Source organism: Pygocentrus nattereri, chromosome 30 (genome assembly GCF_015220715.1).
Source record: "Pygocentrus nattereri isolate fPygNat1 chromosome 30, fPygNat1.pri, whole genome shotgun sequence".
Lineage (NCBI taxonomy): Eukaryota > Metazoa > Chordata > Actinopteri > Characiformes > Serrasalmidae > Pygocentrus > Pygocentrus nattereri.
In genome coordinates, this window is record NC_051240.1 from 2,293,235 (window position 1) to 2,365,323 (window position 72,089).

At 39.9% G+C, this 72,089-nt stretch overlaps 3 protein-coding genes across 5 annotated transcripts; 2 read left to right on the forward strand and 1 right to left on the reverse strand.

The window, feature by feature from the left end:
- Nucleotides 1–859: 859 nt before the first annotated feature.
- On the reverse strand, nt 860–15,420 carry slc19a1 (solute carrier family 19 member 1). Its single transcript, XM_017715762.2, has 7 exons — nt 15,170–15,420; nt 13,829–13,895; nt 13,244–13,571; nt 8,439–9,222; nt 6,833–7,025; nt 6,210–6,351; nt 860–4,930 (listed from the first exon to the last, which is right to left on the reverse strand). Exons 3-7 carry the CDS (start codon nt 13,514–13,516, stop codon nt 4,730–4,732), a joined length of 1,593 nt encoding a protein of 530 aa, XP_017571251.1. The 5' UTR covers nt 13,517–13,571; nt 13,829–13,895; nt 15,170–15,420; the 3' UTR covers nt 860–4,729.
- A 12,680-nt stretch (nt 15,421–28,100) lies between these two features.
- LOC108438154 (poly(rC)-binding protein 3-like) lies at nt 28,101–45,306 on the forward strand. Of its 3 annotated transcripts, none has more exons than XM_017715760.2 (13): nt 28,105–28,621; nt 35,242–35,402; nt 35,528–35,551; nt 36,444–36,476; nt 36,582–36,698; nt 36,806–36,937; nt 38,097–38,225; nt 38,579–38,725; nt 40,101–40,142; nt 40,444–40,522; nt 40,948–41,000; nt 41,485–41,654; nt 43,753–45,306. In XM_017715760.2, exons 2-13 carry the CDS (start codon nt 35,328–35,330, stop codon nt 43,805–43,807), a joined length of 1,056 nt encoding a protein of 351 aa, XP_017571249.1. In that variant the 5' UTR covers nt 28,105–28,621; nt 35,242–35,327; the 3' UTR covers nt 43,808–45,306. The 3 variants fall into 3 exon arrangements, with proteins under 3 accessions (XP_037392288.1, XP_017571249.1, XP_017571250.1); XM_017715761.2 differs by having other exon boundaries at nt 28,106–28,621; nt 40,447–40,522; XM_037536391.1 differs by lacking the exon at nt 43,753–45,306 and having other exon boundaries at nt 28,101–28,621; nt 41,485–41,658.
- An 18,193-nt stretch (nt 45,307–63,499) lies between these two features.
- On the forward strand, nt 63,500–68,848 carry LOC108438169 (leucine-rich repeat-containing protein 3-like). Its single transcript, XM_017715793.2, has 2 exons — nt 63,500–63,598; nt 66,822–68,848. The coding sequence occupies exon 2, from the start codon at nt 67,205–67,207 to the stop codon at nt 68,045–68,047; it is 843 nt and encodes a 280-aa protein (XP_017571282.1). The 5' UTR covers nt 63,500–63,598; nt 66,822–67,204; the 3' UTR covers nt 68,048–68,848.
- Nucleotides 68,849–72,089: the final 3,241 nt, after the last annotated feature.

The window sequence follows — 72,089 nt, forward strand, 5'->3', positions numbered from 1 at the left end:
GAGAGAATTTAAAAGCATTAAGCTGACCTAAGATGGTCAAGTTGGGAGGCCTTCTGTGACTTTACATGGACTCCCTACATATTTTTAATATTTGAGTAAGAAAAAAAACTAAATTGTTATACAGAAATCTCACATCACTGTTACTCTGTTATAACTTTGTAAAAACACTTCATACAGCCAGTGGACAAAGGGTCTAGAAAAATAAACGGACAACGGACTTTAGTAACTAAAACAGGGCCAGTTGAAGTGCCTGCTTTATAGCTATCTATTTCACTTAAATGTACAAATCTGAACTGTTTTCGATTTCGCTTGTACATAGCAGTCTCCGTTAAACAGATCTGGCGTAATTGTGATCTTGTCACCTCAGCATGATCTTCATAGAGCTATAAATGCTCAGTAGATAGTAGGTAGAGCATTTAAAAGTAAAAATTCTTTTTTTTAATGGAATTTTTGAAGTGCCTTCACAAATCAAAACCAAAGACTCAAGGCCACTGAAGGTCTGTAGTTTTACTCAATATTTAGCTCATTGCAAGTTCACCAGAAAGTGCTCTCTGCCTACGCCTACGTGTGAAATAGGTTCCAATGTTAATCAACACCTTTTTGTATTTACATATTTTTTTTAACATATTCATGTAACATTTATATGCTTTTATACTTTATCTACTCAAATAATGCTTTTTAGTTTTATATTTATTTTGAACTTGAGCTTAACATTGGCCCTCAAAACAGACTCACCGGTCCTCCGTTTCTCTTTTAGTCTACTGTACTACAGTATCTTCTCCTAAGGGATCATATCACCACTACAGACGTGAGAGCCATTTGTATATCATGTGTACTGTAATTCCACAGTAATAAACAATCATGATCTCTAAAACATGTCGTTTTTTATTTACTGAACTCACACAGGATGAAATTATTATACTTGTTATGAATTTGTCAACCCATGAAGTATCTTTCTTGACTGTCCATCAAACAATCCTCCTGAGTGCCTGTATCTTGTTCTAAGAATCATTCATTACAAATTTAGGGCTGCACACTAGATCATCTGTTAATCGTTATCTCTCTTCTGGCTTTTGCACTATTGATACTGCAAGATGATGTAATATAGAAATGAGCAGATTAATCATTCACAGTGTTCTCAGTTTGCTTAGAGTATCTTGACCAAGTGAGTTTAGATAAATCGAGGTATTAATGTACTGCAAAAAAACTGAAATAATGCAGTAATACTGAAAAGTGCAACACAATACTGATATGTAGCACTGCAGTTGTAAGAGTAGGATTTTGTCATTATTGTGCAGCCCCATCACAAAACATTCGAAATATATATCTATATCCATATCCATCCATCCATCCATCCATTTTCTAAGCCGCTTCTCCGTCAGGGTGGCAGGAGGTGCTGGAGCCGATCCCAGCGATCATCAGGTGGAAGGCAGGATACACCCTGGACAGGTCGCCAGTCCATCGCAAGTTTATATTTATATATATATATAAATAATGCAATTTTCAGTGTATGATTTCGCAGCAACAGTTCACAGTTTATAAACTGTACCTGTATATATTACTGATTTAAAATAAACATAAAAAAAAAACAATCACATGTGGTACATGTAACCAACATGCACTGGATTAAAAAAAAAAGACATTTTATATAAAACCTTATATAAAAGTGCAAAATTCAGAGTGTTTACCTAATGATCAGCATTTTGATAATCAAATATATGCATATTTCAAACCAATGTTTAAGTGATGGAATTATAAGGACTCTTGGTTGTATTTTCAAGCCATTCGTTTCCTGCAGCCCGTCACACAAAGCAGGTTTAACAGTGTTCCTGAATGATTCTGCAGCCCAAATGTTAACTCAATTTACCATAGCAGATAACAGCCTCCTCTGTTAAGCCAGGTTTAGACAAGCCAGGTTTAGACAAGCCAGATTAATATGCGTGGAAGTGTGTTAGGGTTAATACACAGAAAGTAAAGCATTTCTAAATGATAAAAAGCAACGGTGTTGCTGCTTTTTGCAGTAGTAAAAGCTTAATATACATGATATCTGTATAGTGTAAGTTGATTACTATGCAAATAAGCAATACTTCTCCTCAGGTGCCTGATGTGACAAATATCACAAAAAAAGCACCCTGAAAAAGACCAGAGAGATCCTCCTCCATTAGAAGTCTGGCCTTCTTGGTGTATCTGTTTATCATCTAAAATCTCAGACTTATGCTGTACATTTAACAGCCTCCAGGGCTGGTTACGTTGCCATGGTGATATAGCCTGCAAAAAAAATGATTCACTGTCGTGAAACAGAAAATCAAGAGTTAGATCTGAGCTTAAAGTTAGTTGGCTAAGCAAGAAACCCTGCTTGGTGAGACAGGCTTCAGTTCATTTGATCAAAAATCTATGAAGAACCAGAAACGTTACATCAGAGTTTGGATTGAAAACCCAAAACATACATGAGGCACAACTAGAACTGCTGTGTAGTTACGACCAAATATGGACATTAAGGGGCAAATCAAGGGCCACAATCAAGGGGCCAAAATGACACTGTATGAACGTAAATCATGCTGGACACTGTTGCTACCCGTTCTGCGGCACCTGCCCGATTTCCTTCACACACGTGCGCCACTGTGGCACACGTACACTGTATGAGGTTTTATGACACAGCTTGATCTGTACCCACTTTTTATGACATCTTATTAGCGCATTAGTCTAACTATAAAGCAGTGTTTAACGCTGAACCAGCAATAGTTTAATATTACTTAGTTCCTAATAGTAATTACGTGTGTTTTGTTGTCTTCGGTGCTCTGTTGGCAAGCTATCATACTTTCGATGAAAACACAGACCTGTGTTTGTGCTACCTATGTAGTGCGCACCACAGAGGTCATTACATAACAACTACGCACATTTATCCGTCTGATTAAAGGACGTTTACATTCAGTGAAAGCTGAACAACATTCGATCTAACAGTGCAGTGTAGAGTAGAAGCTATAGCCTCATGGCCTATGCAGTGCACTATGCAGGGAGTAACTAGTCCTTTGAGATTCAGCTAGACACATGTTCTCATGCAGAGCCAGAATGGTGGTACCGGCAGTCTAACCTTACTTAGGGAATATAACCATTTTGTTACGGCTCAACTACAGCTGTAAAATGTTGACGTTTGCAGTACAAATATGATATTGGCAGTAAAAATATCATGATCTATGCATGCATGCAGTGGCGCACATGCACAGAGCAAATCAGGCAGGGGCACAGATTCAGTAGTGACACACACACACACACACACACACACACACACACACACACACACACACACACACAAAATGTTAGCAATCTCAGCATCAGCCTACCATGGATATAAAGATCCAAGCATGTTAGATGTAGATTTCCGAAATACTTCATACATAAATTCTGTATGACTGCTCTGAATATTACAGTATGTTATAGACAGTGTACGATTATTAACTGTAATTATTAAGGCAGTGTTATTTACACCAGGCTTGATTGACCCCCAAACAGATTCCTGATTACTTAACAAGGTGAATCTCTTATCTGTCATAAATTTGAAATTAAATGTGAATTTAAGTTGAATTTCTTACAAAATATCTTTAGACAAAATTTAAGAATTTAGCTTTAAATTGGTTATGAGAAATTATACTACTACAGGGACTGATTAATACATAATCATATGTATATCTTTTTTTTTGTCAGAATCCTTATAAAACCTCCACTTGCAAATGTACCCCAAACTAGCTCAAAAGCTTTACAATTATTTAAAGTTTCACATTATGAAATGAAAAAATATCACTGGCAGTTTCATAAATGTAAATACACATCACTAACAGACAGGAATACAATCTGTACTGTTCCGTAGGAGGAAAGTGACGTTATACTCAGGTTAGTAAATTCCATATAAAAGAAAACTTAAAATATCTGCCTTCTAAAAAATGAAAGCAAAGAACTGAAACATCAATTAACCAACTGTTCTTATATAACTGATCTCAGCACATAAAGTGTGGCTCATAAAAAAAAACAAAAACATTTTATGCCACAACTGATTATTTCAAGTGGAGAATAGAGGATACAACGTAAGATTTCTGCACAACAGAGAAATGTGCAAGCTTTTTAAACTGTAAGGCACTTTTGCTTTGTTGTAAAAAGCCCTATAGACGTTCATTCTGAACTGAAGCAGTCTGAGCTGCAGTCTTTTGAAGAGCACACAAAGCTCAAACAAGTCATTTGTGTCCTGAATTTGAGAGTCGTACACCAACTGGCCACTTTCCTTTATCTCCACTCTGTCCATTGTATCAGCTTCACTTAACATATAGGTGCACTTTGTAGTTCTACAATTAGACTGCAGTCCATCGGTTTGCTGGATAGTGCAAGAGAGAATGCAGCTCAACACACACTAAGACATCACCACCATGTCAAGTATCAGTGCTGAGAATGATCCACCACCCAGATGACACCTCTGTGGAGGTCTGACCAATGAAGAATAAGGAAAAACAGATGGACTACAGTCTAAATGTAGAACTACAGAGTGCACCTATACGATAAGTGAAGCACAGAAACAAGAAAGTGCACTTCATGAAACGACTGGTTGGTGTATAGTTACCATCTAAAAGAGCATCAGGTTTACATCTTTAGTTACATTAAACTTGTACTCTACTAATTAAAGAGGGACAGACAGGGAGAAATCAAATAATACCAAGTGAGAAAGAGGTCAATCTCACAATTCTCAGGTCTTGACAGTATTTCCATTCGCAAGAGGGTCTGTCTCAGAGGCAGGCATTCCCACAGCACCAAGTTCAACAGGTATAGTGACTTCTGTGGGTACCTGTTCTTGCCTCTGAATGCGGTAATGATGCACGATGACCCAGATGGCGCAGCCCAAATACACCACCGTCAGCAGAGTGAAGTAAAAGAAGTATACAAAAAACTGAAAGAAGAAGAAAAAAAAAGTGAATTCAGCGGTAGAAATTTAACCAAAGTCATTTAGAGTGGTCAGATGTGGTCAGTGGCTCACTGGGGGGGAAAGTTCACTTATTTATTTTTCCAAATCATCCATGAAACCTACACGTGTCTTAAAGGTTTTATATGTAATGTTGAAAACGGTGAAACAGTGGTAAATCTGGGGGAACTAGAATACCTTATTACACCATGAAAGCATTTTATTAAATACATTTTAGACCATTTAAAGCAATGTCTCTGGCAAATTCATAATCATTCATATGTAATCATTCATAAGCAACAGTTTTCTTTGAGGAAGCTTTCAGAGGCATTCAACTCTTTAGATGTCTGGTTCCTGTCACTAAAATTGTGAATAACTCTGACTCAGTAAATTTGTCTGGAACAGCATTTCACATCAAAGAACTCTGAACGGCTGTTTACATGTATGTTGACCATTTAATTATGGTCAAACTTTGACTGAGTTGAAAATGAAATTATATATTTATTTAGATCCATTTGTGCTATATGTAGATAAATTGTTAACACGGCTAATTTTAAAATGATCAATTATAAATGGGACAGAATGAAGAGCTGTTTTGGAGCCAAGACTTTTAATGTCATTTTAATGTAAAACAACCAAGATCTTTACAGCACTCCTAAAACGATAGAACTTCTCAATGCACTTCAATGAAATGCTCCATTCAGTGGCATGAGAAGGCTCCTCTTCAGTGCTCACTCAGAACTCTTTAGCTCTGAAGTGTCGTCAAACTTAGCAGTTTCGATGGACTAACGGCATTTTTGGAGTGGAGGGGTGTCTGTCAGCTAACAGATGCCTGTCACACTCAGGGATGGAGGAACAGGGAGGGTCATCCTTCCCATCCAGAGAGACCGAGGCTACTTATGCTCTCTTGGACTCTCAACTACAGACTGCTGCTGCATTGGCAGGGATTGCTGACACCTCTTTGTTCACCAGTGTGACATTCACGTACAAGACTGTTCACTTAAATCAGGAATTCTGTTCCCTACAAGAGTACTGTACATGTTTTCATCTGTAGGGAGTATAGCTTAGGGGGACGTTTTGACCACAGCGTAGGTCAGTGTTTCCCAATTCAGCCCATGTTTTCCTTCGTCTCTATGTGTTGAGTTATGGAGAAAAAATGTGAACCATTTGGGCGGCCCTGAGGAACGAATTGGCAAACACTGGTGTAGGAAATGAACAGTATTTCTGCTGTGTTATATTAAGCTTTCCTAAAAAACATGTTTCTCACCTGGGAGTGCACAGGCAGAGCCAATCCTCTCTTATCTGCCACAATCAGAGTAACAATGGTCTTCAAGATTGTTCCCAAGAACGTGTTTACTCCAAACACTAGAGCACATAACTGTTTATTGAGCGAGGAGGCGATCTGAAAACTGAGAAAAGAGAAGCAAGTTAACTTTTCAATTCTTTGTATCAAAGTTTGTTTGCTATCATTATCTGGTTAGCCCTTCAGGTGGCTCACCACAAGTTGCTCTCTCTCTCTAGTGACCACCATGTTTTCACAGATGCAGCACAGCATGCTTACTGTTATATAAAAGGGGACCTATTTCTGTTTGTCCTAATGCAGCGTTTCCCAATACCAATCCTGACAGACCCAATGCTATGCAGTTTTTGCACGCTGTCTTATCGAGAACACCTCTTTCAACTCATCAACCACTTAACATGCATTCTGTTAAGCATCAGTTGTGTAGAGTGAGGAAGTTACAAAAACGTGCAGAGGAAAGGTCACCATGACTGGGATTGGGAACCCTTGTCCTATTGCACTAGATACTCGTTCAGTCATAGGACAAGAGCAAAATTGGTTCCAAACGCAAAACATGAAGCATCATTTTGAATACTACCGGAGTCACTCACGTAGCAACAGGAACCAGGAATTGGTAGAAGCCTCTGAAAAGGGCGTAGGCCACGTAGCACACCCAGATATTGTCAGTGGTGTCCATAAGAAGCAGCAAAGCGGCCTGTGCTGCAGTGATCACGCCAATCACCAGCTCAGACCACACATTCCATCGGATCTTCACAAAGCCTGCCGCAAATGACGTGATTGCACCTGGAGAAGGGGCACTAAAGCATTAGTCATGACCCCATTAAAGGCATAGAGCCAGAATCACAGGCAACTACTCCATCAGATATTAGGACATTTGATAACTGATGGAATGTTGGCAGAGACAACACGAATAACAACAATTTACAAAAGGACTTCACTGAATAGTAGCTCAGCAAAGTCGATACTCAAGAGCTACAGGAATTGAACTGAGCCCATTCTGTACTAGCAAACTGTGATCTATGGAGCTATGACATGAGGTGAACCTGAAGTAAGAGCCTTCATTACGTCATGATCTTTCAGTCCAATCAGTTTGTCATTGTGATCAGTCAAACACAATCATAGACTTGCATTCTTTCCACATGACCTGAGAAGGCCCTACTCAAGGACTCGGACCACATTTAAGGTCACTGACATTACATTAAACATTAAACACGTTTCATCTGATGTTTAAACACTGAGACAAGCATTATCCTGAGACAAGCATTGACACAAAGCATAACTTGCAACTCGGCAAATTCTTTTGACTAAGCATTAGTCTGTGGCTAATCCTTAATAAAAATGTTAATTCTAAATTTAAATACGGGCAGGAGCGCAGCCTTATTAGGTCGGGTACAAACAATCCAGTGCCTTATGAAGGCGGAGCTCAAAGTAGCGAGCGAGGTGGCTTCAGACTATCCACGGAGAAGATAAAAATGGTTAACTGTGGGACCCGGCCAGTTAATACACGCACGTCTGAGGCAAACATGTCATCGCAGGTCAGTTTTTAATGTTAACAGTGAAAAGTATTGAATGTTGATGCTGCACTGAAAGGGCAAAACATAGAACATATGAAATCTTAATTTATGTCAGCCTGTATTAAAACATAGTCTGATTCCAAGTTAACTAACACAAGGCTTGAACAGAAGGCCTATTAAAAAAAACGGTCTAATTGAACTGGGGTTGGTCTAATTAAAACATCAGTCTAAAGGTGTTTTCCCATTACCATGGTGAAAAGGTTTTGCACCTTTTTATTCACATTTAAACACCTTTGCTACCCTGGAACTGCACTGCACACAAAGCTCCCATTTGTTGAACCCATGCTACACTGACCTTGGAATGAGCAGCCAATGACTGGAGGCTATATGTTCTTGCTGTAGAACATAAAAAAAGGACTGATTTCAGGTTTTCTTGAATCAAAATGTGTTGTAAACATACGTTTAGATGTTTCTTTGAATTCCTATGACAGGTAGTTTGAGGGAGGACCTAGTCAAACCTTGCAAAGGGCAGCAGGCAACAAACATTTGCCATGGTGTGAACTTGTGTGTTGGTACTTATGATCACAGAGGAACGTTTTAACTGGCGGCTTTAAAAAGACAAAAGAAAGGATACAGAATTTTATATAATAGCTGCAATTTCTCACTTATTGCAATTACTCACCAAGCAAAGTAGAAGCAGCTTCCACTCCTCCGTTATAGACATACTTTTGCTCTGTGGCAGCGTACACATGGTTCCACAGGATGTGCACATAGAACACTACCAAGTAATAACCAGTGGAGTTGAATACCCACCACAGGCTCCAAAGTCTTAGGTTGTGCACTTTCACTACATTTCTCAATTCCTTCAGCATCTGAATGAACACTGAGTTTGTCCAGGAGGCAGTGCAACCACTGCTGTTGGAACTTGACAAAGCTTTAACTGCCTTGCCATCTGATTTGATTTTGTCCAGTTCTGACTGAGCAGCAATCCTCCTCTCTTCCTCTAGGTGACTCTGGTTAAAGAACAAACTCCTCTTGGGCCATGGCAAGCAGCCGGACAGCAAGAGTCCAAAAGAGACAAAGCCTAATGAGATTGCACTTAGAGTGCCATACGTTATGCCACCCAGCGATATGCACAACTGACCCATCACAGAGCTAGTGAACAATCCCAGCAGCACGGAGGAGCGAGAATAGCTGGCGACCTTTTGATACACAGATGCTGGGACCAGGGAGAAGATGTAGGAGGAGTAGGCCACTCGGGCAGCCATTGTAATACCGTAGAAGAACTCCATGAACTGCATCTCCAGTAAGGAGGTGCCCAGCAGCAGGAGGAGCCAGATGGAGACATGGCTCATGCTCTGGAGGACCAAAACAGGTTTGTAGCGTAGATAGTCTGTCAACAGGAAAACAGGCACCAGCACTGCCATGTAGGAGTAGCTGAGCACGGGGTTGATCTCATTAGTGACCTGGAATGAGAGCAGATTTAACACCAAGTGGTAAGAAAACATGAAACAAGGGAACTAAGATACCATAAATAGCTTACTGACATTTAATCACTGGGAGAAATCAATGAATGTAATGGAGCTGCCAAAAACAAAAATGCAATTATCTCTGCATCTGGTGTAAACACGCCTATAGCAGTGCTGCTGAAGTGTCTTGGGCAAGATTTTCCCGTTTAAAGACTAAAACCCCCTTCTGTTGATGCATCTTAAGGGGTGTACTTCTGAAAAACTACAGACATTTCAGGGTGGATACTTCAGTGTGTGCAATTCAAAATGTTTTTTTATCTCCTCATCTATATTTACAAGCCTCCACATCAGTGGCTACATTAGCATTCAGGACTGCATGATGTACTTGTAGTGGTATTGTAATGAGAGACAGGCAAAAAACAAGGATACAAATGAAATGAATTGTGTCAGACAGAATACATTAAAGACTACAGTTACATAACATTACAAATTATATATCAAACACTAGTTATAGGCCAGAATGCCACTTTAATAGTTGTTTTATAGAGCACTAAGGACATATGATACATACCGAATGTTCTTTTGCAGTTATTCTGCTATGTATTGTGATACGTCAAGTGATAAACACATGTTGGTGAATACGTAATGTTCACCACAGGCTTGTGCTACGACCCAGATTATTTGCATTTGTAGATCAATAAAGCCATTTATCTAATCTAACAAAACAACTACAGTGCACTCCATCAAGAACACCTGAGAAGGATCTGATAATGCAAATCATGCAATAAAACTGTGGTCTACACAAATACTGCTGTATACTGAAGCTGCAGCAGTAAGAATATTGCAGAGGACAATATTGTGATATGATGAATAATGTACAACAATGTGCAACGATGTTTAACCTGTTTTTAATTTATCAAATTTATTAGCCATCACTGAATTAATCTAAAAGATTTTATTTACACAGATGCAAACTATACTTTATACTCAGTATTCAAGGACACGGTTTGTTACATGTAGCCCAATAATGCAACGCGAGAAGTTTCTCAACTTGAGCATTAGGCATTTCTGTTGAGCAGCAATGAGAAACCACAGACTACATGGATGAAAGTGCTGGGACACAACACCTACAACAGGAGCTTTAATGACATTTGATTCTAAATTCACAGGCATTAATATGCAGTTGGTCCCCCTTTTGCAGCTCTCGTCCACTCTTCTGGGAAGCTTTCTACGAGGTTGTGTGTCTGTGGGAAGTTATGCCCATTCATCTAGAAGAGCATTTGTGAGATCAGTCACTGATGTAGGACGAGAGGGCCTGGTTTGCAATCTCTGTTCTTGTTCATTCCAAAGGTGTTTAATGGGGTTGGGGTCAGGGCTCTGTAGCGGCCAGTCAAGATCTTCCACACCGAACTCACCCAACCATACCTTTATGGACTTTGCTTTGTGCACTGGGGCTCAGTCATGCTAAAACATAAAAAGGCGTTCCTCAAACTGTTCCCACAAAGATTGAAGCATACAATTGTCCAAAAATGTCTTTGTATGCTGAATAATTGAAATTTCCTCACCCCCCCCAATAGCATTATACCTCCTCTACCAAACTTTACAGACTCCTCCATCAGACTGCTAGAAATAGATCACTCCACAGAATATATTTCCCCTGCTCCAGAGTCCAGCAGCGGCATGCTTTACACTACTCTATTCAATGCCTGCCTTTGTGCTTGGTGATGTAAGGCTTGCTGGCAGCTGCTCAGCCATGGAAAACCATGCCATGAAGCTCCTGGTGCAGTTTTTGTGCTGATGTTAAGGCCAGAGGAAGTCTGGAACTCTGGAGCAGTTACTGAGTGAACAGAGCATTGGTGACTTGTACGCACTATGCACCTCAGCACTCACATGGTAACTTCACATGGTCTGACATTTTGTGGCTCAGTTGCTGTGGTTCTTAAACATTTCCACTTTCAATAATACCACTCACAGTTGATCGTGGAATTTCTAGGAGGGAAGAAATTTCATGAACTGACTTGTTGCAGCACCAAGCATCCCATTACAGCACCAAGCTCAAAATCAGTTAGCATTCATTCACAGTGTTTGTAAAAGCTGGCTTCATTGCTAGGTGTTTGATTTTATACACCAGTGCCAATAAAACTGAAAGAAAGACATGAATTCAATGATGATGAGGTGTGCCTCAATACTTCTGTCCATATGGGGTGTGTGTGTGTGTGTGTGTGTGTGTGTGTGTGTGTGTTTATATATATATATATATATATATATATATATATATATATATATATATATATATCTCAAGTGTTGAGATAAAACACTGAATGTCACATATGTGGCATTATAATGACAGCGTATTTCAGGTTAAAGGCTAGAGAACTTCCATTCAGGTATGGTCCTGAAGGAGAATACCAAGCACATTACATTTTGTTCTGATATACAAATAGCATCATCGATCACTGAGGATTTGGACTTGGCTAGATACCTGATCCAATTCCCCTAATTTACGAGACCGAGACAATCAGCTCAAACGTTTTTGGCTGAAAATCCTTGATCACCAACATTATTAGAGAAAATGCTGTTTTCTTTTCCAGCACCGGTACTGAAACCTTGAGTATGTTTCTGTTTTTAAAACTACTAAGCGCTTTTAAAAATGACTAAAACTATGACTATGAGGAAATGCAATTGCAAATCTGTGATCTGTCTTTTTGAATGTCAGTCATACCAATTACAATCAATCAAAATATTGCCAGCCGTTATACATACAAATGCAAACACACACACTTTGTATTTGAATTAATGCTCTATATGTCTTAAATAATGCACAACCACATTAGAAATGCAGTTGAAAATAAATTTGCATCTGAACTTGAGAAAGTCCAGAATATGATGCCACACCCTGGCCATCACTTATCTACGGCAAACTACTACTTAAGAGCTTAATGTCCCCAGGCCTCAGACTGCAACTCCTCTGAGACACACAAGCACACAAACACGCATGCACATCCACCTTGTGAAAATAAGTGGCTCAGTGCAATTTGCCTGCAGAGGGATTTGAAGCCTAAAGGATTTGGCAACTGCGCACTTGCAGTCTACATGACCCATTTAAAAGGAATGTGAACTTTGACCACATCTACACCGGTCGCCAGCCTCTAAAGCGCAGTATGGGGGCCGAACGCGACACTGCAGTTCTGACGGCGCTTTTCGAGGGACAACTAATCCAAACAAATGAGCAGAACGCTGAACAGCCTTTTCCTAAAACAAAGTCATGGAGTTCCACTGGAAGGAATGTGATCATCAATACGGGATTCTACTCCAGCTTTGGGCTGAAATGATCACTATGTAACTGATAAATACATCGCCCGTCAAAAGTTTTGGGACACAATAACTTCTTTTTTTGTCCAATTATGTAAGGAAAACACCAGGTAACTAACTCGGGTCTCCACACAGAAAATGAATGAATGAAATGTCTAAAATTTCTGAAAATTATAATACTCAGCTTCATGATTATTAATGTATCTAACGTGGTGTGAATAATGATTTTAGAGTTTTCCTCCCCAGAATATTGTTAAAAACACACATCAAAAATCTGTCCAAAAAGGGGTTTAAACACCAACATTTTGAGTGCTGACATCACATCAAACAAGGGTGGTCAATCATATCTGTATAATTTTTGTCCTGTCCAGGGTGCATCCTGCCTTTCTCCCGATGACCGCTGGGATAGGCTCCAGCACCCCCCGCGACCCGGAAGGAGAAGCGGCTTAGAAGTGTGTGTGTGTGTGTGTGTGTGTGTGTGTGTGTGTGTGTGTGTGTGTGTGTGTGTGTGTGTGTGTGTGTGTGTAATTTTTGCGCATAAAATAAATAAATAAGTCAAGATCTAAACAAACTTCGCATTTATTACAAAGCAACAAACAAAGCATTTATTAAAAACCTCTTCATGGGGAGTGAACGGCACAAAACTACACGTGAGACCGTCACTTCGTACTGTGACGCTGAAATGTTCACCAAGTTAAACACTCACCTGTTTTCTAGTGAAGTTCTTCTCGGCGCTAAGCAACTGTGGCGTGATAAAAGGCTCCCCGGGTTTCAGCTGAGCCATGAAGCCATAGAAACAGAGGAAGATGACTGACCACTTCCACGTCCATCGTTTCTGGGGTTCATCCGGGGGGTCTGCCTTGGTACCGAGTACGTTCAGAGGGAGTTCCTCAGCTTCATTTGCATGTTCATTCTCATCGGTCCTTGGCTGCTCCTTAAGCTCCTCTTGGCCCTCACCACATGCCATGGACTCAACCATAATCTACAGCAGTCCAGCTACGCCACCACTTCCAATGGTTTTATTAAGTCACTCACTATAATTCCACACAAAGGATTTAAGATTACACTGAAACACTGAAATAACCTTAAAGAAGTATTAAAATATTTCAACAATGTTCTGGTTGTAGGACCCTTGAAGCTGCTGACTCTACAGCGCAAGCATAGCTCGGGTCTCCACACAGAAAATGAATGAATGAAATGTCTAAAATATCTGAAAGTAGTCCTTTTCATAAAAGCTGGGTTTATGAGCCAACATCTTCTACCTGCAAATACCTGACAGTGTTAAACTAACCTTTGTCCAGCTTCCAGGTCTGACAATGATTGTAAAATGCTACCTAACACAGTTGCCCATGATGACGCTGTAAAAGAAAAACACAAACACAAGATTGGCCAGTTAGTCTGAAGCTCCACAAGTCATGTTGGAAGGTGTGAATTTTATTTTATTTTTTTATTTTTGCAAGTTGCAACCAAGGGCAATGATGGACAGTGAAGGCAAAATACCAGTTATTGCTAAGCTGTGGCAATACATGTAAGGCATTGGGCGGACGCTCTTATCTAGAGCGACTTACAATTTGATGAGTTTACACAGGGAGGCGAAGGTGGTGTTAGGAGTCTCGCCCAAGGACTCTTATTGGTATAGTGTAGGGTGTTTGCCCTGGTGGGGGACTGAACCCCAGTCTACAGCGTAGAAGGCAGAGGTGTTAATCACCACACTAACACAGTGCAGCACAGAATGAACAGGTTCGTATGAAGTGCCTGTCCATCATGCTGAGCAAGTTATTCACACTGCAACCACAGCTCACAACGGCTGCTGCACACCAGCTGCTCAAAACTCCTCAAACATGGCAGAACTTTTAGAGTGATGCTACTTTTTTTTTTACTTTACTGCATCCCAGCCTTTGTCAGCAAGCTATGATTTTAAAGCTCAAGGAAGAAACCACAGCTTGGCCCATGCGGCTGCTTGTTTTACTGTCAGCCTGAGTGCAGATGCTACAGCACGTTTCTCCTCAAGGACATCTGCGCACATTGTGATTTGACGTTATAAGCTGTAATGTGATCTGATGCTTTATTAATGATCGACATTCGAGGTTTATCATGTCATTCGTTTTATTCCAAGAGCGCCAGAAAGAGAAGAACACACTTCACCTGCTCTGCCAACAGAAGCTGGATGCGTTAAAACCGCTCCACTGACCTGGTGCCGCTTACTGCACCTCTACACACGGCTTATTACTTAGTTTTACACAATGTACTGACACTTCTGTCCTGATTTGACAGAAGCAGCATTACTGCCCCCCGAGCACGCGCTGTGTTTACCCTTCAGCTGGTTCCTGCTGCTGGCTATGAAAACACTCCACCTCGTTAATGTTACATATTTACGTCCTAATAGAAGCAAATCCGTCCATCTCACACAAGTAACGCGGGATGCTGAAGCTAAAAGTCTAAGTCAGCTCGTCAGGCCGTCTGTTTACGAAGCAGCGCCGGTGAAATATGCCGGGGGGGCTCGGAGCCTCCGTCAGGACCCCGGTCACACGTGGGTAACCTGCAGTGCCTAAAAGTGCTAAAGTTTCCGCTGGCTGGTGAAAAAGAGAGATACGAGACACTAAAACCGCAGGGAGCAGCATTTCTTACTCACCCAAAACCTTCAGTGGACTCGACTTGATTTCTCGGGCTCTGCTGACCAGTCCTGAAGACTAGCAAGCCGGCTAGCTCAGCTAGCTGTGAAACCCCGGGTTCTGCTGTGCGGGCAGCGACGCATCCCGGCCAGCGTGGTTCACACGATGACAGTCGAAATTTCCCCGAAACAAAAGTGTTGCCAAGGAGAAAGAGCACAGCCAGCTCCTTTAAAGTCCTCTAGGACACGGCCGTGCAGCATAAACCCGCGCACCCGTGAGAAACAGGCAGGGGTGGGCCGAGACAGAACCCCCGATCTACACATCATCCGCAGCACCAGGTGCAGCGCACATCCGGGGGACGTGCGATCCAGATCTGCAGGAAATCTGCGCTCGGGCGAACACGTCAAAAAAAGGAAAAGAAGTGTTGGAATGTATTTTTTTGAACCTCGTGAGATGTAGAAAATTCACTAACGAGGTTGGCGGAGTTTTAATGGACAGAGGGTGGAACACAGGACTTCTTATCGAAAAACTGATTGGAACCGGACTCAATCACGACATCTGGATCAGAAATATCAGGTTTAGCGTTGTGCTGGTCTGGCGCTCGTTCATGTAGGATCAATGACCGTCAACCTGGCAACCCGCGTGGGCTCAGCGTGTGGGGACTGCAGTACCCATATGCTTGCTGTCAGTGTTACACCTTGTTCATTTAAATCCGTATTAAATCCGTATTAAATCCAATACATGTGTTTTATTATCGTTATCACACATTCCTGCGTGTTGATGGAATTATCTGAACGTCCAGTTCACATGGCGTTGTATTGTAAAACGCATGGGTTACTGGCTGAACGTTAACTGTCAGGTTTGGATCAGACAGAAGTCTGGAGTAATATTTAGACCCCATTAATGCACGTATCCGGTATACTTACAGGCTATGATATGGTCCCTTCCAGCAAAAATAATACCCCGGATCTGATGTGAAATACTCTGATCTACACAGAGCTGGTCAGAGCAGAACTCTCCATCTACTCGTGGAAAAAGAAAGAAACACTGTGAGAGTAAATAGCAGGAAGCGAAGTCAGGTGAACTTGTGAGCCAATGACAGTATATTTGAACAAATAAAGTTGCTGTGCTAGCTGGGTGAAATATGTGTTTTATGAACCCCAACGGGCAAACCCAAACGCGTGCTTTGGATCAACAACCAGAACCGGTTTATGAGCCTGGCCACTTGCTATTGCCCCGATATATCACGAACAGGACAGCAGAGGGCGCCCGAGAGCGAGTCCTCGATGAATGGGAGTAAACGGCGCTCAACGGCTAAAAACGAAAAGGTAAAATAGTTTCTAATCACTCGCCCGGAACTTTTCTTTCATTTTAGAAAGTAGAAGGATGTATTTCACTGAAAAAACCCAAAGAAACCTAAATATACCCATATATTTCATTCTTTCTACAGCAAACGGGTTTTGGGCAGCAGAAGGCGGGCATTAGTGCTAGTGAGTGCTGATTGGTTGGCGAGCGGAGCAGCTGATTGGCTGTTCGCGCTCACTGAGGTCAGGGACCTACAGGGGGCGCAGTTTTAAACCCCCACAATACACAATAATCGTGCTCAAATGCTCCATACCAACCCATACATTTTGGACGCGCTCGGGAGCGCCCTCTAGCGTTTGAGAAACACAAGACATCGCAGAGTGGTCATTCTCCTCTCTACAAGTTCTCTGCAACAACCTGCGTGGTGTCCAGTCCAGACAAGTGGCACAATTATACACGCACGTACATTTGTAAGCATGATACTTCAAAAGATGATTATCTAATCTCTCAGTCAAGGTTTAGTTTAAACTCTGAATTAATGCAAAATGGGAATGGGTTCACATTGATTATTGATAGAATATTGAATTTAAAATGTTGATTAGGTGGGCATACTGGGCACTCTGAATGCATATCTCTCAGTAAATAATAACCATCGAGTATTTAGCCAAGCCACAGTATAAGTGATATTTAAAAAATCTGGAGGCCAATTTAAATGGGCCTGACACAGCTGATACAATCAATAATTTTATATATCTATATCTGTAATATTGCCCTGCGATGGACCGGCAACCTGTCCAGGGTGTATCCTGCCTTCCGCCCAATGACCGCTGTAATAGGCTCAAGCACCACCTGCAATCCTGAGGGACAAGAGGCTTAGAAAATGTGTGTGTGTGTGTGTGTGTGTGTGTCTATAATTTATATCTATAATTTTTCAGGTGCAATCCTTAATTTTCCCAGTATTTATGTTTATATTCACTTTTCTTTGGGATTCTATCAAACATATTCCATTTAAAAAACACTCTGTTTACATCTTATTCTGTTCTTTACAGGTCTGCTTATCCTCAGACCGACAGATGGAGCAAACTTTAAGATAGAGGATTATAGTGGGAGCACTGGGATGCCGAGTGACTGTGTGGCAACTGCAAAAGGTTTATGTAGGTCAGGTAGGAAGGCCCCTTTGCAGAAATTTGCTCAATGACTTTATTTACATCTCGGCGACTGAATTATGCAGAAATTCTGAAAAATTGGTGGAATTCCCCTTTAAAATGTTCATAAACATTAACGTCAAAGTAGCTGTCATACAAATAATCGCTAGATAAAAGTCCCAAGAATGAGATCCGGTAGAAACACAGGATCACGCACATTAGTAAACCCATCAATGTGTGAATCATTTCCTAATGATAAAGTGGACAGTACGTTTCTTAAACTGCTGCTCTGTAATTGTGCTGAATGCACTCTGCCCAAATGGCAGCACCACTGACATCCTTGGCTGATTTCAATGCAACATCTGTGTGTATATCTACATGTCTATGAGCAAGATGATCCAGCAAACACAAAGTATCCGGTAGAGTCTATTTCCTTGCCAATTTGCTAAATTTAAAATGAAAATTAAATATTTTTTGCTGTTTTTGAAGCATCAAGTACATTACTGCTACCGCGCAGACATTTATTAACAGGTTTGCCCCCCATATTTGACTGTTTTCAAAAGGAAATTGCATCATCTAGGCAATTGCTGCTCCTGAAGTCTACATTCATGCTGATTTCATTTGAAAATGGCAAATGCGAGTCCCACTAGGAAAGTGCTGACAAGCGGAGGAAGGTGTTAAAAAGAGTATTGAAAGGAGCCCTAATAAAAACGAGTTTATTAAATTGCTCTCAAATGTACAAATAGTTGGTCAGAACAACCATCACAACCTTCATCTACCATATCTGATTCAACCTATTACTTCATTAACAAGCTCCTAAAGTGAGTATGGCAATAGAAGATGTGCAGTGCATTGGGTCCCAGGACTGACTTTGAGAACCATGATTCTTCATTTACACGAAAACCATTTTACTGACAACAGTGGAAACAACATCAACAACAAGTGACTCATTTTGTACTGGGAGTGTGGCACCTTGGGCGGCACGGTGGCGCAGTGGGTAGCTGTTGCCTCACAGCGAGAGGGGCCTGGGTTCGATTCCCCGGCCGGGTGACCAGGGTCCTCTATGTGTGCATGTTCTCCCCGTGTCTGCGTGGTTCTCCGGTTTCCTCCTGCAGTCAGGCCAGTTGGACATGCTAAATTGCCCCTAGGTGTGAGTGACTGTCTGTCTGCTGTGTGATTGATTGGCGGCCTGTCCAGGGTGTGTCCTGCCTTCCGCCCGATGACCGCTGGGATTAGGCTCCAGCACCCCCCCCACGACCCTGAGGGAGAAGCGGCTTAGAAAATGGCTAGATGGATGGAGTGTGGCACCTCCCGAGAGACACTTGCCCTAAGCTCCCTGCGGCCCATGCCGAAAAATTTTAACTATTATATTTAATGAAGCTGCATGTGCTGATGCAGCTATTGCTCGTCAACTTCCAGCACTGCTCAGTTTCTCTGAGCATCACAGCACGCCACTCAGCATTTACCTATTAACCCCAGAAAGAGATCACAAAAGCCACGTGGCCAAATTTACACTGAGAAAAGCCGATACATCATAGCCGTATTCACATAGTACTTTTAGCTCAAAGATAAGTCTTCAATAGTGAAAAGTGTGTTAGATAATACCAAACATGATAAGTGATCTTCAAAGGTTTAGTCCATTAAGTCTTTATGTGTAGAGGGTAAAATTATCTTGAGTTTGACGTTTACTGCAGTTTCCCTCTGGGATCAATAAAGTCTTCTGATTCTGATTCTATCGATTCTCTTACAGCGTCACTTTCTATGTGGTATAGCTGTGCATGCTACATGCTACACGAGTCATTCACGTGAGATGTGTCAAATGATGTGTTACTTTTATTATTTATATGTATTTGCCTCATTTATGCAATGCAGGAAATGCACTAACCTGTGGGTCCTGTATGATATTTATATAATGTTTATATACAGTTTCTTTTTACTGCGTAAGCACTATATTAACTAGCTACTACTATCTATATTCGTTGCATGTAGTTAAATGAAAATGACGTCAAAGTGCCTTCCTATTCCAGCCAGTTGGTGTGCTTGCTTGAATGAAGGAGCTGAATATAGAGTATTTTAAAACAGCAAAAATGCAGTCTTCACGCAACATTATAGTAATCGTCCATAAATCAAGTACAAATTTACATTTTGGGCCTCTTTCTTGACTTTCTTTGGCCTGGTCGATGAAAATAATAAGTGGGCTAGTGGTGTGAGTTGCAACCTTTTCATCTTTCATCTATGTGTGTCATTTGTAACTTGGGAATTCCATAAACAGGAGCAGCGCGTCATGCATGGGAATTTTTGTTTTGTTTTAATGTGCCTAAGGCGCGATCAGTCAGACAGGCTCAGGGGAAAGCTGAAGTGCGGTCAGAAAGCTGGCTGTTTTCCCAAGCAAAGAAAATAAATAAATAAAATAAAGAGTCTAATTCTCAATGCGATAAGAATGTCAACCAATAGAGGGCGCTTTTTGTCAGGGAAACGTGCATGCACACGAACAGCAACAATAAAAGCGGAATAATACGGCATTGCTTTTCCATATGGATGGATGGATGGATGGATGGATGGATGGATGGATGGATGGATGGATGGATGGATGTTTTTCCATAGTGACACACCATACATGCCAAACTGAAAAGCTGAACACACCCATTCCATTGTTTTCATGCCACTTGACTCCATTACTGAAAAATAATGCATGAGGATTTGAATTTACCAAACAAAATGCTGAATTCATGTCAGAATTGATTACAGTTCAACTTGCCCAGCTCCATTGCTTTCCTCTGTGTGGTACCTCAAACATATGTGGCTCACTGAAATGCAAACAGTGCAGAAAGTTAAATGCAATTTATATTTGAACAACTCCAACAGTGGCATGCAGAAAACAAAATAAGGCCCATTACAGCGATTTAATGTTATTTGAAGCACAGCACTATGAAGGGAATATAGTTTTGCACGGATTACATTTTGAGGTGGATTGTATTTGGTTCTGATATAAATGCAGCATTTTTTTTTTTTTTTTAATTCAAACCTTCATGTATTATTTTTCGGTGAAGAGGTCAAGCGGCATAAAAACAATGTAAGCAATGTTTTGCTTTTCATTTTGGCACATATTTCACTGGTCACTACGGAACAGTAATGTTGTGTGTATGTTTTTTCACTGTACTTTGGAACTAATTCCTCTCCGCAACGTAAAACAGAGATATTTCGTTTTGACTATGTGACAAAATAGCCATTTGAAGGAAGATTGATGTGGAGCAGAGAGGAGAAACAGTATTGAAAGCATCTGCCACAGGATATTAAGCTTTCATGACCCTTAATTTGAAAGCTTCAAACAAGCGAAAGCTGCTAAAAAGCTCTGTTACACCATCATAACCAGCTCTCTTTTAAATATATGGATCATTTTTCCAGACTGCTTCAAAGTCAGAGTTGAAAACTCTGTTAAAGTCCTGATTTAGACCAAAGTCTTTTTGATTTGAGTCGCCATCGACCTTAATTATGTTTATAACAAATGATTGAACATTCAGTTTCGTCAATACCAAAACAATAGCAACAAAACTTTACAGAATGTTGCAGTAGTGACCGTTTTGGTAGTGACAATAGCTTATTGGAGCAGAACTCAAACACGCTAGCCAGAAGTGTAAATGAACATGTTGGGATTTTAATTACATGCTTAGACGGAGTTTATCACAAGCGGTTTCAGCTTTTACTCATATTTTTCAATGTAGGGTGGATTCTACAAGCAAATGTACCATTTACACTTGTGAAAAAGACATTTTTACTGGTAAAAATGACTAAAAACTGAAATAATATTTACTAGTGGAATTTAAATGTCTCATGTGCAAGATTTAAATAGGTACTGGTTGAAATGTTCACATATGTAAACTGAATTATTCGAGAAAAATAGGAAAGCGAAGCTGAAACATCTTGACCTGCCATACTAACTAGACTTTTAGCACGTCAACTTAAAGTTAAAAGCATCTTTACCAAACAATTTATTATTAATCCAGGACGTCTTCCCTTACAGTTTGTAGCTGTTCTTTCTCAAAATGTTGCTTTTTTGTTTCTTCATTATTATTAATATTATTATTATTATTATTATTATTTGTACCCACTTTTACAGCCACCCGAAGCTTTACTTAGTGGTTCTTAATATGCATGAGCTCATTTACATGTGGATTTTGCCTCTTTCCAAGGACACCGGTGAAAATACTAAAGCCTTAAAAGACTCCAGTGCACTAATCGCTGCTATATGAATGTCTTATTTACTGTCTTACACATTTCGTGTAACATAAAGCTGTTAATCTTTATGAAATGCGGAGTTTTATGAATCTGGCCCATTGTGTTTTGGTACTGACCTGAAAAAGTCATGAGAGCATTTTTTGAATATAGTTTGTTATTAATAATTAAGCTTATGATATGTGTGTACTAACTCAGTAGAATGGCTCATACACATCCATCAAAGTAAAATGATGTTCATGCCTATGTATTCCTGCCTATGTGTTCCTCCAACAAATGTGCTCGGCACTATTGCGCTCATTTACTCCACAAAACCAGTGCTGCTCCAGTGCTACCAGACATCCCATGGAAAACAGTCAATTTATATTGATTTCAGCTCGGAGGCATCTCAGAATCCATTATGGAGCCCTTTGACAACAGCATCAAAGAGCGTCAGGCGTTTTCCATTGTGCAGATTTATGAACGTCCAGGCCCAGCTAAAATGGTTTTATGAGAAAAAGAGAGGCGCACGCTGACGCCTTTTGTTCCTCTGTCAGAAGAGTGCACTATGCCTGCTGGCTACTGAGATGAAAACTTGAGTCACTGTTGTCATTGCAAGGATGCACTGAGTCTTGATATATTTCAGCTTTAGAAGCAACACTGAAAGCATCCCTGAGCCTGCCGATGAGTTTACTGCTATATGAGCTTATTGGTTTGGTTATGACTGAAAACTAGGAGAAAGAAAAAGCTGCACTGCATAATCAACAGGAATTTCCACAGTTTTCATAACTGGCCTTCTCTGCTGCAGTTATCTCCCAGTGTTTGAGACCAGCCTCTGTACTGTATATTCTGTTAACTTGGGGTGGCTGTCTCCTTCACGCCTCTCTGGGCTCATTAAATCATTGTCATGACGGTTTTCTAAGGCCTGTCGATGGCTGGGACTATGCTGGTCACCTTGCTGATGGCAGTGCAAGCTAGCTTAGTGCTAACACAGAGCTAGAGCAGACCCACGTAGGTTGCCAAGACCTCAGGGACCGATTTATATCCAAAATAATTTCTTCCTTCAAAATCAGATTCTAAGAGCGCTGTGTAGGTGCACAATTTAATAGCACAATATTTTCCATATTTTACATCATCATGTTTAATAAGTTTACATTCAGTTACTGAACTTCTGCTGAACAGCTACTTTATTAAAAAAACCTTGCAAACCTGACATGGCTTGTCTTGATTGTACTGTGCTCCACTTCTCTTACAATTACATGAAAGTGATTATGTAGTATTGCAAGCCAAATATAGGGAAAGGGAAACATGCTACAACCCATATCCAAAAAAAAAGTTGAGACTTTTTTTACATTGAGAATGTAAAGAAAAACAAAATGCAATGATGTGCAGATCATTTAAACCCTGTATTTCATTGAATCAAACAGTATACAGACGACATATTAAATGCTGAAACTGAGAAATATCTTGTTTTTTGAAAAGCATTTGCCCATTTTGAATTTGATGCAAACACCACATTCCAAAAAAGTTGAGACGGGAAACAACAAAAGGCTGGCAAAGTTGGATAATGCCAATTAATTGGCAACAGGGCAGTAACATGATTGGGTATAAAAAGAGCTTCCCAGAGAGGCTTTCAGAAGTAAAGACGAGGAGGGGTTCACCACTCTGTGAAAGACTGCATAGGCAAACAGTGCGACAATTCAAGAATAAGGGTTCTCAACCTAAAACAGCAAAGAACCTTTGCTTTTCATCATCTACGGTACATCAGAACATTACGGGATTCAGAGAATCCGGAGAAATATCGGTATGCAAGGGTCAAGGCCAAAAGCCAGTATTTTGTGGCTGTGATCTTTGGACGCTCAGGCGGCACGGCATTAAAAACAGACGTGATTCTATCGTGGAAATCACTGTGTGGGCTCAGGAACACTTCTGTGAAGCCATGTATAAACAGGATCCAGAAACACCACTGCCTTCTCTGGACCTGAGCACATCTAAAACGGACCGAGAGGAAGTTGAAAAGTGTCCCGTGGTCCAACAAATCCTCAATTTAAATAGTTTCTGGACATCATGGACACCGTGTCCTCTGGGCTAAAGACCACTCAGCTTGTTATCAGTCACAGTCACATAAAAGCCTGTATTCATGATGGTATAGGGGTGCATTAGTGCACATGGTATGGGTGACTGCCACATCTGTGAAGACAACATTAATGCTGAATGAGATGTACATGTTTTGGCAACATGCTGCCATCCAGAAACCAAACCAAGCCTGGCTTATATCAACAAGACGATGCCAAACTACATTCGGCTTGTATTACAGAAGTTGTGTTGTTTGTATTAAATTCAAGGTAGATGTATAATTTTTGAAAAACAATAAAAAATGTAAGTTTCAACATTTGATATGTTGTCTTTGTAGAATTTTCCTTTAAAAATATGGTTTTCATGTTTTGCAGATCATTGCATTCTATTTTTATTTACATTCTGCACAGCATCCCCACTTCTTTTGGAAATTGGGTTGCATTTATTCATATATCATTGTACTTTTTCATTCAAAATTACCTGAAGTTTCCAGCGACTAACATTACAGCTATCTGTGTTTTGTTACAACCCACATTTGTTATGCCCCACAGTTTTATTGGTGTCAGCAAAAAAAGTGCCTATAAATAGTTCACTAGGAACTCGAAATCTCCCAACAACAAGACGGTGCAGTAGTCAGAGACCACCCTTATATTTATGTAATTTCTTTCTAGGAAAATAAGCAGAAAACATATATTACAAAATGACAGAGAAGCCTTAACAAATAAATACACATTTTATCAATATAGCTTTTGCCTTTATTACAGCTTCCATTCTTTTCAGGAGACTTCCTTTCAGTTTTTCAAGGAAACATGCAGGGATATTTTTTCACACCTCCAAAGTTCAGTCTTAGAAGTTGGTTGCATTTTGCATGATCCAAATAATCCCAAACACATTCAGTGGTGTTGAGGTCTGGACTCTGGTGTAGCCAGTCCATTGTTCTGAGAAAATCCTGGGACAGTACGTCTTAATCTTCTCAGCAGTGTGCTTGGGGTTGTTATCTTGTTGATGGATCTTGTTCATCATAGAGTTATCACTGAGTTGTGCTTCCACAGTGGAAGATTGGACAGACACAGCTATGGACTTCTTAGATCTGAAGCAAGAGTGGAGCTTGATTTTCTGCTTTCTCTCGAAGGTGAAAGCCTTAAGTATCTTTATCATTATCTGATGGTAACAGTTTTGGAGGTCTAACAGTTCTTGCATGATTTTAGGAGCCTCTTTTAATAATTATTTTGTGTTTCAGTTCTGGGAATGGGAATTTTCACAATGCATGAACCGGGAGAAATGGTCCAAACTGATTTAGAACCAAATCCTATTACATTAAATTACATTGAAAATTAAGAATGTAGGCCAAAGACGTGGGTGAAGCATCTCTACCAAACTTGCAGCCATATTATTAGTCTGTCCAAATGAAACGTGTTGGTTTCAGATTAGACAAGATTCTTTACGGACTGGTATGGAATCCTTTGCATGCCAACTGAAATAATTGGTTCAATTTATTCAAGACTTTCAAAAGACACAATCCATACCTGACAACTCTGTATCAATACATCATCGGGGTGGAGAGGAGTAAGGAAAAAAATATTCCAAACAGTTTATCTATCAAGAGGTCCCCTCTTGCTTTTAATCCAGACCTTCCCCCACAGATTTGGAACACTGGCCTCATAATATGAGCGTTTAAAGGAATTACAGAGTTTTCACGGTTGTTTATCAACAATTCCTGTACATCATCTGACCAAATTAAAAATATCTTTTATAAACCGTGTAACGATTTTTACAGTGTTTTACATTTGGATCTTACAAACATTGAGATGCAGCTGGTATCTCACTTGAGATTGAAGGGCAAGATCTCGGCTCTGTACAGAATTCTGTCAAGTCCAGGCGTTTCATTTTATGATGAGGGTTACATGAGAGGGATTTAGCATAATCTTTTACTGAGGTAATACAAAAGTTCTGGCACTGTGAGAAGATGCAAACTGACTGGGGAGGAGAAAGAGATAGAGAGAGAGAGAGAAAGAAAGAGAGATACACCTTTTCCTGTTCTTATGTTCCTGTAAGTGGATTCTATGTGAAATAATTTGGTGAGCGGTGATTTTATTGTAACCCTGGGCAAACCAAATTAAAAAATAATAAAATGAAACAAAATATGTAGTTTGACTTAACTAATGCTGTGAGCCTTGGGTGTAAATTTTGTTCAAATTTAAACAGCAGTTTGTTGGAAAAAGGCCTGTAATGGTGAAATCTCGAACTGGACCACAAGCCCTTCGAGCTTCGAGTGCAGCTCGGCTCGACCCGCCATCCTTCAAGGCGCGTGGAAGACAAGCGTCGAGAATGTTCTCTGTACTGGCGCCCAGGTGGTGGAATGAACTCCCACTGGCTGTCCGAACAGCAGAGTCTCTCGCTGTCTTCAAACGCAGACTGAAGACTCATCTCTTTACACAGCACTTAAATCAGCACTGAATTATAAGCTGCACTTATTTTATTGTACTGCACTCTGTGTTGTAGTTTATTGTGTTGTATCTTATTGTTATTGTATTGCATTGAATGGCTCAGAGTTCTGTGTTTAGCTCTGCTCCTCTTTCTCTCTGTATCTACAGTGACTCTGTGTTTCTAGCAGTATCTGAGCTCAGGACCGTCTTTTTCTCTAGCACAGATACTTTCTCTAGATAGACAAAGCACTTCTTGTAAGTCGCTCTGGATTAGAGCGTCTGCTAAACGCTGTAAATGTAAATGAGTGTGTAGCACTTTTGGTGTGCTAACTATGCTAGTGTTAGCCTAAATGCCACAGAACAGGTTCCGTTTCGACTTTCTGTCAATCCAACGCCAGTCACCCCACTTTGACCTCTCAGGCGTAAATTCTTAATCTACACTTACGTCAGTTAGTCGAAATTAAACTAGTATATGAGCGTGTAGCATTGACTGGGTTTGCAGCCTGCTCACTAAGCTAATGCTAGGTGAGTTAGCCGGGCCACAGATCCAAACACCTAGGCGAGGTTTAATATCGCAAGTTAAAGCAGTTCAAAGCCAATGTGTTCACTTCAGTAAGTTAATCCTTTTTCTATATATTTACAACTTTTATAATTTTAACATTTACAACCTTTCTCAAGATGACGTGAACAGGGAATTGTAGCTCCCTAAAGTATCAAAGCCTCTGTAAGGAGCGACAGCAATTTTCTCTCTAAAACACTCTGAACATTTAGATGATGACATTCCTGTGATGCGTTAGGGAAGCTGTTCTTACTTCAGTATCCTAAATTAAACATAATAAGGAGAGCTTTGAGGCCTTTTTGGTCTCTTTAGGAAAGAATTGCACAAATCTGTGTTACAGTGGGATCATGACACGCTGCAGAATCTATTCATAATGTCTCAACTGGATTTCACAGATTGCCTATTTGTGGTTGGGGCAGGGATAATTAGGCTTTGTACGTCCGTGTTACAATATGTTCCAGAAAGCAAGCCGACAGTCTTGTGCGAATATGAACTCCATTTTCCCTGATCGAGCATCTTCTCTCTGAGCAGCACTCCTGTTTTAATGTGGGACAAATTTAATGCTCTATTTGTGCTATCTTCCCAGGAGCTATTCAATAGTCATCAGGGTGTGGATTACCCTCTGTTTTGGTTGGAGCAGCGAGAAAAGAGACAATTTGTCTAGGGTGTTCTTTCAAAGCAGATGCACCGAAAAGAAGCGTGCTATTTTCATTTTTGGAGGTTTAGACTTTTGAAAGGAACAGCTATTCGGTCAAATTATTACAGGGATGTTTAAGAGCAATTAGACTGAAGTGGGACACAAAAACACTCGACATTGTAGTTTCTCTAATCTGGGTCCCCCTCCCGTGGGTACCTCAAGCCTGTAAGTGTGTATGTAAACGATTTGAGCTCTAACGGAGGGACTTCAGCATTAATGACAAGAGCCTAATCCCCCCCACAACTGTCCCAACATCTGACATAGCCATGGATTTGCTCGGGTTCACTTAATCCACAGAGGATGCAGCCAAAGCTCAGAGTAATTCTGGGCTGGCTGGGTCACAAAATTGAAAGTATGGCAGAATATTTCAGGCTGAGAGCTTACCCAACATCATGAGCACTACCGCATAGCCTGTCTTGGACATTTGTGTTTAGCTATCAACGTAGTGGCGACATCAAGAAAAGGACTTCCTGCCATGATGTATCTTCACCATTTTGTGCATCGATGTCTAGCGACACTTTGTTTGGTGAAGTCGAGAAGGTTGCTAGTTAGGAGGCATCCATACGCTGTCTGTCTAGTGTACTAAAAAATATGTACCATCAGATAGCAGGGGCTGGAAAAGAGACCCTTAGGCAAAAGGACTGGAAAGACAGTGGTGACGCATTGGCCAATGGTCATACTCCGCTGTCAGTGTGCCTCATTGGGTAGCTCTGAACACCCCACAGGAGGGGGCACCCCGATGCCCGGGCACCCATACACCCCTGACCCGCTTTCGGCATTTGCAACATTGTCCAAAGCTCAGGATTGCACCCCAATATCACTGCGATCCAAATGCGTTTCCCAATCTTTCCGATTTTTTTGTCGAGAAAGTCACGTGTTGTGACATCTAGCTCACATGACTGCGTCTTCCAGCCAATCGAATGTTAGTGTTCGATCTGAGTTGAGTGAAAGGATAGGGGGAAAAATCATTTTCCTGTCTGCCGTTCTTTTTTTTTTATAATCTTTTCACAAACGCCGAAAGTGGTGGCCATCTGTTTCCAGTAGCACCTAAGGTAAAGCCTATTTCTAATCTTCTATCTTCGAGATTTGCTCTTTCAGTCATTGTGTTCCCAATATTTATAAATATTAAAAATAGTAAATTATAGAATGAACCTTTGTGCTATTGACAATCACCATTTTAGTTGCTTGTGTGTACTGTTTTGAATGCAAATGAAGGAACCTCGTTCCTCTCACTAGGGTACTACCTTATATTATTACAGTATGCTGTATATTACTCTATATATACAGGACTCTTTGAACAAAGATACTGTCCGTACGTATTTCTGCATACTTGGCTTCGGTAACGGTCTCCAATCCTAGGCCAGTCATAGGTCAAATTCATTAATAAATCATAACGAGGTATTACTATCCCTTAAACCTTGCTGAACATTGTCTGTAAATGGTTTGATTTGATTGTTGAGGACATGCGTAAATGAGTCATTATGCCTAATTACACAAATACAAAAGGACAACGGATGTGCGGAGAAAGTGTGTTCCATCTCTCAAGAGACTTGGTCAATGATCTTCTCTTTATTGTCGCTTCTACACTGTCTGCAGAACATTGCATACATTTGTGTTGAGAAATAATGTAGGCTAATTGAATTGCTGGGCCATTATCTCTGGTCAGTTCATACATATCCACTGCAGCTTTGAAAGAAGTGTTATTAGTAGGGCATGAAAGTGAAGCACTGAAAATATCACAGGAGTCTCGTTTCCTTGATAGTATCTGAAATGAATTACTGATTAATTAGTGTTTTATGTTGTCATCATGGTTTCTATTTGAAGTGATGGAGAGTCAACAGCCAGATTTATTCATTAACACTGATTATTAACAAACCAGCTGTAAGGTTATACTAGGGCTTTATTACCAGACGTTATTGTTGTGCGTGTGCTTTTCTAAGCATATCCTGGATGTTGCCAGTACCTAATGTACACTGATCAACACTGTATGTTGTATCAAAGAGAGCCTAATTAGTGGTGCATTGTGTCTGCTGTGTACTGATCAAACCGCCGAAAAACAAAACATTGTGATTCATATCGTGAAAATGTGTTCAAGCATCATGATGATGTATTTTTGCCATATTGCCCATCCCTATACTATAAACATGCAAAGTAACAAAATCAGACCAGGACAATCTCAGAGCGTAAATCCTCAGAGCAGCATTTAGCAGTTTCCCCTTTTGGTAAATGCATATATGCATCAAATTGTGCATATGATGCAATACGCAGCAAAAAGCAAATTACAGATCAATTGTTGAAAAGCTCACAGCGGTTTATCTGACAGGTTATGAATTATTTATTTCGCAGTTAAATTTTTCACTAATGGCAATTTGTGATCTTCAATGACATTAAGGTAATGAGTAACTGAGAGATTACAGTCCAATATCAGATGCCATGATAAACATATGGACTTGATAAGGTCTCTCTTTACTGCGGAGTTCACATGATACAACCTTAATACTAAACCTAATGCTGAAACCTTCAGCATTAGCTGATGCCAATCTAATACTTAGTTTTTAAAAAACTACTAAAATGCATCTAAAAGCATCTAAAAGTAGGCTATCGTGCTCAGTGAAGGACATGGTGAGGAGATAACTGTCCTCCTTAACATGTATGTTCATTCTCCAAAACCACAATGTTTATCAAAGGACTGTATGGATTCGGTGTAAAGATTTCTCCATATTATATCACATTGGTTCTGGATCTTGCTTGTGTGTTTATCAGCTGGACATGTGTAATACTTCTGTATGAGAGCTACACTTACAATCCTGCTAAGAAAAGTCCACTTTTACAATAGAACTGACAACATATTCACTTTAGGCCTCATTATAAGGACACTCATTCCAAAATGCATGGATAAAAGCATCTGACCACGGTGAGCTACATCAGCACTGTGCCACAGTTTCATGATCCCTTCCACTATTAACTGAACGAAATCAACCCCAAATGGGGATGCTCAGTCGATGTCTTCCCGTCTGGCCATCCCCACATCCGTGTGCCTGTGTGGTTCACCCTGCTCCTTCATGTTGCAGATCTTTCCAAAGATGGTAAAATTGCTTCACCAAACTAAGGAAACAGACACACGCTTGCTGTTGCCGTTGGCCCTCATGCAGACCAAGACCTCCGTGTTGTTTTTGAGAGATTTTTATTTTACTGTTTACATCGACTTTTGTGATTCACGCCTCAGTGAACTCACATAAGAGGGCTTCGTCCTTCATTGTTAGAGGGACTAAAGCTAGAAGCGCACAGCAGAGAGCAAGGCTCTCCTACCGATACATGTCCACAGAAGCCAACACAGAAGAGCGCCATGGAAAAAAAAGAGGGGGGGTAGAAGAGAGCGTTTTTTCCGAGCATTGCTCAGCCGAGCGCGAAGCGTGCTTAATTCGATAGCCGCTACCGAGGAGGAGGCCAGAAGCTCTTTAGCGGAAAGCTTGACCCACTTTCCCCGTCAGATGTCATGAGAAATGCTGCTGCTCCTCCCGCACTAGCGCGGTGCGGCACTTCCAGCACAATTAGCACAAGTGCTAACGGCTAACACACACCAAACGATGACGAACCTGACCTGTTAAAAAACAGCTGCGTCCTCCTCTCGTCACCAAACGAGTGAATGTGTGTGTGTGTAATTGTGTATGTGTTAAGTCCATAGTTGGGACAAATTTCCATTTAATGACATGAGAACTCGAACCTTTTGTCGTGGTGGGGCCATCTAGTACCCCAAGCATCCGTTTTGTAGTTTTTTATAGTTTTTGGCCCATATTTGAAAAAGTAAAAAGAGATAAAAGGTTTCTCTTTTGGTTACTGTGGTTACAGTTAGGGCGTAGGCATTATTTACCCGCAATCAAAGGCCTACCACAAAGATAGGAATACAGACGTGTGTGTGTGTGTGTGTGTGTGTGTGTGTGTGTGTGTGTGTGTGTGTGTGTGTGTGTGTGATGCAGATGGAGAGAGCGGGAGAGGCTTGTTAGATTAAAGAACACGTGCCTTCAAAGGTGCCATATGTGGCCATTTTGTTCCCTCTCTGGCCTTATCTTATAATAGCAACTCAAAACACAAAGCCCTAATCAAGTGTGACAAGGCAGAGGAAGAAACTAAGCTCAGTTTTCAATAGAAATATACATGTCATGTACAAAAGTCACAGACCCACCCTTGATTCGTTGAATTTTCCTTCCAAAGCAGCCATAAAAGTAGAAAACATGCCTTTGCCTTTATTGAAGCTTCCATGCTTTTTCAGGAGATTTGGTTTCAGTTTTTCAGATATTGTTTTTACATACCTCTAAACTTCAGCTTTCAAAGTTGGCTGCATTTTTTCCCTCTCATGATAAAATAATCTCAAACAAACTCAGTGATGTTAAGGTCTGGACACCAGTGTGACCAGTCCATTATTCGGAGAACAGCAAATGTTCTGTTTCTCAATAACAGCTTATTGACAGCTGCACATGCTTTCGGACCCATAATGTTGAGTTCCTCACAGTGGGTGAAAGGACAGATTTCCGCCCATCTGAAGCAAGAGGGGAGCTTGATTTTCTCTTCTCTTCTCTTCCAGATGAAAGCTTTACACACTGTTTACCTGGCGGTGACAGATTTGGTCTGCCAGGTCTTGTGTGGTTGTTAGGAGCCCCATTTTCTTATCTCCTCATAAATGTCTCCTGAAAAATGTGTAAATTGTACATAATAGCCATTTTGACTGACAAAATAAATGAACAAAGGGTCTGTCTTATGTGCCGTTCTGCATGTAATAGGTTAATAATAATGATTATAATTATTATTCATTGACTGAGAAATATCAGAAGTGATAGATGGCTTATCTCTTATCTCTTAGTGACCTGATAAAAAAAACTTAGCTGTATTTTTATGGACATATGCCATCTGTTCTGGCTTTTTATTGGCTTTTATGTGGCTGTGAATGATATTAATCTCCCTTTACAATTAATGGGGCTATTCCTTTCTATCACAAATGTTTTACTCTTATGAAAATCTCTGCTTTCATGCCCTCGGCACCCAAAGGTATCTTGATAGGGCTTCTGTCAAACGTTCCTTCCTCTTTTGGGTTTATATAATTGCATTTTTCCTTCTCTTTTTTTATCTACTTACACTCGCAAGTTTGGCATTGATCATGGTGGCTTTCTGTAGGCTAGATTATTTTTGCTCTCTGGCAGCGCCACTCTCCAACCCCTGGATGCCGGTAATCTGGATTAAAGCCTTTATGTAATCTGGAATCCTGTGGGAGATTGCAGGACATCTGGCTGCAGACCTCCATTCCTCCCTAATCGTCCCAGCTTCTTTAGTTCCCTCTGGCCTGCTAGGTGCTGAATTGAAAGCAGTCAAGTGATAAGAAACTTTGCATCACTGAGAGAGACTAACGGAAGGTGAAGCAGAAGTCCTTTGCGCAGTTCATTTGTATTTCTCCAGCAGTTGCAAGGTTGTAATTGTAAAAAAAAACCCATTAACATTCCTCTGCCAGTGTTATCATGAATATTTGAACGTTTGTTGCACAGACGGACAGTCAATTCCAAAACGTAGTGTTTTGCCATGGCTTTGTTTACTGTCATCTTTAACCATTGACCACTGGCACAATCACACAACTGTGGAATGAGTGGTAATATGTTCACTATTGTGCACGAGCTTGAGCTCCCTCCTGTGGTTCAAATCTGTAGACCTGCTTTTCTTTTTCTATTATACTTCAATTGAATGAACTTTTATCATCTTCTGTTTGTTTCGAAGCCTTTAGAAGCCGCAGTCATTGCCCGCAGTAAAAAGTTTGTTGTTGTTTTACATTCATTGTTTCATAGCAGAGAAATTCTGTTTCAAGTGGGAATTCTGATCAATCAGTTCAATTAATAATTGAAAAAGAGATTTTATTCTCATTTGAATTCCATGAACAGTTTTGTGCATATAATCTTTTTTTCACCCATTGTGGAAAGAATAATTTGAGGATGGACAGTGTAAACTGAATGTAAATGAATTAAGTGCATAAGCTGCTACATCATTTAAATGCCTTGTATTTGAATGACAGAGCAAAGTGAAAATAAAAAACTTTCAGCAACAATTTCTATGAGTGAAAATAAATACAACCCCAGTTCCAGTGGGACGTTGTGAAAAACAAATAAAAACAGAATATGATGATTTGCAACCCCTTTTCAACCTATATTCAATTGAATACACTACAAAGACGACATATTTAATGTTCAAACAATAAACTTTATTGTTCTTTGCAAATATTCACTCATTTTGAATTTGATGCCTGCAACACGTTCCAAAGAAGTTGGGACAGGGGCGTGTTTACCACTGTGTTACATCACCTTTCCTTTTAACAAGACTCAAATGTTTGGGAACTGAGGACACTGATTGTTGAAGCTTTGTAGGTGGAATTCTTTCCCATTCTAGCTTGATGTACAACTTCAGTTGCTCAACAGTCCGGGGGCTCCGCTGTCGTATTTTGAGCTTCATAATGTGCCACACATTTTCAATGGGAGACGGTCTGGACTGCAGGCAGGTCAGTCTAGTACCCGCACTCTTTTACTATGAAACACGTGCAGAATGTGGCTTGGCGTCGTCTTGCTGAAATAAGCAGGACGTCCCTGAAAAAGCCGCTGCTTGGATGGCAGCAGATGTTGCTCCAAAACCTGTATGTACCTTTCAGCATTAATGGGGCCTTCACAGATGTGCAGGTTACCCACTAACACAACCCCACACCATCAGAGATGCTGGCTTTTGAACTTTTCACTGAAAACAATCTGGACAGTCCTTTTCCTCTTTGGCCTGGAGGACACGACGTCCATGATTTCCAGAAACAGTTTGAAATGTGGACGCGTCAGACCACAGGACACTTTTCCACTTTGCGTCAGTCCATCTCAGATGAGCTCGGCCCAGAGAAGCCGGCGGCGTTTCTGGGTGGTGTTGATATGTGGCTTCGCTTTGCATGGCAGAGTTTTAACTTGCACTTGTAGATGGAGCAACGAACTGAGTTCACTGACAGTGGTTTTCTGAAGTGATCCTGAGCCCATGTGGGAATATCCGTTACAGAATGATGTGGGTTTTTAATGCAGTGCCGCCTGAGGGATCGAAGGACTGTTTGCTCACGCAGTTGTTCACAAAGTGGTGAACCTCGCCCCGTCCTCGCTTGTGAATGACTGAGCCTTTAAGGGATGCTCCCTTTATACCCAATCATGACAGTCACCTGTTTCCAATTAACCTGTTCACCTGTGGAATGTTCCAAACAGGAATTTTTGGAGCATTCCTTAACTTTCCCAGTCTTTTGTTGCCCCTGTCCCAACTTCTTTGGAACATGTTGCAGGCATCAAATTCAAAATGAGTGAATATTTGCAAAAAACAATAAAGTTTATCCGTTTGAACATTAAATATCTCGTCTTTGTAGTGTATTCAATTGAATATCGGTTGAAAAGGATTTGCAGATCATCATATTCTGTTTTTATTTATGTTTTACACAACGTCCCAACTTCATTGGAATTGGGGTTGTACATCAAAAGATTAATTTAACTTATTTGTTTTATTCCTTAAACTACACCAGTCTGCACAAAGATTTTAGAAAACCACAACCCAAAGTCCAACATTTTAGATACTTTGTGTTATATTATGGTAATAGCTTTTTTACTAGTATTGTACTTCTTCACAGGTGTTGGACTGGTAGCTCCTCTACTCCTAAACTCTCCCAAAGATCCCTGGGTTAACACATCTAGGTCCTGTATCTTCATCCCTGCCATGGAGCCAACCAAAGTCCAGTCTGAGGGGGGACTCAATGTCACTCTCACCATCAGACTGCTCATGCATGGCAAGGTAACATATCTACATAAAAATTTAAAAATGCAAATAATAATGCAAAATAAAAGTGGTAAACTGTGAATTTGTTACATGCAATAGTACAGTCATCCTTAACGCAGAATTATCTGTTTGCTTCCTAGGAGGTTGGTAGCATAATTGGAAAGGTAAGAAAATCGGCTGCAAAAAAATGACATATGCATAGTTTGAACCCCCTTGGTCAAATACATGATTTGTTGATAATTTAACACTTCCTCTGCATCTTAAATATGATATTTGTCTGCTATTTTTATGCACAAATTAAATTTATTTGCATAGATAGACACACATAGCCAGTAGCAGACACACAACACTGTACAGTAACTGTAATACGGGTGTTGACATGTAATAACAATAAATAAACCAGATCCTCTCTACAGGTATATGTACAAATAGAAAAAATCTGTGATAATATCTATAACCTGAGATGAGGGATGCAGTACAATAATGACACTACAAGAAGTTACAGGTAACGGCATAGAATGACCACAGAATGAATGAATAAATATGTGCATATATTGTACCTAATAAAGCGTCTAGTGTCCAGATGTGCAAGATGCGCATTGAGGTATGCAGAAAGTGCTCTATGTGCAGCAACGCTGTCTATATGTGCAGATGAATAGATAAACACAGGATAAGTATGAGATTCAGATTCAGTCCCCCCCACCACCACTGACCCTGTTCGCCTGACCAGCTTGACCAGTCACATCTCATCTCGTCTCTCCATAGTTTAACATATTAGAAAATAAAACACAGGCCATGTTTTTTTCCCCCACTATCTTAAATTAAGCAAATAAACAGTAAAAGCATATTAAAAGTGCAGAAGTGTGCTCTCTGTAGTATCGACTTGTTTTCACTTAGAAAATGAACTAAACACGTAATCTGACCAGGGTGCTCAAATGTCTGCCTACTGATGGGTATATATATATATATATATATATATATATATATATATGGTTAAATTTTTTACATACATATTCGACTATTTGTCTCCCACAAGCATAATTTGCTTCTTTTCAGAAAGGGGAAACAGTCAAAAAAATGCGGGAGGAGGTAAGTGTGGTTGGTAGCTTTGACATCCTTTTGGTTAAGTCTCTTTGGTCTCTTGTACGCATAGCTAACGTGTTAGTTACTGTATTATCTGTCCTTTGTTTACAGAGTAGTGCTCGTATAAACATTTCAGAGGGAAACTGCCCAGAGAGGATAGTCACCATCACAGGGCCTACAGATGCCATATTCAAGGCTTTTGCCATGATTGCGTACAAGTTTGAAGAGGTATCTTAGTAGTTTCAGAGTCAAACGCATTTTGATGAAATGCTACTATCCCTACACGTTATTTTCCATTAGAGTACACGAAAACTGAGTCTTTTGGGTTCTCTCAGGATATCATCAACTCCATGAGCAACAGCCAGGCTACCAGTAAGCCTCCAGTGACCCTGCGTCTGGTGGTACCAGCCAGCCAGTGCGGCTCTCTGATTGGGAAGGGTGGCTCTAAGATCAAGGAGATGAGGGAGGTAAGACGTGCTCCAGTGATCACAGCTGGGGATTAGCTAACAGTGGGGACTTGGGGTCAGAACGTCTCCCAAACTACAATGAAACCTGGAAAATTTGCTCAGATTCACGGCAACAAAGTCTCCATCGAGCACTAGCAGATATTGTATCAAAACCTGACTGCCTCAGACGTGAGTTTAAACTGGGCCATGGTTAGATCTTCCAAAAGGACGATGATTCAAAGCACATCACAAAATTATTACAAAAAAGGGGGGCAGTCGTGAGCTGAAGGTTAGGGATCTGGCCCTGTGACCAGAAGGTCGCCGGTTCGATCCCCAGGGCCGACAGTCCATGACTGAGGTGTCTTTGAGCGAGACACCAAACCCCCAACTGCTCCCCGGGTGCCGTGGATAGGGCTGCCCACCGCTCCGGGCAAGTGTGCTCATTGCCCCCTGGTGTGTTTGTGGGGTCTCACTTCACGGATGGGTTAAGTGCGGAGGTGGAATTTCCCCGTTTGTGGGATTAAAAAAGTTTCAAAAAAAAAAAAATTGCTCCCTGACCACAGAATCAAGGTTTTGCCATGACCAGCCCAGTCCCCTGACCTAAACCCCATAGAAAACCTGTGGGATGAGCTGAAAAGATAGGTCCACAAGCATGAACCTCAGAATATGAAGGCACGAAGTACTACATGAAGGAGTACCAAGAATTGTGGGACACATCTGATAAAAATATTGAAAATATGAAATATGAAAAGATTTTTTTGTTGTTGTTGTTCAATAATTGTGCTTGAAATAAAGGTTAGATTTTTGTCAATGTTTTGAATGAAAGCTCAGAAAGATAAGCAATACGTAATGTATTTTACCAGGGGTGTCAACATTTGTGGAGGGCACTGTATTACACTTATCAAGAGCATCTTTTCATTGTTACTTTTAGAAATTGTTTGGTTAAAAGCAACCCTGCCTAGAACTATACATTCAAGTCAAGAACCATGCAGGAACCTTTATTTATAAGAGCGTACTATGAAAACTACTGAATTACTGGATCCCCCTCTATTTACACCAAACCATAAACTTAAATTATCCACGAATCTATTTTCTTGTCATATTTGTAGATCAGAGACCCCAAATAAAGCTGCTGTGCTGCTGTGTACATGTTCTTTCTTACCCATCTATTTTTTTTCAGTCTACAGGAGCTCAGGTGCAGGTAGCAGGGGATATGCTGCCCAACTCCACCGAGCGGGCTGTCACCATCTCGGGTACTCCGGACGCCATTATCCAGTGTGTGAAGCAGATCTGTGTGGTGATGCTGGAGGTAAGAGGAACACTCATGAGGATCACATGATGCGTTTCAAAGTTATGCAATGCTCTTAGCACTTCGCTTTAGGGTTATTTGTTTTGCTGTGACTCAGAATGAAAAAGAGTACACTTGTGCCTTTCAGGCTCTTCTTATGTCATTGTGTATAAAACACAGCATATGCAACAGAGGTGCTGCTCATCTTTGGCCTCCAAGTCTGCTGACTATTCCTATTCTTATCTCTCTGTCTGAAGTTAACTTGAACCATTTCTTTTTTTCCCCTCCCACTTCTCTACCACTTGTTTGACCACTCGATTCTCTTCTATTTCTATTTGTCCTTATCTTTCCTTGCGTCCTTCTTGACGTGCCAGTCCCCACCCAAAGGTGCTACAATCCCGTACCGGCCCAAGCCTGCCTCTGCTCCAGTGATTTTCTCTGGGGCACAAGTGAGAGCAGACCCACTGGCAGCCCCCTCAACAGCCAACCTCAGCCTGCTGCTACAGCACCAGCCTCTGCCTGTGAGCACTTAATATGTTTAGCCTAATATGTCTACATGCTCACTCACACACGAGAGCGGGTCGAAACTTAAAGGCTAAAACAAAACGTGTGGATGTTTTATGTAGTTTAACAGGTTCATGTAAAACATGCATTTACTTGAATGTTCTCGAGAGACTCTCTGATAAAGCGTGGGAATGGGATCCAAACATGTGACCACAACTCATTCCCACGCTTTACTAAGTCATGATCACGATTTAACTGTGTCATGACCATGACTTAGTAAGTTAACTATCAACTATGAACTATTATCTTATTCCCATGCCTTACCATGGGACGTCTTAAGTCATATCCATGAATTAACTATCTTGCCCCCATGCCTTACTAAGGTGTGGTCACGACTTAACTGTCGTCTATTAACTATTATCTTGTTCCCACGCCTTACCAAGCGGTGGCCTCTGGGATAACGAACTTTATCTCATTCTCACGCCTTAATAAACTGTGGTTATGACTTAACTATCTTGTTCTTATGGCGCAGTAAGTCTTGGTCATGCATTAAGATCCTATTCCCACACCTTCGTAAGGTGTGACCCTTTTCAGTAGGATGGAATGTCACCAGTGGGAATCCCACAGTGACTCGCTCTCCCCCACAACTCAACGGTGTCTGATGGTAACACAGAGTTTAGAACTACAACATCAGCCCCCTCAGTGGTGTCATTACTGGGAGGAGTGAAGGGCGAACACACTGGGATTCATGGCCCCAATCTTTACCATTCAAATCTTAACTGGACCTCTTATGTAGATAATGACAATTATACACCCATGACTCACAAAAAGATCCAACTCCTGACCAACACACCTTACCTGTGATGTCTATCTCTCTCTTATATAAAACATATAATGCATCTCATCCATAGTAATCGTTTTCAAATAGAGCCTTCACAACCTGCAGCATGGTGTATTCACTATTTATAAACCCTAAAATCTTAAAGGATAGAAGTATTGAGCAGTGGCATGGCAGCTAAACAAGAAAAATGATCACTGTGATCCAAATAGTGTAAGATAAACATTTAGGTTAATATTTAGTTTAATGTTGGATGCTAGCGGGTGGAGTAGCATGCCTTGAGAACATCAGCTTGTTTGAGACATAACAATAGCAAATGAACAACCGACTGCATTGTTATTTTTTATTCATTGGAAGTAATTTTCGTATTGTGGTGTGTTGTGGTGTGCTGTGGTGTGGTAAGGGGGGGGGCAGGTGAGCCCATATAAAAAAGGCTGATGGTATCACATTGATGTCATATGATGTATTAATGTTCAAATCAAGTCTGACACCCAAGAAAACATTTTTTTTGATACATGTCTATATCATTCTCGCTCTCTCTCTCTCTCTTCTAGACCTACACCATTCAGGGACAGTATGCCATCCCTCATCCTGACGTGAGTAGAAAGACCCCTTTTATCCTTCTCTCCAACTCTGTTCAGTCTTCTAACTACCTTTGCTTCTTCTTTTTATCTCCCTATAATATTAATATTTGTGTTATTATAGCATCCTTAACAACGTAACCTGAATTCAGGCCTAGTCTTATTAAAATTCAGCTCTTTCTTCCTCTGTTTATAAATCCCCCTTTATAGATTTGTATCAGCTTACATGTTTAGACGAGTTTGTGGAGGTTCTAAGCAGGACTCCTGTGTTGTGACGATAACCTCTTAGCTGTACTGTCCCTCCTCCCTTCCCCAGCAGTTGACCAAGCTCCATCAGCTGGCTATGCAGCAAACCCCCTTTACCTCCCTTGGGCAGACCACCCCCGCTTTCCCTGGTACGTACCCGTCCACCCCACCCGCTGCACATCCTTCACTCTGTACCCATAGAGCTTCTTTTACTCTTTTCTTTCACTCTTTTCCCTTTGAGAGTCAGGTCAACTTAGTGAGGCCTTCACATTAATTACTGAAGCCTAATCATTAGCTAGCACAGCTATTCCTACACAGGTACACTGGTAACAGTCATCCAGCTATGACAACAGTGAGGTGTACTAAAGGACTGCTTGTACCATCCTTTAAAAAAATGAAGGACACCGTCTAAAACTGTATATCCATTTCTCATAAAAGCAACATCCAAATGGAAAAGGCTATGAGTCCGCTGTGATGATAGATTGGACCCATGAGAGCTGACAGCTCTGAAAAAGCATAACCCCCATGTCTTCTTTCTACCTGTCTGCTTCTCCATCCTTTCACTGTTTCACAGGTGTGGATGCCAGTTCACAGGCCAGTACTCATGAGCTCACCATTCCAAATGATGTGAGTGCCGACTTTTTTTTTCCCCGGAGAGCAAATAGCTGAAAAGTCACGGTAGGGGTGGGTCATATGACAAGAACATATCACAATACTTCAGGGCATATTAAAAAAAATATATAGTTATAGTTATATATATAGTTTTTCTAAGTCTTAATACATTTTAAATGATATTATGTAATAATAATTATACTATTGTACTAATAAATAATACAATAGTATTTTTTATTATTATATTTTTATTTAATGTTTTACAAACTGCACTGCAGTCAGGGTTCTTTAAGTGCTGGTGATATTCACAATATGCTCAGAAAAGGGTACTGTGACATAATTCATCACAATGATGAACAAATATCGTCATATTGCCCACCCCTAAGTCACAGTTATTGCCAAAAAATACATTTTCCGTTGTCATATCAGCCAATTTCTTTTGCTACTGCAGTCCTTCTAGTACTGTGTCATCTATCTAACCCATGCTGTAATTTTCCAGCTAATAGGCTGCATAATCGGGCGCCAGGGCACAAAAATCAATGAGATTCGTCAGATGTCTGGGGCTCAGATCAAAATCGCTAATGCCATGGAGGGGTCATCAGACCGTCAGATCACCATCACGGGTACACCTGCCAACATCAGCCTGGCACAGTATCTCATTAATGCCAGGTGAGCGTCATAACCAACTGTGGCATAAAGTTAAACAACACATGCACAACATAATAAAGTATACTAATAAATCACAGTATTCACAGCCATAAGGCCGTTATAGTATGTTATGTTCTTCTGCAAACTTTTAAGACACTACAGTTTCAATACCGGGTTTGTTGGCTTGGCCTTGCCATTACCCCGATATCATCTTAAGGACCAACACGTTACCGTATTAGCTCAAGTGAAGTATTTCAGTTGAGCTCTTGGAGGGACGAGGGACTGATTCTGGGGACAGAAGTGTTGACTTCAGCAGCAGAACTTGCCCAGAAATCATTGCTCTGTGACGCATGTGCCTTTATAGACCCCAAAGCTGTTACTAATTCATAGCAGTCCACTACTTTAAAATGCTTAATATTTAAAAACTTTTGATTTGCTGGGTTTTAGGTTGCAAATTACTCCATCTCTCTTGCATGATTGTGAATGCAACTTCAGCACTTTAACCTGCTAGCTTTCTAGTTAGTTTGCATGTTAAAAGCTACAATAACAAAACTAAAGGCATTGCATCACAGCTCTGTACCAAACTTTAAAGCCAGACAAAGCAATTCACAATTTTATGTACATCATCTTAAAACCTCTCAAAAATATGCTGCATTGCAAAGTTTGAACAGCTAGCCGATTAGCTCAATGAGGGCGAGTGCACCGCTCACTGTCCCTTCTTCAGTGGTGGACAGTAATTAAGTAAATGTAATTTGTTACTGTACTTAAGTAGTTTTTTTAGTGTATCTGTACTTTACTTAAGTTTTTCCGTTCTGGGAGACTTTTTCCTTTCACTCCACTACATTTCAGAGTCTAATATCCGACTTTTTCCTCCTACATTTTGAGAAATCTGTCGTTCCTTTTGGTTTCTGTGTGTATAAAAACGTAACATGTCAAAACAAAAGAAGCGCAAAGCCAGAGCACCAATCAGGGCCCAGCGGTCACTTTGTTTAGAGCTGGTTTTGACCTGTTGGTCATACCGACCCAGTGCAGCACGCGGTTCAACGTCAGCGCAGCGGCGTTAAACTTTGGGAGAGTCTGTTCAACATAAATGATGAACTAACCTAACTTTGTGTAAATAGAGCTCAATATAGAAATATGTCCACATATGCAGTCGAGACTGACGCGGCTTTTTTCTGAATTTCTACAAACACCATTTCATTTTATAGTAAATGAGTTTGGGCTGGTTTATGTTTATAATGCCTACAGATCAACATAGTAAAGGAGCTCATCTGTGATCCTGAGTTTAAAGCCAGTTTTTATTCAACTTAAACTTGGAACTAAGTTGTAAATAAATCTGAAACTGAAACTTTGCTTGTGTGTAAAAAGTGATTTCAGAGCCACTCGGTTCTCCCTGATGGAAACTGTTTACCTTCAGTGTTTTGTGCTTCTGATCATTTTAATAGACGTCAGCGTCACTAATTAATGACGTTCTATTAAAAGACTGGTTTACCAAGAGAGACGCTGGAGGACTTTCACCTGAAATGAGTTCATGAAGCCAGTCTGGTTATAAAAATGATAACAGGACATCAGAGCCAGAATTCCTCTTTTAGTACTTTTACTTTATACTTAAGTACATTTGAAGGGAAATACTTTAGTACTTTTACTCCAGTGGAGGTCTAAAGGGAGGAACTTCTACTTTTACTGGAGGAATATTTTACCTTGGGGGTCTCTACTTTAACTCAAGTACATGATTTTTTACTTCGTCCACCTCTGCCCTTTTGCCTTGAGTAGCCACTTGAGGAATGCTGGTTGCTGCATATCCAAGTGGTGAGTCAAAGTAGTTGAAGTTATGATAAAAGCAGTACTGAGATAGTCCTGTGCACTGGATAGCTCTCAATCTCACCACCTGTTGACTGACTAGTGGAAGTGTTAGAAGTGTATGAACTAAACATAACCAAACGGATTGAGAAACTGCAAAAACTTAAAGAAAGGGGGGCCCTCTCTTGTGGCTTTATCCTGGTCATATCACACAAGGAATTTCGCTGTGCCTTTAGAAACCGGTATTCAACCATCATTTATGCAAACCATGCATTTCATGAGTTTAATCAGGACTATAACATCTTAATGTTGTGGGCAGGTTCCGAGATGTGGCAGCCATGTGGACTGACCCTTCTACTATGACGACCTCTTGAAGCCCCATGCTCTTCTCATCTGAAACTCAACGAAATCATCCTGTTCCTTTACTTTACTTTTTGGACTTCATAAGCTTCCCTACCAACCTCGACAGTTACTAAGAAGATGTCTGCTTCTAAGGAAGTTTGAATGGAATTGAAGGAAAATCTTCAGTCTGTACGATTTCTTTCATTAAAAAAAAGAAACGGACTTGGCATCACGACACTGACTGTGCTAGCATAAGGCCCCAACTACGAGTTATGTTTAACCTGTCTATGGCTCTACAGCCGATTGTTTAGTTCTTATTCTAATGTAATTTACCAAGCAATTGTTGAGTACTTAGGTCATTTGTAATGAATGGTAATGGAATTGTGTCTGTGTAAAAGCATATGTTATATTTTCTTGTCAGTTTAACTATAGTTATATATAGGGTTTTAGCACAGAATCTTAGCATGCTGAATGTCTAGAATCAGTTGTGCTCTTATTTCACTTCTGCTTTTGTTGTGAATATACATACATGCATAAAGTTTATTCAAGCAATCATACATGTGATGCAAGCAATAATTCTCAAATATGTGTCTGTTTAAACCAATACCATAAACTTTGTCGTAGAACATGGAAAAAATACGGAAAACAGAAAAAGAAAATCCATGGGTTGTACATAAAGAAGGCACGTGGTTTCTAATATTGCATTTTGCTTAAGGTCATTTGTCTTAAGGTGATCCATGATTGTTTAGCGCAGTATACTTGACTTTTACTACAGTCTACATATTGCATCATAATGTATCAATGATAACCTGTGTGGTCAGAGAAGTTCCTGTTTGGAAAGACCTTCTGCAGTCTTCATAGACCATTTCATAAGTTAACCAGAAGATTCTTTCAGCCTTGCTCAACAAGTTGATTGTTTGATTTGCATTGAATCTATTACTTTACTGTTGTCTACTAGTTTAATGGGTTATGATAGCATATTTGCAATGTATTGAAGCTTCATGTAAACACCATGTCTGTGCATTGTATGCAATAATGTGACTATATTTTGCTCTTTATGACAGCATGAGAAGCATACATTAGTAGAGACATAGATTCTGTTGATGGGTTTTTGTCTTGTAATTCATTAGTAGAGTTTTGCTGTTGATTTTTGACTATACAGATCTGATTTTGAGGGGAGGTTACTGGTAATTGCATTTGAATGTAATGATGTGAACTTTTTAACAAGTCATTTGCAATGTAGCGGTTCTGTGCTGTCCCCAGATTAAGGCTGCCCAAGTGGAGGAAACTACATAACCTTTACAACATCTGGGCCTTTAAGTTTATTTAGCGTTTTATTTTCAAATAGGATAGTGATTAATGTATGAATTTGAAGTGTAATTACTCTTAAATATGACCAGTTATCTTTTTGGAATGTTTATTGTTTATATCAAAGTGGGCTTTGATGAGTTTAAATGTAATTTAAGATGATACCATGTACGAATTCAGTGTTGTCATTATGTGAATGAAATGAAAATGGAAATTGCTTATATTATTGCGCTCTAATTGTTCTTTGCAGGAGTTCATTAGGACCATATGAAAGATGACCAACCTCACCTAAATCTCAATATTTGGGACACATAAAAGAGTCAGAATAATAAACTAGTCTCGTTAAATATGGAGTGAACAAGAAGGAGTTAAATAAACACAAACCCCTTTATTTTAGAGTCTCATAGAAATTAGCTTTGACAATAATTTTGTACATACACATTTGCTTTAAAAATACTCAAGCCTTTAGATCACAATGGCTTTATCGCAATGAAAAATGCATGTTAAAATGGGTCTCCAAACATTTGGTCAGTGGTGTGTTTTATAGCTGCGAACAGATCACCACATGTAATTTAATAGCATTTGAACTATAATGCAGGGTGACACAAAAGAGATGCTTAGCTACACAACAGGCCATCTCTTTAAGTAATAGACCTAAAATAGGTCTGGTTTTATATAGTATCTTGTAATGTATCGATTTAAATGTACAGCCTCCACAGTAAAACTACCACAGGATGAAGTGTGGGTGGGCAGACCTCATCATACTCTCTTTTACACCGGTAACACTGGTATATTACCAAACCTCACAGGGTTTTGCTACCTGACCGATAAATTGTTGCACCGATGTCGTCAGCTGACATGAGCGAATTGCAGATAAATCAGGATCGGCGATAAATGACAGTTAAAACAGAAGCGGACAGAAAGAAGACCTTCTTCTTCTTCTTCTTCTTCAACCATGACCAACATAACTATTAAATAAAATGAAAAACTACTATTACCAAGTTTATTTGTAACTGTATTATGTCATGTTACATTGGTGAGGACTCTTAAATAGCTACACACAGCAAATGTTAAGGATAATCTTTGTTTACGTAATATTTCTGAAGAAAAAAAAATGTCAATGCCAATATATCAATATGTATGAGATTTTAAAGTCATTTAACGCTAACACGCTGTCTATAGAAAATAAACTCAAATATGCCCTTTCCCTGAATATTTTAGTGCATTTTTCTGTGTACTTGCTCAGTTTAACGTACAGGAAAAAATAAAACATGAACTATACACCGACTGGCCACTTCATTAAAACCATCTCCTCGTATCTAAACTCACTGTCCGCTTTATCAGCTCCACTTACCATACAGACGCACCGTAGTTCTACAATTACAGACAGCAGTCCATCTGTTTGTTAACCTAGTCGTTTCACGCCTTTCTTCAGTGGCCAAGACCCTCAGAGGTGGATGGGAGTCAATCTGGGGCTCTAGGCAAATGGGGAACGAGGCCACCTGGAAAGGGGCACAAATACACAATTGAATTTTAATAAGTGAAATGATCTCACTATATTAGCAGGTCGTTTGCTTTAAGAAATATGCTTGAAACAAGTTAAATGATCTGCCAACAGAGTGAGATAATTCGGTAACATGAAGTAACACAGAAGAAAAGAGTGTTCCTATATTACCTTTGTTTTCCAGAAAGTAATAATGTCATTTTCGTACAGTTTGAGAGAAGTAACTAGTAACTGCCTTCTTTGAGAACCTACCTGAACAGTGGCGCCCTCTGTGTTAACGTTAACGCTGAGCCTGCGCGCCGTTACAGCCTTCACCGTGCCCTGTCAGCGAGCACGAGCTAGCGACAACGACAGCACCAAAACGCTCACATTAAAAGTAATGAAGCTGTTTACACCAGCTGTCTCCATCTCTAAAGAAGAAGAGGAGAAAAGGAGGGCTCTCTGTGACCCTTCCGGGACATACAGTTAAAGACTTTAACTGAAAGTAAACAGGAGAAGTGTAGCTGAGCTAGCTAGCTAAGTAAAGTTAGCAGGTAAGCTAGCAGAACCAAGCTGCCCACCACGACAGCGGAGCAATGAAGCTCTTATCCGCTTCAGACTCGAGGTCTTCTCTGATCTCTTCTCGGAGGTCGAGGGTTTGTTTGTGCTTTGACGTTAGTCAGTTCCAGGGCTGATGTCATGAAGCCTTGGCTCGCTTTTGTTTTGGTGTTTCTCTCATCACTTACCCCACGTTACTTCCCCTTTCCCCCTAGATACAGTCATAAAGTTATCGAGCTGTTCAAAAACCGATTTTTATAGTGTGTATATCTCAGTATATCTAATTTGTATATTCATAGGGCCCTTGGGTTCATCTTAGGTTCGTCTAGTGCAAAGACCACCCCTACAGGACCACCACAGAGCAGGTATTATTTGGTTAGCGGATCACTGTCAGCACTGCAGTGACACTGACGTGGGGGGGTGTTAATGTGTGTTTAACATGGTACAGGACAATGGTGCAGCAGTGGCCTATGGCCTGATGTTATTAATGCTGCTCCACTGGAGAAAAGATGCAGTGAATATACTTAATGCAAATGTTTACATAATTCCTTCATGAACAACTAAACTACATCAACTCAGTTTTGTCTTTCAGTAAACAATGAATTCAAATCAGGCTTTTTTATTATTATTATTCTTATTAACAACCATCTGTCTCTGTGTTTGTCACACTGTGGAATTAGACCTCTGCATTTAACCCATCCATGCAGTGAAACACCCACATGCACACTAGTGAGCACACACACTAGGGGGCAGTGAGCACACTTGCCCGGAGCGGTGGGCAGCCCTATCCACAGCGCCCAGGGAGTAATTAGGGGTTAGGTGTCTTGCTCAAGGGCACTTCAGTCAGGGACTGTCAGCCAAGGGGATCGACCCAGCAACCTTCTGGTCACAGGGCTGGTTCACTAAACTCCAGCCCACAACTATTTATTTATCTTAGTTTCTGTATATGACCTGTACGGACAGGCAAGCAGATGGTGTGTCATTAAATTACTCTTTTATTTAAAAGAGCAAGGGGAAATATGTTTTCATTGATATGGAGGTAAACTAATAATAACTTATTTGTAGATATTTTTACCTGTTTTAAGTAATATTATGAAGTGTGGTTATATACATTTGCTTATTATGTAAATAAATAGCAAATAATATAAAAATAAAAACAAAGAAAACTGCACAGAACAGCTTTATTTAAACTGTACATATGCTGCCTACCTTTGCCTAGCACTAACCTGCCTGCATATAAACTTTATTTCATTTGCTGAAGGCACCATCAATGTTAGCTAATTAGGTGGTTGGCTAACCGAAAGCAGAAGTCAAGCTGATGTGAGTCAGACTTCTTCTTCTACTTCTACTTCTACTTTAAAACGACGTCTGAAGACCCATCTCTTTACACTACACTTATCTAATCACTAACACTGTCTATTAAAGATCTTCACCTCTTTTATTGTTCACTATGTTACAAACTTTTTTTTCAGCAGGTTTAGTGTTGTGTAGACTCTGTGTTGAGTTGTAGGTATTTTTCTACTTGTTGTATTTGTTTAGGTCTCAATGCATAAATAACTTCAGGTAGCAATTTAGAGCAAAGCTCTTTAAAATTATGTCGACCTTTATTAACATGAGATATTCTGAAGTAATGACAAGCACTTTTGTAAGTCGCTCTGGATAAGAGCGTCTGCTAAATGCCGTAAATGTAAATGTAAATGTAAATCAGTTTATGTCGCATTCATTTACATTTCACCACAAGGGGGCAGTTGTGCCTCAGCACTGACCAACATTTCTCATGACAGTTCACCCTGAATAGAAAAGTGCATGAGAGATCCATCCATCCATCCATCCATCCATTTTCTAAGCTGCTTCTCCGTCAGGGTCGCGGGGTGAGAGATCCAAACATGCTAAAAAAAAAAAAGAAAGAAAGGGAAAAATTAGGGAAGGCAGAGATCACAGGAAGAAATCTGTAAAAGGCAGCTGCACAGCTCTGGTGTTAAAGGGCAGTTCCACCTTGCATCATCCACTCTGTTAAACTGTAAACAAAGCCATTCAGAGTGGTTTGATGTGAAATGTTCAGTTCTAGGAAACTTGCTGAGTCAGCATTGCTCACAGTGGTGGTGATAAGAGCTAGACGTCAGAAGGGTTTAATGCATCTAAAGCCTCCTCGCGGAAAATGAATATGTGACATGGTTATGAATACACTGCCTGATATTTGAGACATTGCTTTATGGTAGTTTTGCAATGGTTTTGGCCTAAAATGTATTTTAATAATACATCCATGGTTCAGGGGTACATGCAGGGTGTTTTAAGACGAAATAATCCACAAAGAAAATGTATTTTTTCATATTTGACCAATTTACCATTATCAACATTACAAATAAAAACTCCGCTAGTCATTAGTCAGTATAATATAGCAAGGCCCATGTCAGGTCAAAACACTCTCAATGACTCTCAATGTCCAAATCATGTTAAATGTTTGAGATATCAGGGGAATTTTAATGCAAACATCTTCTCATGTCCAGGCTCATGAGATGGGATACATAAAATGCTGAACTAATCCAAGAACAGATCATATTAAAATAACAGGTAATCAGTCAAGGGAAGGGTGAATGGCATTTAGCTTAAGCTTGTTCCGTAAACATCTCAGGATAGACTAAGGCACAATCCCATTTCACACCTTCCTCTGTTTTTCACCCCAGCTCTTACACCTGTTTTGCACGTTCACACCTAAGGGTTCAAATTTTTGTGGAGGGGCAGGGCATAAATGCTAGGGCTACATGGTCCTCCAAATGGAGCATACCAAGTCTCCAAAAGGAGAATTATGAGAAAAAACAAAAAACCCAGCAAGGTGGCTGCACAAGCGACCAAGGACACCCACATCTGTATTTTCTCAGTTAAAATAAACCATCACCATTGCATTATATTAGTTTAATGATGTTTAAACTAAGATGTTTAATGGTCCTTTTTTTTCATAACAAGCTAAAATTGTTAGTAGTATGGTGATGCATTGTTTTCCTGTTCCACCTTAAATGGTAAGGCACCAGAATGTAGCTACACCATTTAAGGTGGAACAGGAACATTTGAACAAGAAACTAGTGAATAGCTGCTTCATATCACAGAAGAATTAGATGCCTTTCAAGGCATATGGTTCCCTAAATTTAACCAAAGACCTGCAGCAGGTTGCTGGACTTTAGCACTCCTCTGCTGTCACTACAGACGGGCAGGGTCCCCCTCAGAGCACCGCGAGTAGCCTGTAAATGAAGTACTGTTCTTTTTATTTGAGGGTTGTCCCATTTCATGAGGGAAGATTTCAACAGCTGCCACTTGTAACTCAGTTCCGAAGGGCAAAGTGACACTCGAAAACAAGGGGTAGGGGTAAAAATAAGAAATGGGACGGGGCCTAACTCTGTAAGACAGTATGACCTTATTCCTGCGACTTCCTTCAGACACGGCAGAAAGAGCATGCTATAAAATGCAAAGATGGAAGACGATTAAAGAAAAATATCCTAGCTTCTCACAGCTGGCATCAGAACGAATCCTAGTGGTTATAATCCTACGTAGTTTCAATAATGGAAATGTTTCTGTGTGTTTGTGTGGCTAATTGGGCATAGATAAATCGATTTCTGTGCATGTGTATTGGGCACCCTGGGGTGTAGCATTACTGGGTGACAGCCTGCCTGGGAAGGCATGTTGGTGGTCATGCTGTGTTTCTAAATTACCAATTGCCTCTCTCCCTTCGCTCAGACCATTACCGATTTCTCATAACAAAGGGACTGAAGAAATCAGCCATGGATTTGTAACAATTGATTTCCACCACGTCACTGTCTTTGGCCTCTTCATCCTTTTTTTTCCATCATTCATTGAATCTAAGCTTAAAGTCAACACTGGGGCAACAGCTTCTTTTTAGTAAACTTGCCAATTTGGCATGACAGCCAGATAGACGATGATGATAATGCAGCTCCATCGCTAAGGGAATAGGGTAGTGGTGTAACAATACATTAAGACATAAGATGCATGATGCAAATAATACGACATTATGCATCATGGCGATGAGTCACATCAGCTGCATTCTATCTATTATTCCATCTAATGCAGCTGCATTGCCTGAACAGCAGCCACAATCAACTTTAATAGGGATGTCACTATTAATTATAGTATTTCTTGCGGATTTTGATGATTGATTGAGTAATCTTGTTTTAAAAAACTACTTAATTGCCTTCCATAGATTCTAGGATACTACAAAGGAAGAAGATATGCTAGGAAACCTTATAATATAATCATATAACTGTGACCATTCAGCAGCTGTGTATTTCATCATATAGCAGATGGTGATTGGGGCAGTCGTGGGCTGGAGGTTAGGGATCTGGCCCTGTGACCGGAAGGTCGCCGGTTTGATCCCCAGGGCTGACAGTCCATGACTGAGGTGTCCTTGAGCAAGACACCTAACCCCCAACTGCTCCCCGGGTGCTGTGGATAGGGCTGCCCACTGCTCTGGGCAAGTGTACTCACTGCCCCCTAGTGTGTGTGTGTTCACTAGTGTGTATGTGGTGTTTCACTTCACGGATGGGTTAAATGCAGAGGTGGAATTTCCCCGGTTGTGGGATCAAAAAAGTATCTCTTAATCTTAAGTACCACTACTACAATAATGCTAAATTTCCACTAGCGCCAAAGAAATTGGCACCAACTTAGAGAGAGAGGTGTTTATCACAGCTCCACCTTAATGACTGACATTTGAAAGTTCTAACAGTGTATTCTTCAGTAATGTTTCTCCATAAGGCCCAACTCAGCATTACTGGTGGAGCCCATTAACCTGTTAGACAGGCCCTCTCTGCCAAGCTGTTCAGTCTAGACCTAGTTATTAAACAAAGCTGCGCTCTAACATTGGCACATCGAGTTTTGAAGGTGAAGAGCTCTGAAAGGGATGCATTGTTGTGCAGATTTTCAAGTTTTGAATGAAGCCAGAGTATTCTGTTGAGCAAATCCGAAGGCGTTTACCTGCGCACCTTGCGCTGACCAATGCATTCAAGTTCATGAGCTACACGCTCAGCACACCGCTGTCCTCTCAAACCATAACATTCCCCTCTCAGACATCATGATCTTCTCTCAAACATTTTGTCACTAAATTAACTGCATATTTTTGGTTAAATTGCAGCCCAACAAGAGAGCTGCCTTTGAAGGTAGTGACGTATTACAAAGGTAGATTGTGTACGTATTACAACAGCATGGCTCTGTAGTAAAGTCCAGATGCTAAACTGGCCTGTCTGCAGTCCAAACTGTTGAGCAGCTGAAATCCTATATCAAACAATTACGAGAAAGCATTTCACTTTCAGTGTTTCCTCAGTTCCCAAACGCTGTTAAAAGAAGAGGTGATGAAACACAGTCCCAACTTTTTTGGAATGTGTTGTTGCCATCAAATTCAAAATGGGCATGTATTTGTCTTTGTAGCATTTACCTTTAAAAATGGTTCACATGATTTGCATATCATTTCATCCTATTTTTATTGACATTCTGCACAGCGTCCCAACTTGTTTTGGAAATGGGGTGCATGGTTTAGATTTTTGCCTTTTTATACTCTTAATTTGTGACTGAAAACATACAGTAGGTGCCTTTGTGAGATCTTGGTAGTGTGGTGTCGATGCCAGTTACTTCCATTTCAATGATGCATACAAAATGTGTCAGCATAGCTAACCCTTTATATAGAGACTGCAGCTTGCAGTTTAATTAAGGCGATACAATTAAACTTTTTATTCAAAATTGGTTCAAATCACGAACACGGTAATGGAAATCAAAACGAATGGCATGGTGTATTATTCACTGGGGGTAGCCGGTTGCAAGGGAGCCTGGCCACTGCATTTTCTTCCCAAAATGTTAATTAAACTATTTTCTGGTCTTCCATGCAGGAATTTCCTTCACTTCTGTAAAGACGTATGTATTGTGTTAACTTACCTTTCTGTTGTTGTACAGCACACAGGTTTTAGACAGCATGGTGCTACTGAGTGTTGGCTGGTCAGCAGTACAGCTATAGAATGCTAAGTCATTGTAAAGCAATCCGCACTCACTGATGCCATAAATGTACATATGATGCTGTTAGAAAGTCTTATAAATAGAGCTGCGTATAAAAGACTAACCATTTAAACATTACTATTTTGCATAACAGCTTAACAGGCACATTTTGAACTCACACAGGAGCGCCCTCTAGTGTCTGACCTACCAGAAAGACATTACTAAGTAGCAGTTCTCCTCAGTAAAAAAATCTCTGGATAAACTTCTGCATCAGTAGTAAGAGAGAAGCAAGAGAGATGTTTTCCTCCTGTCTTTTCAACAACAGTCACACGCTTAGGTGGGGGTATGGTTGGAATTTTAAACTGCAGATAAGGGTCTATGCTTGCATCTAGCTGTGTTTGTCAAGGAGCTCTGGGAAGGCACATCTTCAAAGCTCGTGCTCTCTGCAGGACAGTGGCACAGATCTGAAGAGCTGACTCTTAATGAGCAGGTACACTGTCTGCGATATTGGCCGACTGCATTGGCAATCAAGGCTCAACCGAGACTGTTTAACCCCAGGCCTAAGTGAACAAATCTACAAAAAAAAGTCAGTTAAAGGGAAGAGAAAAGTACACATTCACGTGCTACTTCACATAATGTGGAAGTGAAAAGAGAAAAATGCCAAATATGGTTGCGTTGTACAGGAGAGACCAATGTGCTGCTCAGAACATGCTCTTTTTTATGTAGAACATAACATAAAGACTATTTTGGAGTTTTAATAACTAAGCGACCTGGCTGCCTTAAAGCTGTTAAGATACTGTTACTTCTTTAGTGAACTTGAAATTCTAAAACAGAGTTTACTTACTTTTATAAGTTAAAATGAGTGTTTCAGTGGAGTAGATATGCCTTTTTTTATACGCTGGAAAAAAAAGTTGTTCACAGGTTGCTTTAAATTTACTTGGTACAAATGTGTACATCGGCTATATGTGAATGGAATATGTTACCTCAACATAATTAACTATGTGCAAGCACTTAAAATGGTGCAAGATATTTCATTTGTGTGTAACTGGTGCTCACACCACTTTTTTCAGTGTAGAGATCTCCCTCTCTCTCTCTCTCTCTCTCTCTCTCGCTCTCTCTCTCTCTCTCTCTCTCTCTCTCTCTCTCTCTCGCCCTCTAAAGTTTAAGAGTGAGTTAACGTGCCTCTGAATAAAACAAAGGATGATGAGAGTGATATCTGATCAAGTTGGGGTAAAATGTGTGACATGTTAATATTATAAGGTTTGGGGCTGTTTAACCCCTTAAATGGCCAGGCAAGTTTTATTATACACTTCTATAACTTATAAGTCCCTGTAGTTACTAAATATGCTTAGTGTGTAATTATCCTGGGATTGTAAGGGTTTAAAAATATGTATTGCTATAGCCCTGGAAGCCCAGGCCAGGTGACGTCTCTGGCACATAAACACTCAGTAAACACATAAACACATCTCAGTTAAACAAACAACAACAACAACAGAACAAAAGTCCCTTTTACAGAGGGTGAGCGACCTCTCACGAGCCTCTGCTCATGGCCTTTCTGCATGCAGGCTTGCGAGTTTCAATAGCAGTGCAGCCGGTGGCAGAACACCATGATACAATATGAGATCAATACAGAAGGTATGTTCTGTATTTAGATGTGAAGGAGACTTTATAAAAAGCAATCAACGCCTGCATATTTGGCCTAATGGCGTTTGGGAAACAAAACCGCTGACGTCATATCAGTTAATTCCAGTCAGACTAACCTCACTGGCTTTATCGTTTGAAGTGAAACGGATTTTGCCTGCGTGTATTCTTCTGCATTACTGACCATTACGATCTGTGAGGAGCTGTGATGCGAGAAGATATCTTAACATCACTATATCATATAACTTAAAGCCTATGTCACAATAATAGGTGTCAGGTAACTGATGGAGAAAAACACTTGTGAATTCCACCAATGTCAAGATTTCTGCATAACCAGATTGTCAAGATATAGGCAGAAGAAAGTCATTCAGAGGGGTTTGATGTGAAACAAGCCGTTCTAGCAACACTTACAGAGTCAGAATTGTTCACAGTGGTGGTGATGTGAATTGTTATCACAGAGTTATTATATCAAATTGATATAAATATGCTGCCTGATGCCTCAGAAATTGTTTTGCAGTAGTTTGAGATTTGGCCTGAAGTCTGTTCATGGAAGAGAGGCATATGCAAAGTGTTGTAAGGCAAAATAATCCCCAAAGAAAACGTAGCCTGTTATGGTGGCTGCTGCTTGCTCCAGTTCGCAGAAGGGGCTCTAGAGGCATGGTGTACTGTGCGCCCTGACCCCTCTGCAAAAGGGACATTAAATATTATTTAATGTTATTAATGTCGCCGTTCATTATTTGAAGGTGTGGTTATGTGTTTATTGTGTTATGTGCTGGGCTGTGAGGTAGTTAGTGTGGGGTTGTTCTTAGCGAAGAAGCATGTGGTCTGCCTGCCATTCTACTGGCTTTGTATGTGCCTTTGTATGTGTCTCGAGTGTTAATAAAGAGTGCTCCTCATAGCAGAAATCATTTGTGTGTGCAATAGTATATTATATGTGTGCAATTGTATATTGCGTACTGTTCCATTGTATATTGTATACTGCAGGGGTGCACAGCTCCAACTTCTGGAGGACCAATGTACATTAGGAGTTGTGCACTCCTGGTATACTGAATGCTACTTGTATCTACTCTGGTAATAAGATTCACGCCTCTTACTGATGTCCACAACCATTTTATTTTCTTCACCAAGTTACGGAACACCGTGAAAACTGACAACAACAAAAACACATTGCATATACATAATTTTCAGAAAAATTTCTTCTACAAAGGTACACAATTTCCAATATTTACAAAAGTTACCGTGTGCGCCTATTTAGCCAGTAGTAGACAGTCATCTCTCATCTTTTCCTTGTCTCTTTCTCTCGTCTCTTTCCTCTTTCGCTTAGTTTCCACTCACAATTTCCCGCGCACGTTACCCAGACAGGAAATGACGTCTCTCCACAAATTAATAAACAAATTAAACTTAATATTTCAATAAGGTCTAACAGCAGAACTACGAATTGCATTACGGATTTCATCATTAATTTATGCAACATAAAAAAGAACAATCAGAAATCAAATATGATAATCTCATAAACTTCTGGCATTGCCACAGTAACACATTGCTGTATTGCGAGCGTCAGCTACACTACTCTTCATCACTAGGTTTGAGTCCTGGGCTTCATTTTTGAAGACTGCAAAGAGTTGTCTATGGGAGAAAAGCAAGCTATTTTGAAGCTAACACCACTGAACAAGCATTGAGCATAGCCAATACAACAATTTAGAAAGTCCAGCAAAACAACACCAGACATCGAACAGGTCAGCCAAGGAAAAGAACAGCAGGTGATGACAGAAACTTTGTGAGGGCTGTAAAGAAAAACAGTAAAATATCACCAACATTACCAACAACAACAAATGACATCTCCAACCTTCATGGACTTGCATGGCTGCTTCTAGAGCAGGCTCACTAATCCTTATTGGTGATGTAACTCATGATGGTAGCAGCAGAATCGATCCAGAAGTCATTTGGATGTCTTCCAGTTTACTAACTGGGGGCCTATATAACAAATACCTTCATCAGGGGGGAAAAGGTTTTAGATTGGTCAAGTAAAACCTCAGACCTTAATCCCACTGATGTTTGGGGGCAATCATGGGCTGGATGTTAGGGAACTGGCCTGGTTCAATCCCCAGGGCTGACAGCACATGACTGAGGTGTCTTTGAGCAAGACACCTAACCCCTAATTGCTCCCCGGGTGCTGTGGATAGGGCTGCCTACCGCTCCGGGCAAGTGTGCTCACTGCCCCCTAGTGTGTCTGTGCGTCTATTCACTAGTGTGTATGTGGTGTTTCTCTTCATGGATGGGTTAAATGCAGAGGTGGAACTCCCCGTTTGTGGGATTAATAAAGTATCACTTAACCCACTTGTACCTGCCTGCATTTCACCTCCTGAAGAGAAAACTGAAAATGTTAAAACAAACATCAACTGAAAGAAACTGCAGTGAAAGCTTGGAAAAGCATCACGAAAAGAGAATGCAACAGTTTGGGGATGTCAGTGGGTCACTGGTTTGATGCAATTATTGTAAGCCTAAAAATTGGGTGCCAGAAGGTGCTATGTTCTATCTAGATGTAAATATCAGGAAATAAACATTTCATATTTATCTTTTGATCTAAAACCCAAATGTCTTCAGCATATAGAAAAAACTGACCTTGCTGCTCCAACGCTTCCAATAGACTGTACATGTTTTTCTGATTTTCTGGAACTGAAGATAAGTACACGTCCTCTACAGAGAACACACTTCTGTACATGTTACATTCAGTTTCTCTGCTGAATTGAGCATGTTGAAAAAATGAAACACAAAATGAAACATCAAATCGTGTGATTTGCTATTACGCTCTTGGCTTTACACAAACTGTTTATAGATAAGCTGACGTTGAATGTGGCTTTAAAACAGGACCAGCTTAGGGAACCTGCTGAGAACATCCATTTAAAACAAAATCTTTTTTTCTCTCAGGAATCACTTTTTGTATTGGGGTTTTAATTATACTGACTCATTTGTGTCAAGGTATTATGGTGCATCTAACACATGCATATTTTCTCTTATTAACATGCCGTCTTTAATTTACTTTGTCTTGCAGTCCATTGGAAGCTTCAAGACCTCAGAAAAACAAACCAATGGCTTTTTTTATAATTGCAGTAATGTAATTAACGCAGAATCATTTACCCTCAGCAGCAGTGATTGTTACTCCTTTTGTCATTGTATGAAATGCAGAGAACCTCCCTAATTGATTCTTTTGTGTTGGACGTCTACAGGCTGACATTTGTTGCTTCACTTGATGTATTGCTTAGCTGAAGCACAACTGCACAGAGGCTGAAACAACCTGTGCACACATATTTTACATGTCAATGGAGCCACCTGTCTACCTCAGAACTACAATCATTGGCAAAAGTTTTGGAACAATAGTCAAATGACATCTTGATTGTTGATTTTCTAAGTGAAAATAAATGAACACGTCCGCTAGACACACTTCTGAACATTTTAAAGCACTGTTACTGTTTAAAACGTGGCCTGTGCAAAAGTCGTGGCACATTTTATGTTGTATTTTTCCAATATTTTAAACTTAGCCAATGAAAATAAATTCTCCACTAAATTGGCAGAAAATCGGCATATTTATACCCTGAACATGATGCAGGTCATGTGAATGTTAGTGTTCAAACTTGTGTATAACTGTATTTTGAACAAAAGTTTAGATATTCATGTTTCAGTTTTATGGCACCCGTCATTTTGCATTCAGGTAGACATCAGGTTATGTTGTGATATTTCTATGAATCATGCCATTTAGTTAATAACAGCATCTGGCATTTAGGATATCTCTCACTTCAGAAATTGGACCAGAAATGGCAACGGCATTTTCTTCAGTTTTGTTCTGATATTTAGCATCACCCTTTCCACAAAACATCTCAGCAGAACTACACAAGACATTTCCCTCAAATGCAATTATGCTGGGGTCACCTTTATTTCACGGCAGAGTCAGAAATGACATCAGCATGAGAGCAGGTGATGCTTTGACGCAGTTTAATGTAGTGTACAAACAGTTCTTGCATAAGTAGTTGACACCCCTGGCACTACCTTGTGGAGCACGGCATACAGAGAGGTTCCATTCCATTCCAGCTATAGGAGAACAAGAGAACCCATAAAAGGAATTTGGCTGACGTGGAAAAAAACAACTTGTCTTTTAGTTTCTAACATTTAAAATAGTGACCATTGTGAGATGAAACAGCAAAGATCCTACACCGTTAAAAAGTGACCCTTCAAGGGTAAACACATCCTCTGCAGAAAACAAACTTAAATATGCCAATTTTTCTGCACACTTTCTCAATTTTTTCTGTCTGTTTTAAAATATTGGGCAGCACGGTGGCGTGGTGGGTAGCGCTGTCGCCTCACAGCGAGGAGGGTCTGGGTTCGATTCCCCAGCCGGGTGACTGGGGTCCTCTCTGTGTGGAGTTTGCATGTTCTCCCTGTGTCTGTGTGGGTTTCCTCTGGGTTCTCCAGGTTTCCTCCCACTGTTCAAAGACATGCAGTCAGGTCGATTGCGTGCTGAATTGCCCCTAGGTGTGAGTGTGTGAGTGACTGTCTGTGTCTGTCTGTCTGCCCTGCGATGGACTGGCGACCTGTCCAGGGTGTATCCTGCCTTCTGCCCGAAAACTGCTGGGATAGGCTCCAGCACCCCCCCGCGACGGAGAAGTGGTTTAGAAAATGGATGGATGGATGGATGGATGGATGGATGGATGGATGGATGGATGGATGGATGGATGGATGGATGGATGTTTTAAAATATTATATTATAAAATGTGCCATAACTTTTGCACAAGCCACATGTAATAGTTTATTTTTTCCACTATGTCAAACTCAACAAACAAACAGCAATAGTGCTTTAAAATGTGCAGTGTGTTCTCTATAGACGATGCGTTAACTTATTTTTACTTAGGAAATGAACAAATGTCATTTTACTTTACTGCCCAATTTCCATGTATTTATTGATTTTAACATATTGGTAAAAACTAATAGATAAAAAATAGGCCATCATTTTTGCACAAGTCACATTTTATGTATTATTAAGTTCTTTTTCCAGCAAATTCAGTAAATAAACGTTAATATTGCATCAAGTTGTGTGTTCTCTGTAGGGGATGTGCACTTATTTTCACTTAGAAAATCAACTAAATGTAATTTGTTCAGGAGTGCCCAAACTTTTGCCTACAACTGTATATAGGACCTTCTTTGATTGGAGGAAAACCTGCTGTATATACTTCTTTAAAGAACCTTTTAAAATGACTCTATGTAGCAGAAACATGGTGCAACTAAGCCACAGCCTCTGCCAAACTCCAGAATATGTCATTTATAATGAGCATTTTGGATGAAAAAATAGTTTGAAGATCAGTGATTCACTCAAATCTGCACAGTGGACTCATTTGGCATTTGGGAGATGCTCTAATCTAGAGCAATTTACAACGTGATCATTTTACACAGGTGGTAGCCAAGGACTCTTACTGGTATAGTATAGGGTGCTTACCACCTACAGCATAGAAGAAAGAGGTGTTAACCACTACACCATACCAAGCAATCCTCACTTCTTCTTCACTTTATAAAATCTTTAGATTCATACTATTTTGTTAAATTGTTGAGTTTTCTTACAGTTGTGTATATTTGGGAGATCCTTGGCTGAATTGAACAGTGATTGAAATATTAAACCACCTTTCCAACTTTGTATGTTGTCAGCCTTCAATGCTGATAGTTACACATGTGATAAGTTCAAATTCAACCACCTTTGCAAAGGTAGCACTGCCTGATAACTAACCTCAGAGAAAATAATCATTGTCAGATGTGATCCATTCATTTAACTGTGCTCTTAAAAATAAAGGCACAACGGCATCACTAGGGATTTATAGATAGGGGACTGAAGCCTTTATGGTCAGAGGTCAGAGGTTTTTCTAGATTCTCTTACATCCTTAAAAGACACGACCTTCACTGAGTTCTCTTTGAATACTCTTTCAAATGTGTTCACAACCATCAGATTCATCCACTCAGGGAAGGGGTCCGAAGAACAAAGCACATTACAAAATGTTTTATATTTAAATATATTATATTTTATTGTATTGCACTGTGTATTGTAGTTTACTGTATTGTAGTGTAGTGTAGTTTACTGTATTGTATTGTATTGTAGTTTACTGTATTGTGTTGTATTGTATTGTAGTTTACTGTATTGTGTTGTATTGTATTGTAGTTTACTGTATTGTAGTGTAGTGTAGTTTACTGTATTGTAGTGTATTGTAGTTTACTGTATTGTGTTGTATTGTATTGTAGTGTATTGTATTGTAGTGTAGTTTACTGTATTGTATTGTATTGTGGTTTACTGTATTGTAGTGTAGTGTAGTTTACTGTATTGTGTTGTATTGTATTGTAGTGTATTGTATTGTATTGTAGTTTACTGTATTGTGTTTTATTGTAGTTTACTGTATTGTGTTGTATTGTATTGCAGTTTACTGTATTGTAGTGTAGTGTAGTTTACTGTATTGTATTGTGTTGTAGTTTACTGTATTGTGTTGTATTGTAGTTTACTGTATTGTGTTGTATTGTATTGCAGTTTACTGTATTGTAGTGTAGTGTAGTTTACTGTATTGTATTGTATTGTAGTCTACTGTATTGTGTTGTATTGTAGTTTACTGTATTGTGTTGTATTGTATTGCAGTTTACTGTATTGTAGTGTAGTGTAGTTTACTGTATTGTGTTGTATTGTATTGTAGTGTATTGTATTGTATTGTAGTTTACTGTATTGTGTTGTATTGTAGTTTACTGTATTGTAGTGTAGTGTAGTTTACTGTATTGTGTTGTATTGTATTGTAGTGTATTGTATTATAGTGTAGTTTATTGTATTGTATTGTATTGTAGTTTACTGTATTGTAGTGTAGTGTATTTACTGTATTGTGTTGTATTGTATTGTAGTGTATTGTATTGTAGTGTAGTTTACTGTATTGTAGTGTAGTGTAGTTTACTGTATTGTAGTGTATTGTAGTTTACTGTATTGTGTTGTATTGTATTGTAGTGTATTGTATTATAGTGTAGTTTACTGTATTGTATTGTATTGTAGTTTACTGTATTGTAGTGTAGTGTAGTTTACTGTATTGTGTTGTATTGTATTGTATTGTAGTGTATTGTATTATAGTGTAGTTTACTGTATTGTATTGTATTGTAGTTTACTGTATTGTAGTGTAGTGTAGTCTACTGTATTGTGTTGTATTGTATTGTAGTGTATTGTATTGTAGTGTAGTTTACTGTATTGTGTTGTATTGTATTGTAGTGTATTGTATTGTAGTGTAGTTTACTGTATTGTAGTGTAGTGTAGTTTACTGTATTGTAATGTAGTGTAGTTTACTGTATTGTGTTGTAGTGTAGTTTACTCTATTGTATTGTATTGTAGTTTACTGTATTGTGTTGTAGTGTAGTTTACTGTATTGTAGTGTAGCGTAGTTTACTGTATTGTGTTGTATTGTATTGTAGTGTATTGTATTGTATTGTGTTGTATTGTAGTTTACTGTATTGTGTTTCATTGTAGTTTACTGTATTGTGTTGTATTGTAGTTTACTGTATTGTATTGTAGTGTAGTTTACTGTATTGTAGTGTATTGTAGTTTACTGTATTGTGTTTTATTGTAGTTTACTGTATTGTGTTGTATTGTAGTTTACTGTATTGTAGTGTATTGTACAGCACAGAGTTCTGTCTTCAGCTCTGCTCCTTTTCTCTCTGTATCTACAGTGACTGTGTTTCTATCAGTCTCTGAGCTCAGGACCGTCTTTCTCTCTAACCTGTTGGTAACTAGCAGAGACACTTTCTCTAGACAGACAAAGCTCTTCTGGTAAGTCACTCTGGATAAGAGCGTCTGCTAAACGCTGGAAATGTAAATGTAAAAATGTTCATCTATACATGCAATGCATGCAATTATACATTTCCAACAGAGAGGTCTCCAAATCCCCAAAACTTACATTGTGCAGCTTTAATTTTACCAGACACTTGAACTAACCCAGCAAAATGTCAACTGGTTTTAGATTGAAAATGAAAGTTTTTAAAAACTTGTTTTTTCTAAAACCACAAACTAAGGACGATTTAGGAGACTCTATTTTTACTTTTACTCTATCCCCACCAAATAAGAAAGGATTTCCAGAGCTGCATGTCCAAACCAACAAAATAAAGATGTTTGCTTCAACTAGTAAGTAAGTGGTGAGATGCTGCGTTTTAGCTATGGTCAGTCAGTCAGTCAATCAGAGAGAGAGTAATGAGTCAGTAAGACAGCTGACTACTCTTGGCCAAGCAGTGTAGAATACTCTTAGCTTGGACAGCATTACCCCAGACTGCACACCTGGACTAGAACCTCTCATCATTTAACCAAAGCAGTAGCCGCTCTCCAGCCAAAGCAGTAGCCGCTCTCCAGCCAAAGCAGTAGCCGCTCTCCAGCCTGGGTGCTATTTTGGATAATGTTCTACTTTCAGGGGTTCAGCATCTGCTCGGATAAGTGCTTCCCCCAGTTAGAGAGAACAGAGTTGGCCAATAGATCATTAAACCTGCAACAAGTGTGCGATGACACCGCGTTATATATGCCTAGTAGTGCCCCACGTCCTGCAATATGATTGGCTAATAGTGTCTGCTCTCTTCTACTTGGATTGGCTAGTAGTTCATAAACACAACGAGCCAATTGATACTACTAGCCAATCGCAGCGCAGGAGGCGGGTTTGGTCGGAAAACGGGTGGGGAGAAGAATAAGGGGACAACACCGTGGGGGCGCTTGCTCAGGAGGGATGACGGCTGTGGACTGTGGAGTTTTGAATTCCCCTGAAGATGCAGCCACGAGACATTCGCTAAACTTAAACAACACTCAGAGGTAAAAAACCCGTTTTTTGCTCTTTACAGCTTATTAAAACCAACGCTGCTGATATTTATTGATGTAAAATCTTAACGTCACGTCAGCGCCGTTGAACAAGACTGGAAGCGAGCAGCGAGCGTTCCGTCCGTTCAGCGGCAGACTAGAGAAACAGGCGTAGACACCTACTGCACACCTGACCTCATCTGAGGGCAGTGTGTAAATACAGCACGTGCCATCACTGATCACTCCTCAAAAAGACGGTTCTTCAAGGGCTCTTTAGTGAAGCCATCAGTTCTGCATAGAACCATTTCATGCTTAAATTGATTGCCAGGTGAAATTTTTCTTCATATTGATGGGAAATGTATTGTTTTTGGTTCTATATAGAACCTTTTTTTGAAAATGGTTCTTTATAGCACCAAAAAAGGTTCTATATAGAACCACGTACAACATCTCCATCAGTCTGAAGAACCGTTTCATCAGGCAAAGAAGCATTTAAGCATGAAATCTCATAGTTCTAAACAGAACCACTGCCTTCACTGAAGAACCCTTGAAGAACCGGCTCTTTGAGCGTGTCGTTTATTAGAAGGCAGGACGCTGGGGAGCAACACCTTTACAACACTTCAGAAGGCAACACGTAAACATCAGAGTGAGACGTGTGTGTGTGTGTGTGTGTGTGTGTGTGTGTGTGTGTGTGTGTGTGTGTGTGTATGTGTGTGCGCACAATAATATAGGAATCATAGTAGATATCAGATATTTGCTTTAAAAATATCATCACCTCACAGCTTTTTGGATTGGACTGATATTTCAAATTGATATTTTGTACTTTGTAAGTATTTATTGTACTCCGGAAGAGCAAAATTGTGTGTGTGTGTGTGTGTGTGTGTGTGTGTGTGTGTGTGGTTACTAAAGTAAGGTTAGGGATGTACAGTGATGTCGGAATCTGTGTGTCATGATAATTAAATGGTTGGGATGTAAACAAAGTCACCCAGGGTGGTTTGGTGTGAAACGCTCCGTTCTAGAGAAATTTACAAAGTCAGAATTGTCCACAGTGGTGATGATAGGAACCAGACATCAACCTCCAAAAGCTCCCTCGCCGAAAGTTATTACATGAAATGGGTTATAAGTGCATTGAGACATTGTTTTGTGAGAGTTTTGAGACTTTGAGTTTCATATTTTACTACTTCAAAAATATGTTTTTCAACATCCTTTCATGGTGGATGGGTACATGCAGTAGCATAAAGAACCGTAAAGAAATCTGAACCAGTCAGTTTCTTTATAATGCACCACTCCCAGTTAAAGCGCCTGTGAAAACACTTTATTCATCAAACTCTCCGGCCAAGAGACTGTGATATGGTTATATTTCATTTATGTTCCATTTGATACTTATGCCTGATGCACAGTTGCATGCCAAATACTTCATATATAAATTATAGTGCACTATTTCTACTTATTTGCTATGTTTGAAAATAGAATATAAAACATAGAAGTTGCCATAGCAACAAAATACAGTCACTGTAAAGCATGGCCTCTGTTGCTTTATTTATTAATACTTATATTTTGCCGATTAACGTACACTGAAATGTCTTAATGTCTTCCTTGGTGTAAAGTACGTTTTGCCTAAATAAGAATTTGACCGTTTTATTTTTCATGCTATTGTTAAAAGCACATATTGAACATCATTAGTTAAAGGTGGTTTGAACACCTCGACGAGTGCGGATGAGTGCTGACATGACAACAATACAATGTGTTGAGTATGGCATAATTCTCTACTTAGTTATTGGCATAAATATTCACATAATGATTTACAAGCTGCCTCAAAAGATGAACAATAATCAAAATCGACAAAAATGAAGATACATATTTTTTTTGGACAGCCACATCATATAAATCTTTCTATGCCGTTGGTAAAGAAAGACCTACTTCTAAACTTGAGACGATATGTTGTTTCCAAGGCAAAAAGGCTTTGTTCAATGCATAAAGGTGAAAAATCTGTACAGTACAAGCCATTTTTTCAGGAAAAGGTCTGAAATACAGATTTGAAAGTATCTGCTATGGGGCAAATCAGCGTTATGTCACAAAAGCTATAAACATGCTTCCAGGTGGATGACACAGGTAGCGCCGCATTGATACAACAGGATTTTGTTTTAGTCTCAAGAATGACTGAAATATTGGAAAAAGGAAAGCGTTCTTTAAACTGATCTTCCCAGGTCGATACATTCACAGCTTTGTGTGCTTCTTTTTGGCCATATAAATATGAACATGTGCCAGCGTAGCACACATTTCAGTGCAGGGTAATGTAGAAGCATTTCCTTTCTAAAGGTGTTTTCCCAGTGCAAATGCAAAAACAAGAACTGACCCAAATATGAAACACCAGAACTTTTCCATCAGACTTGAGAGACAGCTGGACCATTATAAAAACCATGATTAATGATTTAATCATCTTTTGTGAAATTTGGTGCCCCTGCAAAGGGCCTAATTTGACTGATTAGCAATGTTGCTTGTCATATGAACAAAGCACCTGTTTTGTGGCTGCTAGCATAAATGCTAACAGCGTTAGCGTTTTAACTAGCTTGTCACCTTTTTGCAAACTCTCTACAAAGTAATGATTCTTAAAATAGTAATTGATGCATCAACTCCCTGTCCAGTTTCACTTCATAGTGCTTGGCCTCTTCCTCTTCATCTGAAAGAGACAATGATTTGCTAAGATTAAGTGACCCTTATTAGTCCCACAATGGGGAAATTTCACCTCCGCATTTAACCCATCTGTGAAGTGAAACACCACATACACACTAGTGAGCACACACACACTAGGGGGCAGTGAGTACACTTGCCCAGAGCGGTGGGCAGCCCTATCCACGGTGCCCGGGGAGCAGTTGGGGGTTAGGTGTCTTGCTCAAGGACACCTCAGTCATGTGCTGTCGGTTCTGGGGATCGAACCGGCGACCTTCCGGTCACAAGGCTGGATCCCTAACCTCCAGCCCACGACTGCCTAAAATGTGGTTCAATAGAATCCATTACATACTTGGGTACATTTGACATTACAACCATTGTCCATGTTTTATCTGTTCTGTTTGCATTTACTGTAAATATCATACTAACTGGATACAAGTTATCTACCGAGAAGTATAGCCAGTCTTTATGTTTGCGAAAATTCTAACGTGGTCTATAAGATTTCATTTAACTTGAGTTAACTTTAAATGGAGTTTGGTCTTAAATCTCTCATACTGTCATTCCTTTGCAGCTCATCAGCCAGGAAGCTGGGTTAAACCACGATACGACCTAAACGGAATGATATCAGCTACCTCACACTCAAGACTTTTTTTTTGCCATTTTTGAGAGATCTAGACTCACTATGTCTGGATCCAGGAATCCTGTATTGCCTAAATGAGTGTTAATAACAGTTTGTCCTCAAAACGTCTTTGCCCCTGGGTCTTTGCTATTTGGATCTATATTTACCTCCAGCTGAATAAAATAATCCCTGGACCCTAGAATTATTTGGCAGTCTACTCTGCTCACAGTAAGACCTTCGCTGCACAGAGATTATGCTTAACTCAATTGTACTGAAGATGGCTTGGGAGATAAAGAGTGGATATCATCCTCCCAGGTTCTGACCATCATTGATTAATGCAGTTGAGTTATCAGGTAGGTATTTGTGGCCTGGAATGCTTAGTAGTGGACCACCCGAGAAGTTCCGCAGATGTTTGCAAAATGGGCGTGAAGCTGCTGAGCGGTGTAACTGGGGCTGCGCTTTTGTTTTTTTCAGTTAGCACTGTGTTGACTTGTCCAAAGAACTGCCACTGTACAGAGAGGAATGGACATAAGACAGTCCAGTGCACATCACGTGACCTTGAGAAAATTCCGGCTAACATTCCAGAGGACACGGTTTCTCTTCAGCTAGCTTCTAACCGCATTACCCGTATCCCTAGCCAAGCCTTCAAGGGTTTGCGTCGACTTCAGGAGCTGGATATCTCCAACAATGCCATTGAGGTGGTGGAGGAAGGTGCTTTCCATGGTATCTCTGAGGGCCTTCGTGCCCTGGACTTGTCAAACAACCTGCTGCGAGGGGTCCCCAGGGAGACCTTTGCACGGCTGCATGCTAAGATCAGCCTGGCTGGAAATCCCTGGCACTGTGAATGTGCCCTCCAGGAGGTGCTGAGGGAGCTCCAGCTGGATCCCGACACAGTGAACCAGGTGAACTGCCAGACAGCTGTGCGTGAAGAGTACGCAGGCAAGCCTGTCATCCAGGTGCTCGACTCTGGAGTCAACTTCTGCAGCTTTCAGCGCAAAACCACGGATGTGGCCATGTTCATCACCATGTTTGGCTGGTTCACCATGGTGATAGCCTACGTGGTGTATTATGTGAGGCAGAACCGGGAGGATGCCCGCAGACATCTAGAGTACCTCAAGGCCCTACCCAACAGCCCCAGGGACAGCAAGGATTCGGGCACAATCAGCACAGTGCTATAGCACAGCACACTCTATGGCCAGTGACGTTTCAGATGGCTCATGAATAAAGGGAAATTCCAGTGTTTTTCTCCAAATTCCTGCAAATAAAATGTGTAAAAAGGGTCATTTAGAGTGGTTTGGTGTTAACTATAAACTTATAGCCAGAATCAATCACAGTGATGGCGACAAGACCCAGGTGTCTGAAGGGTTTAATGCCTCTAAAAGCTACCTCACACACATGAAATGGTTATGAACATGCCGCTCGATACAGGCGAGGCATCCCCAAAGAAACTTTTTTCACTATTGTACCATTTCCAACATAACATATAGAAGAATGGCTTTTGGTTTCCAAAAAAGTCTTATTTGAACAGAGATCTGTGAGAGTGAAGAAACTTTTAAAGGCTTAAAGAACCTTCACATAAAATAAAAGTCAATTATCCACTTAAGAGTTCTTCAAAGAACTTTGCATTCTATGGAGTTTCTTTAAAAAGTTTTTTTACAGCAACAAATCTCATTTACAAAAATGACTGTCTAAAAATATCCATTGAAACATTCAATATAACTATGAATAACAATAACTAAAAACTGTTCTCTGGCATCATGCAAAGAATCCTTTCTGGCTCCTTGATTTTACGAGTTTAGGTTCACTGGTAAAGTAATGTTCTATTTGTGTTGCACAGACAGCAGCCCCTGGTTGCAATCACCACCATTGTAAAGGCATCAGAGTTGGTAAGTTTCACATAAAAGCACTCTGTATAACTTTATTTACATCTTTATTTACATTTTTTTACCTGAATTAAAAACACAGCACAGGGTTTATATATTTCCAATAATATTTCCAATAATCATGTGATGGTGTATATTTTTGGTTGTTGCTGATGAATTCTGAAGTGCCTATATTTTATACCAGAGCAGATGAAAGGGCTGTCATGAGGTTCTTTTTTTACTTCAGATTCAGCAAAACAGCACAAGTCAATAGTTACAGCTGGATTGGTTATGTGTTGTACTGTATATGTGTTGTGCTGTAAAAGGAAATATCACATTGTAACAGCTCACAGTAGAGAGGTTTTAAACTTCGTCTCGCTAGAAAAAGCTGAACATTTATACTTTCTCAGAGACCAAGCTTACTTGACGATCTCTATGGATCTCATTCTACCAAACTAGTTCAGACAGAGGTTAATAGAGATAATAATAAGATAAATATATATGAAATTCACCACTAATAGGGTACTTTCTAGTGAGAGGTGTCTGTCCCAAACCCTAACCCCTAAATTTGGCACTCTTTTAAAAATAATACGTACATTTTTTTGTCTTGCAATTTCATTTTTTATTATTTTCTTTATATTTATCATGAATTTAGTTTTAAAATAAATTCCTGCCGTTTAGAGAAGGAAGTGAGACTGCATCCCTGTCCCACATGGTGAGCATTTAAAACTCACTATTGTGAAGTAAACGTATGCCAAAGTCTGAAAATCAGTGTGTAATATTAAAAATTGTCATTACCAAAAGACTTATTTTCTGCTATTTCTTTTTTGTGTGTGTTTTAATGAAACACTATTATAATGTTATGCATGCAGAACTGTTCAATGCTGTGTTTGCTAGGACATTGGCTCACTAGTGAAACAGTCACGACTGAAATATTTGGTAAAGTTTCAGTAGTGTTATTGTTTCGGCAGTGACGAAATGGAATGTTCAGTCACTTTAATACAGTAAACATAATTAAGTTATAGAGTCACTCACAGCAGAAGGATTTGAAAATCTAAAGTCCAAGTCGGTTAAAAGTGCGAAGCGTGTTTTCAGCTCTGACTTTGAACCAGTTTGATGGAATGAGCCATATATTTGTTGTCTTTTTACACTAGCATAATGTTGAGTTTAGTGGAAAAGGAGATGGAGTTTTCTGCAAGCTGCACATTGCTATGTGTGTCGCAGGCTCCCAGGGCACTGACCCCTTTTCCCTCGCCTAGTGTCTTATGTCAGCAGCGCTGGGTTGTGATGTATGGTGTGGAAGGAGCACAGTCTCAAAGTCGCCCTCATTTATTCTCTCAGCCAGATTCAGCAAGAGAGCCAGCTCCAGTAAAAGCAACAGCAGGAATTTCCTACCGAAATCCACAAGCACTAATTTATCAAGGATTCTTAGCAGTGAACAATGAGGAAAATGTCTTTAAATGTTTTTTTATTTTATGCATTAAAAATGAATTAGTAGTGCATTACTGAAAAACTGAATCTCTTTGTAATGTTACATTCTCGGCGTTTGTAATGTACATGATTAGTGTGTTCTCACTGAATAAAAAGATCATTCCAGAGCAGTGATTGTATTGTAGTTGGAGATTCTTTGTCCACCGTTCATTCTGTGGATTGGGTGTCCAGCCATAGGGCACTGCTCTTACATGAACAAATCTGTATGTACAACATAGCTAAAGTGTCCTTCACAGCGGCCTATGTGCATGTTTCTGGTAAATAATTTAAGGCATCAATAAAACCTACAGTTGTATGCAAAAGTTTGGGTGCCCTGGACAAAATTACTGCTTGTTTGTTGAAGTGAATATATCAGGAAAAAAATAAAAACATCAACTTTTGCTTGTGCAGACGTTATAGCACATTTTCTATTGTCCATCATTTTTTCTTCAATTAATTACACTTAGGAGACAAATGGAAATTGTGCAATAAAACTTTATGATTTAAGTGTGTTCACTGTAAAAGGATGTGTAACATATTTTCAGAAATTAAAAATAAGAAATATATATATATAAAACTTGGCAGGTGGTGTTTAAACCTTCTCATATGGCTGTATCTACAGCCCAGTATATTTACCTGACCCAGCCCAATGTGGCATGTTTCTTTTTCTTGATATGTTATTATTTATTGCATTATTGTGTGAATCTATCTAACACCTCACCCTTGAAACATCCCTTTTCATGGGTCGTCAATGATTGATAGGTCATTTTACTTCATTCACGCAGCCTCTTCACCTGAATACATTTAGTCTTATGGGTCTGTAACACTCCACATTTCACATACTCAACAGTACATTACATCATCAAGATCATGAGAAAACAAGGACTTTTGTGATATTCACCAGGTTGACATTAAAGGTGCTTAAATTATACACGGCAAGTAAATTATTCATATACAAAAATATAAGGAAACTTAATGTCTTCATGTCATTAACCACAATTTGTGTTTTTGGTCATTCTGTTAAAACAACTCTTACATTTTGTGTTAAAAGTGATAATAATTCAAATTAATTTATTTTTAAATAAAAAAATAACTTTATTCCAAAAATGCTGCCACATGTTTTTATATCACTGCAGAAACACAGCGAGTTTCATTTTAGAGCAGGAACTGAGAATTCATTCCTGTGCCTCATGGTCACATGGTGAGCAGTTAAGTCTCATTGTTTTGAAGTAAAAGTGTCTCAAAGTCTAAAAATCACTGCGTAAAATTGTGAATTGTCACTACGAAACACGTTTTCTGCAATTAAGTAAACGTCTTTTTGTTTTGATTAAAAATATGACTATATAGTCTACAACTGTTCAAAGCTGTGTTTGTTAGTCATGTAGCAATGTTTTTTTGAGTTCTGCTTAAAATTAGCCAAACTTGTCACTACCAAAACATTTGGAGGTGTAATTATTATATACTATACAAAAATGGAATGTTCAATCATTTATTTTAATAAAATAACTTTGAATTAATTTGGTGAAATGATCCATATACACCACTGTTCACTGCAATAGTGCACACAGACAGTGACTGTAAACACACGTTCAGCGGCATCTGGTGCCTTTTTAGGGACCCCTGCCGACACGTGTGCATCTGTCTATACAATGTAAACACACACCATTTGACATATAATCTAAACCTAAAGGACCTAAATCTGGGGCTGTGTTGATGTCCGTCCAACCTTAATACTGTAATACATACAGATTAATTAAAACATCTGGTTGTTTTGCAGGAGTTTACTGCCTGGACATAATTAGTTCTGTATACAGGGAAGTAGGAGCTTTCAGTTCACACAGATACAAACACATGACAGAAACAAAATGACCCAAATCTTTTATTTAAT

Excerpts from the sequence above, each read along its gene's own strand:
- slc19a1 (XM_017715762.2), bottom strand. The coding sequence starts at position 13,516 with ATGGTTGAGTCCATGGCATGTGGTGAGGGCCAAGAGGAGCTTAAGGAG. Across the intron at positions 9,223-13,243 it reads AGAACTTCACTAGAAAACAG|GTCACTAATGAGATCAACCC; the intron begins GTGAGTGTTTAA and ends CTCTCATTCCAG. Across the intron at positions 6,352-6,832 it reads TTCCTGGTTCCTGTTGCTAC|TTTTCAGATCGCCTCCTCGC; the intron begins GTGAGTGACTCC and ends CTCTTTTCTCAG.
- LOC108438154 (XM_017715760.2), top strand. The coding sequence starts at position 35,328 with ATGGAGCCAACCAAAGTCCAGTCTGAGGGGGGACTCAATGTCACTCTC. Across the intron at positions 40,523-40,947 it reads GACCACCCCCGCTTTCCCTG|GTGTGGATGCCAGTTCACAG; the intron begins GTACGTACCCGT and ends ACTGTTTCACAG. Across the intron at positions 41,655-43,752 it reads CAGTATCTCATTAATGCCAG|GTTCCGAGATGTGGCAGCCA; the intron begins GTGAGCGTCATA and ends TGTTGTGGGCAG.
- LOC108438169 (XM_017715793.2), top strand. The coding sequence starts at position 67,205 with ATGCAGTTGAGTTATCAGGTAGGTATTTGTGGCCTGGAATGCTTAGTA.